This window comes from Saccopteryx leptura, chromosome 3, assembly GCF_036850995.1.
Source record: "Saccopteryx leptura isolate mSacLep1 chromosome 3, mSacLep1_pri_phased_curated, whole genome shotgun sequence".
Lineage (NCBI taxonomy): Eukaryota > Metazoa > Chordata > Mammalia > Chiroptera > Emballonuridae > Saccopteryx > Saccopteryx leptura.
In genome coordinates, this window is record NC_089505.1 from 243,337,814 (window position 1) to 243,409,902 (window position 72,089).

Below are 72,089 nucleotides of genomic sequence, written 5' to 3' on the forward strand. Positions count from 1 at the left end.
AAACTCTTTTTTTCACAATTGCAACCAAAATAATAAAATATTTATATTTAGGAATAAACTTAAAGAAGTATGTAAAGCACCTATTTACTGAAAACTACAAAGCTGTATTAAAAACAATGATAAATATGCAATGAAATGAAAAGATACTCTACATTCATGGCTTGAAAGAATCAACATAGTTGAAATGGCTATATTACTGAAAGCTATATACAGATTTAATGCAATTCCTATTAAATTCCGAATGTCATTTTTTTAAAGAAATAGAACAAGAAATCATCAGATTTCTATGTAATCACAAAGATCCTGAATAACCAATGCCAAGTGAAAAAAAAAGAATAAAGCCAGAGGTATCACACTACTTCACTTCAAATTATACCACAGAGCCACGATAAAAGAGCATGGTATTGGCAATAAATCACACTGACCAATGGGACAAATTGAGAGCCCCGAAATAAAACTACTTGTATAAGGACAAATAATTTTTGACAAAGGAGCCAAAAACACAAAATGAAGAAAAAAAATCTCTTCAAATTGTGCTGAGAAATTGGAAACCACATGTAAAAGAATGATATAGATTACTGTTAGTCCCCACATGCAAAAATGAACTCTAAACTGGATCAAAAACCTAAATATAAGACCAGAAACAAGAAATTACATAAAAAAACTTGAATAACTATACGCATAGACCTTGGCCTTAGAGTGGATTTTATGCATTTGACCCCAAAGCAAGAGAAATAAAGGCAAAAATAAATGATTGGAACTAAATCAAACTAAAAAGTTTCTGTATAGTGAAACAGACTACCAGCAAACAATACGATAGCCAGCCAAATGAGAGAAGATATTTGTAAATAGCTCTGACAAGGGGTTAAAATCCAAAAAGGGTAAAGAACTCAAACAAATTAACACCAAAGAACAAACAATCCAATAAGAAATGAGCAGGGGACATGAACAGACACTTTTCCTCAAAAAAACTTACAAATGGCCTGACCTGTGGTGGCACAGTGGATGGAGCGTCGACCTGGAAATGCTGAGGTCGTCGGTTCGAAACCCTGGGCTTGCCTGGTCAAGGCATATATGGGAGTTGATGCTTCCAGCTCCTCCCCCCTTCTCTCTCTCTCTCTCTGTCTCTCCTCTCTCTCTCTCTCTCTGTCTCTCCCTCTCCTCTGTAAAATGAATAAATAAAAAAATTAAAAAAAAACTTACAAATGGCCAACAGGCATAAGATTGTCACCATCACTTCCTATTAGGGAAATGAAAATCAAAACTACAGTGAGGTAGCACCTCACACTGTTACAATGGCTATTACCAACAAAACAAGTAATAATAAGAGTTGAAGAAGTTGTGAAGAACAATAAACCCTCATTCACTACTGATGGAAATGAAAACTAGAGTCACTATGGAAAACAGTGTGAAGGTACCTCAAAAAATTAAGAATACTGTTACCATATGACCCAATATTCCACTTCTAGGCATATACACAAAAAATTTGAAATTATTTATTTACAATGATTTATACACCTGTATGTTCATTGCAGCATTATTCATGGTAGCCAAGACATGGAAACAACCAAAGTGTCATTTCATAGATAATTGGATAAAGAAAACACAGTGCCAATACACAATGGAATACTACTCAGCCATAGGAGAAGATGAAATATTGTTATTTACAACAACAGAAATAGATTTTGGGAATATTATTCTAAGCAAAGTAAGTCAGACAGAAATATTCAGGAAATATATGATCTTGTTCATATTTGTAACAAAAAATTGAAGCAACAAATAAACAAGAAAAACACAAACAAAAACTCAGACACAAACAATAGTTTGGTGGTTACCAGAGAGAAGGAGGTGGGAGAGTAGTATGAGTTAAAGGGATTCAAGTATATTGTGATGGAATAAGATTTGACTTTGGGTTGTGAACACACAAGGCAATATACAGATAAGGTATTATAGAACTTACATTTTAATCCTATATAATTTCACTAACCAATGTCACCTCAAGAAATTTAATTAAAAAACCAAATAACTATTGCCTGAAACAGGAAATAATATGCTTATAGAAACACCTATCAAAGCCAAAAGTTAGTTTTTGAAAAGTTTATAAAATTATTAAATACCTGCCAAAATTAAAAAGAGAAAGAGAATAAAATTTCAAGACCTGGAAAAAAAGGGTACATAACTGCGAACCCTCTAGACATTAACGTGATAATTAATAGATATTATGCACAGCGCCAACAATAAATTGAACATTGAAAACTTGGACAAATTCTTGAAAAACACAACATAATAAATATGACACAAAAAAAGTATATAATTTGAATAAAGATATATTTATTTTTTAATTAGCTGTGAGGTTTACACCCTACTCAAAAAATTATGTTCCAACATATATGGCTTCAGAGGTGAATTATACAAAATAGTAACAGTAAAACAACACACAAATCATCTCTGAAAATAGAAATATGGAAAATATTTGATTCAATTTATGAAGCAAACAATCCTTAATAGAATTACTTACCAGGAAAGTTACAGATAATAAGTAACAATATAATATAAACAAAATATTACCAACTGAATCCATATATATACATTAAGAACAAGAGAGATACAGTATAGAAACACAATTTTATTTTACCATTTGATTATTAATAAATGTGATTTACTATATTAAGGACAAAATATAAAATATCTTGTTATTTCAAGAGAGGCAGAATAAGCATCTAATAAAATTCAGTAGCTATTCATAGTAACAGTAATAATGATAAATATTTAGCAAATTGAAAGAAAATGTTTTTAATTTTATAAAAAATACACAGAAACTCAACAGTAATTATAATAACTAATGTTAAATTCTGAATAATTCTTATCTAATATATTTAAACAGATGAGAATGTCAGCTGTCAGTTCTCCTCATCGGTACTAGAGCTCATATTCAGTGCAGGTGGGCAAAACAATACTCTAAAGCAAGAGTCCCCAAACTACGGCCCGCGGGCCGCATATGGCCCCCTGAGGCCATTTATCCGGCCCCCGCCACACTTCCAGAAGGGGCACCTCTTTCATTGGTGGTCTGTGAGAGGAGCATAGTTCCCATTGAAATACTGGTCAGTCTATTGATTTAAATTTACTTGTTCTTTATTTTAAATATTGTATTTGTTCCCATTTTGTTTTTTTACTTTAAAATAAGTTATGTGCAGTGTGCATAGGGATTTGTTCATAGTTTTTTTTTTATAGTCTGGCCCTCCAACAGTCTGAGGGACAGTGAACTGGCCCCCTGTGTAAAAAGTTTGGGGACCCCTGCTCTAAAGGATCAAAAGAAACAATTGGATTTTTCATATTTATAGATGTCATAAAAGTATGCATAGACTATCCAAGAGGAACTACAGATAAAATATAAAGTTTCTCAATTTTATAGATACTGGAAGCCAGGTATAAATATTTTAAACATATTTTTATGTATTAGCAAAAATCACAGGAACACATATCCATGCACACACACTATGGCCAAAAAAGAAAAAGAAAGAATAAATTGAAAAGCTCATGTATCATGAAACAAAATTTCTCTTTCTAAAAGTAATTTATTTAGAAATCACATGAAAATCTTGAGTAAATTAACATGTTCCAAGCTGAGGACACTAAGAGGAAAATCATGAGTTCAGGAAACTACATTGAAGAGATGCTTTGAGGAAGGAAGGAGATTAAGAAGAACAAAAAAATAATAATAATTTAAGAAGAACATGAAAAGACTATTGCAAGTCATGAGACGCAAAGAAATCAAATTTTCAAGAAATTTAAAGATTAAACTAAATTGATTTAACAGGAACAATGAAAGCTGGGTTTATATAACTAAGGTATCCAGAGGTAGCTAAGTCTCCACGAAGAGCAAGATTTGATCTTTAGCTCTTTCATTTCATCATTCTGTTTATTTATGGGCTTTATTCCTGGTCAACTTTACCCATGGAACAAAATTCTGTGGCAATCTTGAGCTTTGAAGGTGGCATACATACCGTCCAGACAAAAAAACACACATCTTTTCTCATCCACCAAATATAATCAGTCAGCGTTAGCTGAATTGGACCAAATTAGGTCACATACAAGCTGTGAACAGATTATTCCAACTAAACAGGCTTCCATCTAAGGTTGAATTTACCCCCTAAAGGACATTTGGCAGTATCTACAGATATATATGGTAGCCAAAATTGGAAATATACTACTGGCATCTTATGAGTAGAGATGCTGCTAAAATTTCTATGGTGCACAGGACAACCCTCCATAACAAAGTATCATCTCCCCCAAATGTCAGTAGTAAAAGGAAATCTTTAGGCCAGGAGTTGTCAAACTTAAATGTATATCAGAATAATCTGAAAGGCTTGTTAAAACATAGCTTTTTAGTTTCTTTTTTGGGTTTTTTTATGTAGTAAGTTATAGTGGGGTCTGAAAATTATATTTTCTAACAAACTCATAGGTACTGCTGCTGGTGGTGACTTATAGTTCACACTCCAAGAAACATGGATTATTTAGGGCCCTCGACTGTAGCTGAGGGTGCAGTAAAGCATACAGCAACAGGCCTACTCTACAAGATGAGGTGGAGTTCAATGCATTCTGGAGAAGTATTGATAACTCGCTATTCTAATGCCAAGAGGATAAACATATTTTCAGCCATTTCCTTCCCATCTCAACTCCTAAAGTCAACATTGTCCTAAAAATTTCAGGTGGGAGAAAAGCTTCCAGATCCCCTCACTTCTCCAAAAGTTCTGCTTACCGTGACTTCCCTTTTTAAATTCTATACTAAATAAATTCAAATGGTTTCCACCTTTCTCCTGCTGCTGTTCTAATCAAATGAATTTAGATTTTTTAAGTAGTGATTTTAGAAAACTATGGAATAAACCAGTCATGGGATTCAGCCAGTTTGCACTGGTTCATCAGAACTGATACCTAATTTTTTGTTGAGTTTGGCAAACTGGTTGTTAAAATGGCATTTGTAATCAGGGTTCTATCCAATGTGGACTCCTGGCAGCCACTCAATGTGGAAATCATAAGTTAACATTCCTTACTCTTTTTTAACATTCATCTGTGCAACATCATACTCTAAGGCACCTGTGGTAATGTTCATTCCATCCATAGGTAAAAAAAATTGCAAGTGACAATGCCAATCAAAAAGCAATATGGAAATATCTTATTTATTTATTTATTTATTTACTGTGACAGAGACACACACACACAGAGTCAGAAGGACAAACAGAAAGGATGAAATAGAGATGAGAAGCATCAATACTTTATTGTGGCATCTTGGTCGTTCATTGATTGTTTTTTTATATGTGCCTTGACTGGGGCAGGGGAGTTATAGCAGAGTGAGTGACCCCTTACTCAAGCCAGTGACCTTGGGCTTAAGCCAGTGACCTTGGGCTTCAAGCCAGCCACCTTTGGGCTCAAGGCAGAGACCATGGGTTCATGTCTATGATCCCATGATCATGCCAGCAATACCACGCACAAGCTGGTGGTGAGCCTTACTCAAACCAGATGAGCCCACACTCAAGCCGGCAAACTAAGTTTTTCAAACCTTATCCTCTGCATCCCAGTCCAATGCTCTATCCACTATACCATCACCTGGTCAAGCTGAAAATATTTTAAATACCAGTTTTATTGCTTTTTGTCGAGTATTATTTTATTTTTTTATGAATATTTTAAAACTTTCTTATAATCTAATTTTATGTACTCTTTTGTTGTTCTTATTTACGTATTAAATGCATGAAATAATAAACTACATTTTGGTATATCATTTTATAATACTTAAAACAATAATTAGGGCAGAGAACCTGTTGGGAAATTATCTGAATCCTACCACTAGAATAAACAAGATAAATAAATAAATAAATAAAGTATACATATATGTCAAAGATCAAAATGAATTGATACACCATAGATCTCAAAGTCCCTGAAAGCAAGAATAGCCCTTTTGATTCTGACTTGACTATTTAACAACTTCCTTGCACTGTTATCCCTCACATATCCTACTTCTCATTTATTCTCACTAAGAAATGAGGAACAGAATCATATTCAGATTAATCTTTTAGGTAAACTCTAGTTATAGTATGGGCATGAAGGTGTTTTTCCAGAGGGGTTCAGGGCATAAAAATGGAGAACATGGTATCTATACATATATATTTGCTATTTAAGAAATACTTTATTGATAATAAGAGATAAAATATCAAATATAAAGAATAAAAGGAGGAAAGAAGTAATTTTGATTAAACGTATTAACATGGCAGTTATATCAACTCAGATAATTTTACTGAACCAATACATATGCAAGTAAAAAATCTTGCCAGAGATCCATTTAGAACAAGCTTTCCCTCAAGGGACTTTCAAATACAATAGAAAAAGAAGCCTTCTATGTTGAGGACAGTGAGTAAAATGGATCTCTGCATGACACCAGACAAGGGAAGGTATTTCCATTGTAGAACTAGGGAAGGAGAAAGAAGTGTCACAAATGGGCCTTGAAGGTTAGAAAGTCATCTAGATAGTGACAGAGAAATCACATTAAAATAATTAGTATCTCTGCAAAAATAACTATTCCAGCATAATTTTAGTTAGCTTACTTTGACAAATGTTATTTCAGCACAAGCAGGAAAACGGTTTTGAAACAGGAATACAAAGATATTTCACCATTAAATTATACACAGATGCTCCTTGATCTACAATGTAGAAACATGCCAAAAAGTCCATTGTAAAATGAAAATATCATATGTCAAAAAAGCATTTAATGCACCTGACCAGGTGGGGGCACAGTGGATAGAGCATCAGCCTGGGATGTTGAATACTTAGCTTTGAAACCCCAAGGTTACCAGCTTGAACACAGGTTCATATGGCTTGAATGCAGGTTCACCAGCTTGAATGCTAGGTCGCAAGCTTGATGTGTGGATTATACACATGACCCCATGTTTACTGGAGGACCTAAAGGTCACTGGCTTAAGCCCTTGCTCACTGCCTTGAGCAAGGAGTCAGAGTTTCAGTTAGAGCCTCCGAGTGAAGGTACATATAAGAAATCAATTAATGAGCAACTAAGGTGCTACAACTATGAGTTGATGCTTCCCATATACCTTCCAGTCCTTGTCTCTCCCTGTCTATCCCTCTCTTTTGCTAAAAATAAAAATAAAAAAGCATTTTATGTAAGTAGCTTACAGCATAGCATAACTAAGCTTTGCATACTTTAAACATGCTCAAAACATATTAGCCTACATGTGGGCAATATCATCTAACACAATAAATATTACATATAGGAGAATATTGGTGGTTTATCTTCATAATTTTATGACTCCATGTGGGTAGCTAAGGAAAGAATCAAAATTCAGGCACCATTTCTACTAAATATGTATTGCTTTCACACCATTATAAAGTAAAAAAATTTCAGTCAGGGACCATCTGTACTTTATTATAAAATACATTCTTTCTCTCATCTTACATCTCTGAAATCTGGTTGGAGTCCAGCATTGATACCACCTTATAGTTCTTAATTCTCTTTTTGCTATTGTGTAAATTATAATATATCTCACAACCTAAGAAAACTCTGAGTTGTTAAATATGATAATTATTTTATTAAATATGATGACATTGACTCCTGTGCTGACAACTTGAGCTTCTGGTCTTCTGGGTATTTATTCCAAATGGGAAAGGAGAAATGATGAAATCTCACTGAATAATCTGGTATGACCTGTTAACACAAGCAGTTTTATGTTGTGTTAAGATATATTAGTACACCCATTTCATACCAGAATTATTCATAATGACCAAAAGATAGAATCAACCCAGATATCCATTGCCAGGTGAACAGATAAACAAACATGTTATATAAATACAATAGAATATTATTCAGCCTTCCTTAAAAAGAAAATAAATTCTGACACATGCTACAACATAGCTGAACCATAAGTACATTATGCTAAATAAAATAATCCAGTCATAAAAAAACACCAAATAATGATTTCACTGACATGAGGTATGTAGAGTAGTCACAGTTATACAGGCAGAAAGTGGAATGTTGGATGTATGGGCCCAGAAGACCGTGAAATGAAAAGATGTTGTTTAATGGGTATACAACTTTAATTTTTCTAGATGAAAAGAGTACTAGAGATTAATTGCACAAAATGGAAGTGTAATTAATACTGTTAAGCTATGCATTTAAAATGATGGAGATAATAACTTTCATGTCATGGATACTTTACCACAATTAAAACACAGATTTATATAAAATACGTGGGAAGTGGGGGAAAGTGCAGAGGCAGGGACACAGGGAGCAGATGGACAGCTGTCAGAGGGACAGGAGAAGAGGGGACTGGATCAAAGAAGGCGAAGGGATTAGCCCAAAACATAAACAGATAAGACATAGATACAGACAACAGGGTGGCAGTAGGCAGAGAGAATAGGGGGTGGAGGGGGAGGAGGGCAGGGTCACTGATCTGGGGAGAGGGAGCAGGATGCAGAGTGCAGATGGTGGTATATTGAGTTGTACACTTGAAACCTCTATGGTTTGGTGAACAATGTCAACCCAATAAATTAAAAAATAAATGAAAGTAAGATCGAGGCTTAAGTGATGTAAATAAATAAAAATGGTATAAAAGAGTGGAAGGTGAACAGAAAAGAAAGATTTTTTTAAACTTACCTTCGCCTCAAGTACCATAATGCAAGACATATCAAAAGAATAAAGGTGGGCAATATTATTGCCAAAATGATCACCGTGGTGGAAGTAGGATGTCCTGAAAATTGAAAGAAGACACACAGATGTCACTGAAATACCCATTCTCTGACTCTTCCTGCCCTTCCTTAGCTCACCTGGGTGTCAGCTCCATCACTCACCTGCTTTTGATGTAAAGGCAAATTCAACTTCCCCTCTCAGATTCTCTAACACAATAATCCTTATCTATCTTCTATCATTTCTTCTTGTCTCATGTCACCCAATTTATAAGCCCATAATTCTTATTTTCTATATAACAGGTGAGTGATTTCCAATCTTTTTTTATCTAATGACACACACTAATTACTAAAATTTTGTGGCACCCCCCAAAATATATTTTAAGCTGATCTGATAAAAAAATAAGTAAAGTTTGATTCATTTGCACCAGATGGATATTATTGTGTTGGCTGTTGTCATTTTTAAAATATGGCAATCCAAGAAATCCACTCATTACTAAATAGACAAGTACTGCGTGTTTTAAAAATCCTATGGCACACCAGTTAAACATTGCTGCCTAGGTCATCTATCTCTTTCTCTCTCTTGTTTTTCCTCCTTCTTTCCTTTTCTCCTTCCCTCCCTCCTTGCTTCTCTGTCACACCCACTAAGTCTCACCATTTGCTCGCCCCTCCCTCCATGTTTGTGGACCATCTCCTCCCATTTCCGGCCAGGTCCAGTCCAGTTCTTCTCACCCCAGTGGAGGACGATGTCCTGGCCTCCCAGGCTGCTGTGCTTTACTCGGCAGTTCAGGTTAGCCTCCTCCCCAGCCACAACGTCTAGGGTTACTCGGAGATACCATGTCCCGTCAGCATTGGGCAGGATGTCACCTTGATGAGTTCCTGGATGCTCCTGCTCACCCCTCATCCACATCACCCATATAAGTTTGGGGTAAAATCCTGAGACATGGCACACCAGCAGCAGATGACCAGGCAGAGGAGGGGGGCCACTGGAAAGCCAGGCCTCGGGCTTCACTGGGGCAGAAAGGAGCAGGACAGTGTCACATTATGACACTAATCCAGAGCATAGGGAATCAGAAACCCACAACTTTGAACAGTGAATTCTCCCACTCCTTTGGAACCCCCCCAAATTTATTGATTAAGCTCCTCTCTCTTAGGGAACTACTCCCATAAAATTTAAAGAAGTGGTGGAAAGTGACATAGAAAAGTCTTGGAGAGAGAACAGGACTAACCTTGTCTCTGTAGTTTCGCCTTCCCAGCATCGAGAATGCCCAAGAGAAATCGAGGACAGGTGTTTGAGAGGAGCATCTCTATGATATTAATGAGACCTTGGTATTCAGAGACAAGTGTGCAAAACCTTTGTGTCCTGGGGCTGCCCTGTGCAGCAGGCACACACAAATTATTCTGGAAGCTCGCAAAATCCACTCCTCCCAAAGCTCCCCTCAGGAAGCTTACAGTGGTCTCCCCAGAATGCAGCTCACAGCCTCCTATAGCCTGGATCTCAAAGGGATCTAGATAGAAGAAAAAAGAGAAAAAGATATTTAAAAACCAACAAAGAGGAAAGGGATGGGCAAAGAACCTACTCTTTTGATTTGGGTGAGCATCAATGTTTGAGATGTTAAAGGAGCCAAAAGCAAATCCATTACCATCACGTGCTACATAATGACTTTCAGTGAATAAAAACCTATGTACAAGAGGGTAATCCCATAGATCAGTGGTCCCCAACCTTTTCTGGGCCACTGACCGGTTTGATGTCAGTAAATATTTTCACGGACTGGCCTTTAGGGCGGGATGGATAAATGTATCACGTGACTGAGACAAGCATCAAGAGTGAGTCTTAGACAGATGTAACAGAGGGAATCTGGTCATTTTTTAAAAATAAAACATTGTTCAGACTTAAATATAAATAAAACGGAAATAATGTAGGTTATTTATTCTTTCTCTGCAGACCGGTACCTAATGGCCCACGGACCGGTATCGGTTTATGGCCGGGGGGTTGAGGACCACTGCCATAGATTATAATGAAGCTGAAAAATTCCCATTGCTTACTGACATCATGTCCATTGTTAACAGCATAAAGCATTGCTCATATGTTTGTGGTGATACTGAGGTAAAAAACTGTGCAGCCAGTTGTGTAAGAGAATAACAATGTAATATGTAGAGGACATAATACTTGATAATGATAATAAATAATGTGACTAGTTTATGTATTTATTATATTTTTAGTTTTTATTTTAGAATGCATGCTTTCTAGTTAGAAAAAAAAATTTCTGTAAAAGTATGTCTTGTTACACCAGCAAAATAGCCTTACACCGGTCGTGTTTACTGCATCACTTGATAGCATAATTTACTCTTCTGTTTGATTTAATGATACATATTTTTTGTACAGTAATCTGCTCTATAGTATATTAGCCTTGAAGCAAAAAATATACTGTGTAGACTAGGTGTGTGGTAAGCTATCTTATCTAGGTATATTTAAGTGTACTCTGATAGTTACACAACAATAACATTGTCTAATAATGTATTTCTCAGAACATGTCCTGACTGTCAATTGTTCTATGACTATTCTGAGACTGTTAGTTTAAAAAAAAAATTTATTGATTGATTGATTTCAGAGATGGAAGGAGGGAGGGGGAGAGAAAGAGAGAAAGAGAGAAAGAAAGAAGCATCGATTATTTTCCACCTATACATGCACGCATTGGTTGAGTTCTCTATAAGCCCTGACTGGCGGTTGAACCTATAAACTTAACATATTGGGATAGTGCTCTAAATCACTGAGCTACCCAGTCAAAGCTATTCAGAGACCTCTTCATAGAAGAGAACAGGGAAAAAGTAAACATATCATAAGTGGTAGGAAAAGACTGTTGTAGTAAAGTACAGTGGGTGAGAAGAAAGAAGGGGGAAATCTGAGGAGACTGATTATAAAGTCAGGAGGAAGTACACATTCCAGGACAAATGGGAGAATTACACTGAGAGGAGGAGCAGGCAGGAGATGCTTAGGAGATGGACTGAAAACAAAGGAATCACATTTAGTTCACTCAGGGACAGGGTAGGAAAAGTGAAGGCCTCTTTCTTGGTGTTTAAAGGGAAAATCTATACACAAAAGGAGTTCTGTATCAGGCAAGGTGCAAGAAGCAGGAAGAATCTGAAATACCTTGTGGAGGTATGGAATCTAAGAGGAAGACTGCTTCTAGAGATGTGTGTGCAAACAGTTGGATTAACTGAGAAGGAGAGAGAAAGATCATGCGGTACAGCAGCATGAACTGAGAGAGAGAGAGAGAGAGAGAGAGAGAGAGAGAGAGAGAGAGATATCATTGGTAATCTCCCCAGATCAGAGAACAGCACTCACATGTCAACTCAAATTCACTGACACGATCCTGTACTATCTGAGTGACGCCAATGAAATAAACCCGTAACGTTTCCACCACCTCAGTCACCTCTGCATCACTGAAGTTGCCCTTGGACCAAGGCTTCAGGAAAATGGCAGTGCCTGAGTCACTATCCCAGCCATGGATCTGCAAATCATCCAGCCAGCCTGAGCCTTGATTTTGTGCACAGGTGTTGTTGACAAATGATGATATCTGGTTGACATGGAAAGAGGTCGGCCCATGGAGAGCTGTGGGTAGTGGAAGGATAGGAAATGTGAAAAAAAGAGAAAAGCAGCAGGGGATAAGGGTGGGGGAAAAGAAAACCCTAAATATCTAGGAAAAAAACCCCAGAGTCTATACAGCAAAATGCCAGAAACAATTGCTTTTGTCAGGGCCTCTGGCTCCAACCTCAGCCTCCAAAATAGAAGAAGAAGGCTGGAGATGGGCTGGCCCAGACCCTCAGCGGTATGCACAGCATGCTTTCATCCAGACCTCCCACACCCAGAGTTCCAGCTAGAGTTACTCTTACCATGCTCGTGTCCATGCTTGTTGTCAGCACCTGGGATGAGATCTGCTAGCAACAGAAGTGGCAAAAGCAGCATTTCACCGGTAGGTAAAAGCTCTGACTCTTTGAGCTGCTGTTTGATCTCTGAACTCAGCAAACTTATTATTTCCTCAGTGCTCTATAGCAACTTCCTCTTCCAAGGGACAAGTCTCTGCCTCATCCACGTTGAACATCAGAGAAAAGTTGTGCCTCCCACACCCTGACCCTCCCACTGCCTGTCATTTCCACTCCAGCCCTTGACTTCCAGATTTTTCTTCTTATCTTCCTGGCTTCCAGGTGTTCTTCCTGACCTCAGCTTTCTTGAAAAAGCCACCATATAGTTTTGAAAGGTTATTTTTCTTCCCCAATGTTTTATTGTAACATCTTTTAAATCATAGGCACTGTGAAACAATCGCCTGCCTTAATCTAGGAAAATTCTTTTGGTTCATCCACCCAACTCCATCTTCCTCTGCATGGCCCTCTCTTCTCTTGCACGTTCTCAATGGCTCCTCTTTCTCATTTTATCCTTTTGTCTTGTCTCCCTAACAACACATTTGTGTGTGTTTGTGTGTGTGTTGACCATTTACAAAAGGCAGAGCATTATTTTTCCATGTTTTCAATGTTTTTAGTTCTTCCAACACTTATTAATTGATTTTAAAAAGAGGAAGGGTAAGAGAGAGAGAAAGAAAGAAAAACAGAAACATCAGTTTGTGGTTCCACTTATTTATGCATTTATTGATTACTATATGGCTGTGACTGGGTATTGAACCTGCAATCTTGGCCTATCAGGATGATATGCATCCATGGCCAGGGCCCTAAAGGGAACACATTTAAAACATTTGCCAGTACAATGGAACTGAAGACACATATCCTAAAATCAAATCAAATAAATACTACAGTTTATACTTCAAGGAAAATTATCTTATGCCATAGCAGTTCTTGATAGGAAAATTATATTCTCTACCAGTATATGACCTTCTTTTCAGTAGTTCTTGACATTGTAGCAAGGTAAAGTCAACAATCTACAAAGTAAAGAGATTAAAGGGAAGAAACATTTTCTGGTGAATCATGTGGAAGACTACAGTTTGGAAGAAGTGTGAGGAAATCTGTTAATGACAATGTGAAAATAATAAAGGAATGTGGAAATAATTAATTTGAATGGGCTAGATGGGGAGCCTGTTAGAAAGATAGCAGACCAGTCAGGAAGAGCCCACTCAGGAGTGGTTAGGTCCTGGTTAGGCCACAAGGAAGAAGGGCAGATTCTGGTTGAGAAAGGCTGAGTCCGAGGCCAGGATGGGGGAATGAACATCCAAAGGTCAGAGCTATTTCAAGGAGCATTAATATGAGGGTATATTCAGGAGTGTGAAGAGATATGTGTATGTAGGTCCTTCTTTGTATGTGAGTGGTGGAGGAACAGTCAGAACAGTGGTAAAGATGAAACAAAGAAGGAATGATCCTGGGGAGACCAAACACAAGGTCAGGAAGATTGAATAATGGTCAGAGTCCATATGTCATCTTCCCTGGTCAGGACTTTCATGGAAATATCAGCTTGGAAAAGAAAAATCACATTCAAACTGAAACTGACTGAAAATGCCTGCACTTCAATGCAAGGCTATGCATGTACAACTGCAGTAACACCTGCATGTTCTTCAACTCTCCTTGTTAAGATTACTTGGGGACCGGGGTAACAGAAAACGAATGGTGCTTAACAGTGTCCTAGCGATGAGTCTGAATTTTGCCCAGTGAGCCTGAGCCCTTGATGTGCTGCCAGCTCTGGTTGATAAAAAACAAGATTTGGAGCGTGTGATAGGAGGGGTATCTTCCCACCTGTGTTCTCTTTCCTACTGTACTTGGCCCATGCCAGAGAATTCCCTTGAAGAGCAGGGGCAGAAGCAGCAGCATTGGAGCTCTGTTAGGTAAGAATGCTTCAGCAGGGTGAGTGCCTGCTGACTCAGATATCAGCTTCTTCTCCAAACCCTTTTGAAGTCTTCTGTCACTTACTTTGCCACAAACCGACATCTCTTTCTGCTCACTTCCCTGTCAGAGAAATACGACTGCCTCCCTCAGCCACATGCCTCCCACAGGGTCTCGCATTTCTCATCCATCTCTCTACTATTAGGATTCCAGATTTGCTTTTTGCTCTTGTGTGCCACTTGACGTACCCATTGCACCAACATTTATAAAAGGGGTCCTAGTTTTTAACAATGTATGTAGTTGGTGTTCTGACTAAAAATACTGTACCTCTTAGCCTTGGAGAACTTAAGCCCACAGTTGAATACTCAATGTACTTTTCTATAGAAAGAAGTAACAGAAGGTCCTCAGTAGTGCCCCGTGGCCTATTCAGCAGTGTCCCCACTCCTGATCTCTCTGTGGTCTCCTCCTCTAATCAGCATCCCAGCCTTCTTTCTCCCTCATCTTTGTCTTCTCTGTATTTCTCTACTTTTCCACAATTTTATCCTCTGGAGTCTATTGCCTCTCTTCTCGTGATCTCACCTCTTCTTCCTGCTCCCTCCCTATCCTCTGTCTTTTTATCCTGATCTTCACAGAATCATTATGAAGAAAATAGGCACTTTGAATGTAGCTGTATAATCTACAAGGACATCTCCATAACCCACAATGAAGGAGGAACAGCAGTGGCAATACAGATTATCAGGTAATCTGAGAAAAAATACTCTTGCTCAGTTTCTACAGTCAGGTCAACTATCACTGTTAAGGAATCATGAGCACACTTAACTTGAAAGTGGTAAGCAGTTAAGTAGATGGATGTTCATTCATGTTGTATGAGTGGGTCTATAGGGGATGCACAAGGCTTGGGCTCCCACTCTACCCTAAATGAGTTGAGTGTGTCTCCAGGTCCCCTTGGTATGAGGAGCAGTTATGCAGCCTTCCCTTCACAGTTTATGTACTGGACACACTGGAGTCCCCTCAGTGTGTCTAATTAGAGAAGAGTTTTATTAGAGACAGGAAGTGACTCTAGGGATGGGAGTGTTCATAGGAGAATTAGTTAATGTGCTGAGTCTATAGTTTTGTTATCTTCATTTATGTTTTGCTGTGCAATTTGAAAGCCGTTTAACTACTATCCCTATGGTTTTCATAGACATATTCAACTGACATTTAGTCAGCATACCTGGTGCTGAAAGATACATCAGAACCTAAGATTTCACAGACAAGTCCTTAAGAGAATATAAAACAAAAGCTCAAACAAAACAAAACAGTATAAAAAAATTTGTATCTAAAACCTCTACATTTATAACATAAAGGATGCTGAGAATTGTGCTTCCAGTCATTGAGAAAAGTTTACACTTATTCTTGTCCATTGTTTCCAACTCTAAAACACTGACTTCAAACACTCCATGTTACAAGATTTGGGGAAATATGTCAGAATTCTAAGGTAATGATATAATCCTAATACTTTTTGCTTAGGGAAATTATCATTTTTTGTGATGGCCAAATAAATCCATATTTAAATACTCAAAAACTCAGCCCTGGCCGGTTGGCTCAGTGGTAGAGCATCAGCCTAGCGTGCAGGAGTCCTAGGTTCGATACCCGACCAGGGCACACAGGAGAAGTGCCCTTCTGCTTCTCCACCCTTCCCCCTCTCCTTCCTCTCTGTCTCTCTCTTCCCCTCCTGCAGCCGAGGCTTCATTGGAGCAAAGTTTGCCTGGATGCTGAGGATAGCTCTATGGCCTCTGCCTCAGGCCCTAGAATGGCTCTGGTTGCAACAGAGCAACGCCCCAGATGGGCAGAGCATCGCCCCCTGGTGGGCATGCCAGGTGGATCACGGTCGGGCGCATGCGGGAGTCTGTCTGACTGCCTCCCCGTTTCCAACTTCAGAAAAATACAAAAATAAATAAATAAATAAATACATACATACTCAAAAACTCAAATCTATGCTTCATAACTTGCTTATAAAAATAATGATCTAAGTGAAACCAATAATTAACCTGAGTAATACAGTGACTACAAATATAAATTTATTTTTATAAATGAATGTATAACATCAACTGAAAGATTTCTGCACAGTTAAAAAAATCAACATAACAAAAAAGCAACCAACAAAAAATTGAAAGATATGTGCAAACATAATCTCCAAAAAGTAGCTAATAACCGAATATATGAACACAACAACACACAAAAAACAACACAACAAAAAACAAAAAGTCTCATTTTAAAAATGGGCAGAAGACCTGAAAAGACACTTTTCTCAAGAAGACATACAAATGGCCAACAGATATATGAAAAGATGCTCAACTTCACTCCTACAAAAAAAAATGCAAATCAAACCACAGAGCTACCACCTTATACCTCTTTACAATAGTTGTTACCAACAAGATAAGAAATAACAAGTGTTGAAGAGAATGTAAAGAAAAAAGCATCATGCCCTGCTGGTCAAAATGTAAATTGATACAGTCGTTATTGAAACAGTATGGAGTTTCCTCAAAAAATGTGTAGGATAGAAAACAAAAAGAAGAAAGAAACAAAACAAACACATAGTCACAGACAACAGTAGGCTGGTTATCAGAGGGGAAGGGGAATAAGAGGAGGTTGAAGAGGTTAAAAGGAGTCAAATATATGGTGATGGAAAGAGACTAGACTTTAGGTCATGGGCACTTAAAGCTAATATACCAATGATTTATTATAGAATTGTACACTTGAAACTGATATAATATAATTAACCATTGTTACATCAATACATGTAATTTTAAAAATTTATTTAAAATATCTATAGTTAACCCTAAATAATTGTTTAAATAAACATGTAAAATTTAATGCGTTTGATTAATATTACAGGAGGAAGTTAATCACCACCCCAAATTAAGTCTTATAAATCAGCATGTATGAGAAATATCACATTCAGGCAGAACCAGCTATATAATTTGTGGGACAGTACAAAATGAAAATGCAGTATCCCTTGTTCAAAGACTATTAAAAATTTATGACCCAGCAATCCCTCTACTAGGTATATATCTCCAAAACTCAGAAACATTGATACGTAAAGACACATGCAGCCCCATGTTCATTGCAGCATTGTTCACAGTGGCCAGGACATGGAAACAACCAAAAAGCCCGTCGTCAATACATGACTGGATAAAGAAGATGTGGCACATATACACTATGGAATACTACTCAGCCATAAGAAATGATGACATCGGATCATTTACAGCAAAATGGTGGGATCTTGATAACATTATACGAAGTGAAATAAGTAAATCAGAAAAAACCAGGAACTGCATTATTCCATATGTAGGTGGGACATAAAAGTGAAACTAAGAGACATTGATAAGAGTGTGGTGGTTACTGGAGGAGGGGGGAAAGGGAGAGGGAAAGGAGGAGGGGGAGGAGCACAAAGAAAACTAGATAGAAGGTGACAGAGGACAATCTGACTTCGGGTGATGGGTATGCAACATAATTGAACGACAAGATAACCTGGACTTGTTATCTTTGAATATATGTATCCTGATTTATTGATGTAGCCCCATTAAAAAAATAAAATTATTTTAAAAAATTAAAAAAATAATTTAAAGATGGCAACAACCATACAAGTAACTTGCTCATCAAGCCGGCCCTAAATTCAGGTTAAGCTTTTGGTCATGGATACAAATATAATATCTAAATCCTGTTTTCAAAAAAAGGCGACAAAAAAATAGAATAAGTACTTAAATAATGATTGTTCAGAGAATAAAGATATTAGTGCACTTAGGAAGGCCTGTCAAATTTTGGAAGTACAAAAGAGATTTCTTTTTTTCCCTTACAGAATTTTTAAAAATTAAATTTATTGGAGTGACATTGGTTAAAAAATTATATAGGTTTCAAGTGTACAATTCAATAATGCATCATCTGTATATTTTATTGTGTGTCAGATCTCTTTTCATCACATTTATTCCCCCCTGACCCTTTTACTGCCTCCACCACCCTCCTTCCCATCTATTCTGGTAATCACATTAATGTTTTCTGTGTCTGTGTGCATTTTTCTCTGCTTAATCACTTCATCTTTTTTACCAGCCCCCCCAAACTTCTCCCCTCTATCAGCTATTACTCTGTTCTTTGTTTTCTATGAGTTGCTTCTATTTTGTTTGTTAGTTTACTTTGTTCACATAAAATTGAGATCATCTGGTACTTGTTTTGTGATTTCAATTGAGTCATTCAGGGAAACTTCCAGGGAAGATTCAGAAATAGGAATGTGAAATAGAGTTTGAAGGATCAACAAACAATGGCCTCAGAAAAGGGATGTTCAAAGATTGGGGATGAGGGAAAAAGGTTTCCAAATGAGTCAGAATCTCTGTCAGAAAATTATTTTAACAAAATCATGCTTTGTTTTTTATTAGTATGAACCATGTTCAAGAAGAAGCAGACCAGATTTTTATAGATAAGGTTAAACATGTATCAGCAGAGTTGGATCAGGCTCATTTAGCATTTTTTCAACAATTTGTTTTTGACCCATGATTTCTGTGCAAAGCAGAGATGGTTTTCTGATCTCCTGGGTTCCTGGGTGTTGCCTTTCATGGGAGGGGCAGGGTTCTGGGAAAGGGGAGGGCAGACATTCAGATTTGAGCTGAGGGAGAAGAAGAGGATTTTGATCTCAAAGACAGGAAATTTGAAAGAGAATAATAAAGTAGAAAAAAATAAGTGGATAAGAGGTTGAGGAAACAATACAAGAAAAATCTCACCTGTGCTGTTTAAACCATAAGTCCACAAACACCAGAATAACCAGGATAAATGTTACAGCCAAACAGATCAATATCAAAGGGAGAAAATATCCTTCTGATTGAGGACTAAATAATGTCAATATATGAAATACAGTCTTTCCTACCTCAGTTAATGCCTCTCATTTCACAGAGTTGGGACCTTACAAGAGTTTTCTTTTGTATTTTCTAGATCCCTTATTTTAATTCTTTCTAGTTAATGTGTCTCTTTTTATTTTTCTTTACTACCTCTAATCCACTTTCTCTGTTTTCTTGAAATATAACTGCTTTGAATCTTTACACTTCCTTATGATTTGTATTCTCCAACTTTTATCCTCTTGTGCATAGCATTCTTATCCATTCTCCAACTTCTCATTCATCAGCTCTGGAACTGTTGGAAGACTATCATTTCCCAATGGGGCCCTCTTTCTTTCTCAGTTCAGTGGATGATTATATCATGGCACTCCAGGCTGCTGTGTTTCACTTAGCAAGTCAGGCCAGCTGACTGTCCAGTTGCCACAGTCAGGGTTACTTGAAGATACCACGTCCCATCAGCATTGGGCAGGACTTCACCTTGTCGAGTGCCCCGCTGCTCCTGTTGACCCCGCTTCCACATCACCCACACAGGTTTCGGATGAAAGCCAGAGACGTGGCACACCAGCAGCAGATGACCAGGACCAGGACTGGAGCCTTTGGTCACCCAAGCCTGTGCCTTCACTGGAAAGAGATGAGAAGAAGTGGAGTTTAGGTATCTCAAGCCAGAGCTTAGAACCCCTGAACCCACACTCACTTTCAAGCCTCTTATTCTGTGTCTCAAAGGGATGATAAAGAGAAAAAACTTGAATACAAGAATTAAGCACCTAGGCTGTGAGGGGAGAGGAGGTTGGGCTCACCTTGTCGATCCAGCTCTGACTTCCTCCTTGCAGGAGGCCTGACAGGAATCGAGAGCAGGTGTCACTGAGAAGGCCCTGCACAATTTCTTTAATAATGTGGCAATGATTAAGCACATTACACACATTCTGAGCCTGACTCCTAGTTCCTGGAAACAGCTTCCAGAAATTTCCTTGGAAACTTAAGAAATCTGATCTTTGATATGCCACATTTAAAAAACTTTCTGAGGCCTTTCCAGGAATGCACTCTAAAGCTGCCTGATACCTGGATCTCAAAGGGATCTGGGGATACTCAAGGAAGAGAGAGTCAATATGGAAAAAAATTATAGGGAGGAAACATCAACAATATAGAAAGTAGAGGGATTCAAGGAAAGAAACATATTCAGTGACCCACATTAAGACTAGATTTTGGAAGAAAAAGCAAGAAGAATTCTATGGGATGAAAATGTAAAAATAATAAAGGAATATTGAAATAATTAATTTGAAAGGGCTAGATGGGAATACTGCAAGAAAGACAGCAGACCAGTCAAGAAGATCTCACTCGAGACTGGTTGGGTATTGCTTAGATCAGGTGAACACTTATATGAGGGAGAGAGAAGGGCAGGTTTTGGTTGGGAAAGGCTGAGTCTGAGATCAAGAATGGGAGAAAGAACATAGGCAACCACTATTCCAAGGAACCAGAATATAAGGGTATAATCAGGATTGTGAAGCTATATACATGTAAGTCGTTTTTGTATGTGGTGGGGAAGGGGTAGAGTAGGAATATTGGTAAGAGGTGAAGAAAAGAAGAAAAAGTTAAGCCAAGGGAAACAGAAGATTTAATAATGGTTGGAGTCCATACATCATTTTCCCTGGTCAGAGCTTTCAGGTAAATATCAACCTTGAAAAGCAAACTCACATCCAAACTGAAACTGACTGGAAAATGCCGGCACTTCCTGAAGGAAGCTGTGCATATACAACAGCAGTAATTGAAAGTTCTTCAATTCTTCCTTGCTAAAATTACCCTGGGACTAGGGCCACAGAATGCAGATAGTGCTTGAAACACTGTCCCAGGAATGAGTCTGCAGCTCACCCAGCCAGCCTCAGCCCTCCGTGTGCTGATACTTGCATAGCTGAAAGACAGAGAAGTGACAATGAGAGAAGATGAAAGGAGGGAAGATGAGGAGCCCATGCAGGAAAAGAATAATGGTAATACTTACAAATTTCCACATACATGTATTCCAATATCCCCTTCCCCCAATATAGCTTCTTGTCCCCTCTAATCAGAAAGAGAAACAGACTGGGATCAAGGATGGTGCTTGGCACTCACTTGGCATGCAGATTCCAAGTGTGCCCAGTAGGAGCATTACTCTCTTCCTAGAGATACTCTCTAGAACTTTTCTACACCCTGCTTTGCCCAACCACAGTATGTTTCCACCTGGGTTCTTCTCATCCACTGTGCTTGGTCCATGGCAGAGAATTCCTTGAAAGAGCAGGGGCAGAAGTAGCAGCACTGGAGTTCTGTTTGATAAAGAATGCCTCAGCAGAACAAGTTGTCCTCAGAACTGAAATAACACTTCCCCTCCAAACCCTTCTGAACTTTTCTGTAACATCCTTTGCCACAAAAACAAATCAACCTCTCCCTCTGCTCACTTCTGTGTGGGAAGAACCCGACTGCCTCCCTCAGCCATGAGCCTCCCACAGTGTCTCTCATTTCCCCTCCATCTCTTCCCTGTCTGGCTTCCAGATTTTCTTTTTACTTTTGTCTGCCTCCTAACTGCCCCATTGCACCAACATGTATAGAAGAACTTGTGGCTTGATAACCATGTCTGCAGTCTGTGGTCTACCTGGGAAATGTAGTACCTCTTGGCCTTGGAGAACTCAAGCCCACACTTGGATTCTCAATGTCCATTTCTATAAAAAGAAGTAACCGAATGTCCTCACTAGTGCCCTGTGGCCTTTTCAGCAGTGTCCCCACTCCTGATCTCTCTGTCGTCTTCTCCTCCTATGAACAGCTTCCCAGCCTTCTCTTCTCCCTTTTCTTATCTTTTCTGTATTTTTCTACTTACCCATTATTTTTTCTCTGGAGTCTACTGCCACTCTTCTCATTGCCTTGCCTGTTCCTCCTGTCCCCTCAGACTATTCTCTGTCTTCATATCCTGCTCTTCCTAAAATCATTGTCAGAAAGAAATAGTCACTTTGAATGTAGCTGTATAATTCACAGGCAAATCTCCATAACCCACAGTGAAGAAGCAGCAGCAGTGGAAATACAGATTATCAGGTAAACTCAGAAAAATACCCTTTTTCTCAGTTTCTCTAGTCAGACCAACTGTCGCTGTTAAGGATCCATAAGAATTCTTAACCGAGAAGTGATGAGTTGGTAAGTAGACAGATTTTCATTAATGTTGTATCAGTGGGTCTCTAGGGGATGCATAGGGCCTTGGGCTCCCACTCTACCCTAAATGAGTTGAGTGTGTCTCCAGGTCCCCTGGGTATGAGGAGCAGTCATGCAGCCTTTCCTTCACAGTCCATGTACTGGGAGCACTGGTGCCTCCTCGATGTGTCTAATTAGAGAAGTATTTTATAGGAGGCACTCAAGGGACTGGGGTGTTCATGAGAGAAGTAATAACTGTGTTGAGTCTTTACTTTTGTTCTTTACATTGATATTTACTGTGGCAGCCTGCAGGCAGTTTAAATACTACCCTTGGTTTTCATAGACACGTTCAACTAACATTTAATTAGAGCCCACCTGGTTGTAAAATTTATGTCAGACACTAAGATTTCAGAGAGAATTTCTTTTGTGTGTGTGTGTGACAGAGACTGATAGGGACAGATAGACAGGAAGGGAGAAAGTTGAGAAGCATCAGTTCTTCATTGCGGCACCTTAGTTGTTCATTTGATTCCTTTCTCATATGTGCCCTGACTGAGGGGCTAGAGCAGACCAAGTGACTTCTTGCTCAAGCCAGTGACCTCAGACTCAAGCTGGTGAGCCTTGCTCAAACCAGTTGAAACTACATTTAAACTGGTAACTTTGAGGTTTTGAACTTGGGTCCTCTGTATTCCAGTCCAATCTTCTATCCACTGCTCCACTACCTGGTCGAGCTTAGAGAGAGCTTCTTAAGAAAAAGCAAAGCAAAACAAAAAATACTGCTCCACAACCTATACATTTATAATATAAAGGACTCACAGAATCGTGTTCCAAGTTATTGAAAAAAGTTTAAACTCATTGTCATTCATTGTTTCTGACTCTAAGATGCTGGTTTCATATACTCCATGTTTAATGCTGTGGGAAAAAATGTCAGAATTCTAAGGTAATGAAATAAACATAATTTTTTGTTCAGGGAAATGACCATCCTCTTGTCAGGACCAAATAACTATGTTTGAAATACTCAAAAAATCAAAGAATATGCCTTATAACTCCTTTTTGAAACTAATGATATAAGTAAAACCAAACATTAACCTGAAAAATACAGTAAGTACTAATATAAATTTATATTTATAAATGAATGGAGTGCCTCGAACTTAAAAGTTTAAGCACAACAGAAAGAACCATCAACATGACAAAAGGTAACCGAAAAACTTAGAAGATATGTGCAAACAAAATCTCTGATTAAGGGCTAAAATCCAAATATACATTGAACTCATACAACACAACAAAAAACAAAAAGTCTAATTTTAAAAATGGGCAGAAGACTTGAAAAGACACTTTTCTCAAGAATACATAAAAATGGCCAACAGATACATGAAAAAATGACCAACTTTATAAGCTACAGGAGAAATGCAAATCAAACCACAGAGCCATCAACTCATACCTGTTAGAATGACTGTTATCAACAAGAAATAACAACTGTTGAAGAGAATATAGAGAAAAAAAGGGCCATCCACTACTTATAAAAATGTAAATTGGTACAGTCACTATGGAAACAGTATGAAGTTTCCTCAAAAAATAATATGCGGGACAGAAAACAGAAAGCAACAAGCAAACAAAATAAACAAACAGTCACAGAAAACAACAGAGTGGTTATCAGAGGAGAAAGGGAATAAAAAGAGGTTGAAGAAGGTAAAGAGGGTCAAATATATGGTGACGAAAGAGACCAGACTTTTAGGTCATGAAACATAATGGAATGCACCGAAGATTTATTATAGAATTGTATACCTGTAATAAATATAACGTTATTGACCAATGTCATCTTAATGAATGTAAGTTTAAAAATTTATCTAAAAAATATATAGTTAAGCCTAAATAATGGTTTGAGTGCACTGGAAAATTTAGTGCATTTCATTAATATTTCAGAAAGAAGTTAATAAGAAAATAATTATATTCCATATTACTTAATTCTTTGGGGAGACAGAAAAAAAGAGATATAAATAAGTTTTATATTAAATCATATATTATTGACCACAAGAATTATATTCTGTATTATTTAATTCCCTGGGGAGACAGAAAAAAGGGGATATAAATAAGTTTTATAACAAATCATATCTTATTGACCAGAAGAGAACAATATAAAATAACCAAACCAATGCTGCAGGAAATGTTAAGGGGCCTGTTGTAAACAGATCAAAGTGGGAAAAGAATATAGCAAAAAAGGAATACACCTTTAAAGAAGAAAATGGCAATAAACAACTACATATCAATAATAACCTTAAATGTAAATGGATTAAATGATCCAATCAAAAGACATAGGGTAGCTGTGTGGATAAGAAAACAGGACCCATACATATGTTGTCTACAAGAGACACACCTTAGAACAAAAGACACACATAGATTGAAGGTAAAAGGATGGAAAAAAACATTTCATGCAAACGGAAATGAAAAAAAAGCTGGGGTAGCAATACTTATATCAGACAAAGTGGACTTTAAAACAAAGGATATAGTAAGAGATAAAGAAGGCCACTACATAATGATAAAGGGAGTAATCCAACAGGAAGATATAACTATTATAAATATCTATGCACCTAATATAGGAGCACCCAAATATATAAAGCAGACTTTGATGGATTTAAAGGGCGAGATCAACAGCAATACTATAATAGTAGGGGATTTCAATACCCCACTAACATCACTAGATAGATCCTCAAGAAAGAAAATTAACAAAGAAACAGCAGACTTATTGGAAACACTAGATCAACTCGATTTAATAGATATCTTCAGAACCTTTCACCCTAAAGCAGCAGAATATACATTCTTTTCAAGTGCTCATGGTACATTCTCTAGGATAGACCACATGTTAGGGCACAAAAGTGCTCTCAACAAATTTAAGAAGACTGAAATCATATCAAGCACTTTCTCCGATCACAACGGCATGAAACTAGAAATGAATCACAACAGAAAAGCTCAAAAATTCTCAAACACATGGAAACTAAATAGCAGGGTGTTAAATAATGAATGGATTAAGAATGAGATCAAAGAAGAAATAAAAAAAATTCCTAGAAACGAATGACAATGAGCATAGAACAACTCAAAATTTATGGGACACAGCGAAAGCAGTGCTGAGAGGGAAGTTCATAGCACTACAGGCACACTTTCAGAAGCTAGAAAAAGCTCAAATAAACAACTGAACCCTGCATCTAAAAGAATTAGAAAAAGAACAGCAAGTAAAGCCCAAATGTAGTAGAAGGAAGGAAATAATAAAGATCAGAGCAGAAATAAATGACATAGAGGCTAAAGAAACAATACAGAGGATCAATGAAACTAGGAGCTGGTTCTTTGTAAAGGTAAACAAGACTGATGAACCTTTCAGTAGACTCGCCAAAAAAAAGAGAGAGAGGACTCAAATAAATAAAATTAGAAATGAGAGAGGAGAAATAACAACTGACACAACAGACATACAAAATATTGTAAGAAAAGACTATGAAGAACTGTATGCCAAAAAACTAGACAACCTAGATGAAACGGACAAATTCCTTGAAGCATACAATCTTCCAAAAATCAATCTGGAAGAATCAGAAAACCTAAACAGACCGATTACAACAAATGAGATCGAAACAGTTATCAAAAAACTCCCAACAAAGAAAAGTCCGGGGCCCGATGGCTTCACAATGGAATTCTACCAAATATTCAAAGAAGAACTAACTCCTATCCTTCTCAAACTATTTCAAAGAATTCAAGAGGAAGGAAGACTTCCAAGCTCCTTTTATGAGGCGAGCATAATTCTGATTCAAAAACCAGGCAAAGACAAAACAAAGAAAGAAAATTATAGGCCAATATCTCTGATGAATATAGATGCTAAAATCCTCAACAAAATATTAGCAAATTTTTTCCATATTTTCCAACAATATATGGAAAAAATCATACACCATGATCAAGTGGAATTTTTCTGGGGAGGCAAGGCTGGTACAATATTCGTAAATCAATCAATGTGAATCATCACATAAACAAAAAGAAGGAGAAAAACCATATGATCATTTCAATAGATGCAGAAAAAGCATTTGATAAAATCCAACACCCATTCATGATCAAAACTCTCAGCAAAGTGGGAATACAGGGAACATACCTCAACATGATAAAAGCCATCTATGAGAAACCCACAGCCAACATCATACTCAATGGGCAAAAATTAAAAGCAATACCCTTAAGATCAGGAACAAGGCAGGGGTGCCCCCTTTCACCACTCTTATTTAACATGGTCCTGGAAGTCCTAGCAACAGCAATCAGACAAGAAGAAGGAATAAAAGGCATTCAAATTGGAAAAGAAGAAGTAAAACTATCATTATTTGCAGATGATATGATATTGTATAGAGAAAACCCTAAAGTCTCAGTCAAAAAGCTACTGGACCTGATAAATGAATTCAGCAGAGTGGCAGGATATAAAATCAATACTCAGAAATCAGAGGCATTTTTATGCACCAACAATGAACAGTTAGAAAGAGAAATTAAGGAAATAATCCCCTTCACAATTACAACCAAAAAAATAAAGTACCTAGGAATAAACTTAACCAAGGAGACTAAAGACTTGTACTCGGAAAATTACAAAGCATTGCTAAAAGAAATCAAGGAAGATACAAACAAGTGGAAGCATATACCGTGCTCATGGTTAGGAAGAATAAACATCATTAAAATGTCTATATTACCCAAAGCAATCTATAAATTCAATGCAATACCAATTAAAATACCAATGACATACTTCAAAGATATAGACCATATATTCCAAAAATTTATATGGAACCAAAAGAGAACACGAACAGCCTCAGCAATCTGAAAAAAGTAGAATAAAGTGAGAGGTATCACACTTCCTGATATCAAGTTATACTACAAGGCCGTTGTACTCAAAACAGCCTGGTACTGGCATAAGAACAGGCATATAGATCAATGGAACAGAACAGAGAACCCAGAAATAAACCCACAGCTCTATGGACAACTGATATTTGACAAAGGAGGTAAGGAAATACAATACAATGGAGTAAAGACAGCCTCTTTAACAAATGGTGTTGGGAAAATTGGACAGCTACCTGCAAAAAAATGAAACTAGATCACCAGCTTACACCACTCACAAAAATAAACTCAAAATGGATAAAAGACTTAAATGTAGGCCGTGAAACCATAAGCATCTTAGAAGAAAACATAGGCAGTAACCTCTCGGACATCTCTCGGAGCAATATATTTGCTGATTTATCTCCACGGGGAAGTGAAATAAAAGACAGGATAAACAAATGGGACTATATCAAACTAAAAAGCTTTTGCACAGCTAAAGACAAGAAGAACAGAATAAAAAGACAAACTACACATCGGGGAACATATTTGACAATACGTCTGATAAGGGGTTAATAACCAAAATTTATAAAGAACTTGTAAAACTCAACACCAGGAAGACAAACAACCCAATCCAAAAATGGGCAAAAGAGATGAATAGACACTTCTCCAAAGAGGACATACAGATGGCCAATAGGCATATGAAAAAATGCTCAACATCACTAATCATTAGAGAAATGCAAATTAAAACCACAATGAGATATCACCTCACACCAGTCAGAATGGCGCTTATCAACAAAACAACACAGAATAAGTGCTGGCGAGGATGTGGAGAAAAGGGAACCCTCCTGCACTGCTGGTGGGAATGCAGACTGGTGCAGCCACTGTGGAAAACAGTATGGAGATTCCTCAAAAAACTGAAAATCGAACTGCCATTGGACCCAGCTATCCCACTTTTAGGAATATACCCCAAGGACACCATAGAACGGCTCTAAAAGGAGAAATGCACCCCCATGTTTGTGGCAGCATTGTTCACAATAGCGAAGATCTGCAAACAGCCCAAGTGTTCGTCAGGGGATGAGTGGATTAAAAAGCTTTGGTACATATATACTATGGAATACTACTCAGCCATAAGAAATCATGACATCGGATCATTTACAATAACATGGATGGACCTTGATAACATTATACGGAGTGAAATAAGTAAATCAGAAAAAAAACTAAGAAGTATATGAATCCATACATAGAACAAACATAAAAATGAGACTCAGAGACATGAACAAGAATGTTGATGGCAACAGAGGTGGAGGGTGGGGGGAGGGGGGAGGGGGTGAAGAAGGGGACAGGGGTTGGGGGAGGGGAGGGGCACAAAGAAAACCAAATAGAAGGTGACAGAAGACAATTTAACTTTGGGGGAGAGGTATACAGCACAATCAAATGTCAAAATAATCTAGAGATGTTTTCTCTCAACATATGTACCCTGATTTATCAATGTCACTGCATTAAATTTAATAAATAAATTAAAAAAAACATTTTTATTTTCAATTACAGTTTACATTCAACATTATTTTGTATTAGTTCCAGGTGTACATATAGTGGTTAGAGAGTCATATAGGTTGGAGAGTCATATAATTGAGCCCTGGCTTGTTGTCACAGTGATAGAGAGTCGGCCCGACATGTGGATATCCCGGGTTCGATCTGTAGTCGGGGTACACAGGAGAGGTGACCATCTGCTTCTCCATTCCTCCCTCTTCTCTCTCTCCCTCCCCACCCCCCACACAGTTATGGCTCGATTGGTTCCAGATCATCACCCTGGGCACTGAGGATGGCTCCATGGAGCCTCTACCTCAAGTGCTAAAAATAGCTCAGTTGGGTGCATGGCCCCTGATGGGCAGAGCAGCAGCACCAGATGGGGGTTGCCGGGTTGATCCCAGTCAGGGTGCATGCAAGTGTCTATCTCTCTATCTCCCCTCCTCTCACGTGGAAGAGAAGAAACACACACACACACACACACACAAAGACCCCTGCCCACCTATGGTCTGTCTGACCCAGCTCTTCCCATGGGCCATGTGAGGCCAAGGCAAGAGAGGAACTTTCCAAGACCTTCTGCAGTATCACTCATTCATCTATTTCTTCTCTTAGGTTATGGCGTACCTCCTATCTTTGGTCACCAGGCACTAGTACCCCACTCAGGAGCTTACAGACACTGTAAGAAGAATTTTTAAAGTGGTTTGAAACGTGTAGACACAGCCCTTGTGATATGCTAGGTGTTCTCACCATTTCCCAAACATTAATCCTTTAACACTCCCCATGACATCAGAGACGCTGTGTTTTATACTATTGCTGGCATCAGAGGGAAACACTGGCACTAAATATACTGCGCTCAAACCCAGCACCTGGAAAGAACTCATGTTAACATACCCTCCCAAGTTCTGTGGCCCAGGCATCGGGGCATGGTTTGACTGGGTGCTTCTGCCTCAAGGTCCTTATGAATGAGGAGATGCATTTCAACTGGAATGAACCAGGAATACATTGCCTGCTTTTCTCCAGAAAGCAGCGTGGACTGAGAGCCCCAGGTCCTGCCTGCTGGCCTGGGCACTGACTCGGTTCCTCTCCTATGGGGCCTCGACATAGGGCAACTCAAAACCACGGTGTGCGCTCTCCCTTTCCCAGAAGTATAACAGACAGACAGGGACCCATATACAGAGAGAAAACAAAATGGACATCCTGAGAAAACAAGGAAATTTAAGATTAAGAGTATGAGAGAAGTGCCAGGACCTGACATCCCACCATCCTGGCTGTATTCTAAGTTGTTCAAACGCCAGCCCCTAACCACTCAATGGATATATAGAGAAGTTCCTCCGAGGAGGCGGGAGTGATGAGAAGCCACTGTGGAGGGTCCCCCCACAGGGACCCACATGAGGCACTTGGTCTGACTCTAAGTTTCACAAGAGACTGATGGCAGTTATCAAGCCAGATGTTGACAATGTGTGAATTTCCTGTCATTTCAACACCTTAGAGATATGGGTCTGAAAAGGAGGCCAAGATGGCCAGTGACACCCACGACACAGATTTCCTGACCCAAGATCACACACAGGACCACAGGCCCGTTTAGACTGGCATTCAACAGCATGTCCCACACATTCTTGTAACACTTCCACCTCGACATTTGTGTATCAGATTTACGGGACACAGGCCCACAGGTGTTAGAGGCATCATTTCATCCACACCTGACAAAGGCCTTCAAAAAGGTGTCTAGCATCGTCCTAGTGGCACTGGACAGGAGTCTGGGTGTCAAAACGCACAGAAGATTCCCCAGGACACCAGGGCATTGGTAAAGAAGTAGAGGTTTGAACTCAGCTATCTCCTACAAGCCGGGGGCCTAGTACATCCCAGAGAGCGGCGGGAGAACTGTGTTAGGTCTCGGTGTACACGTAGCTATTGAGATGAGATGGGCAAGGAGAGAGAGCAGTCATCAGCCCTGAGAAGGTTGTGCATGGCCCTGACTGGAGGAAGGGGCCCAGGTCACGGAACTTTGAAGGGGTGACCTCACTTCCTTGGTGACACATGCCCAACAGAAATTAGAAGTCTGGTATCCAGGCACCCACATTCCAGAGACAGCGTCCAGTCCAGCTCACTTGACTGCAGACAGTCAGGAGAGTACGATGTTTCTGTGTTGCTTTCCGTCCTTCCGAGGCTCTGGGCCGAAGAAAGCCCAGAACAAGAAAAGTTTCTGTTGCTGGCGACCGTGGCGCAAGCGCCAACGCCAACGCCAATGCCAACCGCTCTCGCCCCCTGGCACATTGCACCCTCAGGTAACCAAGGGCGGTTCAGGGCAGGTCCATCTGGTTCAGGCCTCACCTGGGCCTGACCTGGGCAGCCCCACATGAACGAGTGGCACTCATCCTGGGCAGGAGCTGGTTGTGAGGGGTTGGAAGTCTGGCACGTCTGTCGTGCTAAGAGCCCAGGTCATGGATGGGAGGAAGAAAAGGTGAGGGCTGAGGACCAAGCTTCTCTACCCTCTTGTTCATCCGAAGCCAGAAGTCGTCTTCCCATTAACCCTGGATGAGGTCTTTGCAGGTGCCTGTCTGTGCAGGATCTTGGGAACAGAAGGTGAGGGTATCTCCCAAGAGGCAATGCCTGCGCAGGCCACTGAGGCTTCCTGGCCCGGTACCGGGCTGTCTTTGTAGAGCTTCTTTGAGGACAGTGTAGAGGAGCCGGTTGACGGGTTCACTTCCGCCCTCAGCTGGTCCATGGGACCAGAGCGCCAGGCCAGGAGCAGCGTCCAGTGCCGTTCTGAGGTGAGAGCTGGCCATACCCAGGACCCCGAGATCGCTGGGATGGGTGTCCCCCTCCCAAAGAAATCTGTACCTCCAATACTCCTGACCAGGTTCCTGCTTGCGTAGAAATACAGTCTTCACATGTTTGTTGGAACCGCACAGAAAAAAACAAATTCTTGCTGTCTTTGCCTTCGGCTACTTTCTATTGTTGATCTACCTGCCCAGGGATCCTGTGGAGCTCCCAGATCGACTGTTCGTGCCCAACTTCTCCGAGCCTGACACATCATCACATTTGGGAGGGTGGTTTGAACCAAACAATGAAAGAAGGGGTGGGGGAGGGGGATGAAGGTACTGGACAAATGTCTCTAGAACATGCCTTCTCACAGAGCATGGCAAACCACTGCCGGCCGACCTGGTCTGGAGCTCTGGCTCTGTGCATCTCCAGTGTCCCATAAGAGGTCATTTTCCTCAGTGATTCTGCCCTTCCCTGCTCATGCAACCTGACGTGACTCAGCTCCGCTGCCCTTGCAGCAGGGCGACCAGCAGCGTCCCCGCTGTGTGCCATCAGCCTGCATTGGGGCGCTAGGTCTGCCGTAACACAGGGGTGCAGGTTGGGGGGAAGGTCTCCCATGCTAATCGCTCAGCCTCTGGTTCTGTCTTTGCAGCATTTCCATAAGAACAGCGTGGAGGAGCTGGCTGACGGGTTTACTTACGCCCTCAGCCGATGGAAGGGACCAGTGGGCCAGGCTAGGAGCAGCGTCCAGTGCCCGTCTGTGAGAGCTGGCCAAATTCAGGACCCCAGAATCGCAGGGGTAGGAGTCCCCAGCCCAAAGAAATCTGTACCTCTAATTCTCCTGACCAGGTTTCTACTTAGGTAGAAATACAGTCTTCACATGTTTGTTGGAACCGAACAGAAAAAAAAAAAACAAATTCCTGCTGTCTTTGCATTTGGCTACATTCGATTCTTTATCTACCTGCCCAGGGATTCTGTGGAGCTCCCAGATCCCCTGTCCAGTTGTGCAGGTTGGGGGGGAAGGTCTCCCATGCTACTCGCTCAGCCCCGGGCTCTGTCTTTGCAGAGCTCCCACGAGGACATCATCGAGGAGCTGTTCCGCGGGCCAAACCACGTCATCTACCGGGTGAGGGTGCAGGTGCACCAGGCCGACAGCACCGTCCAAGGCCAGGCTGTGGTGAGAGCTGGCCCGGGGGGTTCTCCTTAAGCAGGACCCCAAGATAGTCCTTGGACCAGGAAGGGCCAAGAACCCAGACTCAAATCTGGGTTCTCCCCATAGAGGGTCCACATCCCATGCACGCACAAACGGATCCGGACCTCCACCCCTCCTTCTTGCTGTATGGGGCAGTAGAAAGACACTGCTCACATATTTGTAGGAATGTTGGAGAAAAACAGAAACAGAGTCTTCTGCCTCCCTGTAGACCCTGAGCGCACTCATGCTTCCCTGGCCTGTCATTTTAAGTACCTGGCCCCGCTGTCCTGAGGAGCAGTCAGCTCCAATGTCCTTGCAGACCTTCTCCAAGGACAGAAGTCATTTGCACCCACGCAGCCTCTCGGTGCTGTGGACGTTGGCCGAATTCAATTCGGGTGCCGTGTCAGCAGTGCTGCGGGAACCCCTGAGTGTGCCGGGATGGAAAGCACCGGTTCGCCCGGGCCGCTATCACATAGAAGCAGGCTGGGCGGTATCAACGGCAGACCTGGATTTTCTCACAGTTCCAGAGGCTCCAAGTCAGAGAGGAGGGTGTCAGCGGGGCTGATTCTTCTCGACGGGTTTCCTCCTGGCTCGTGGACGACTGGGTTCTTTCTCGGTGTCCCGTGGACTCTTCTCTGAGCTTCCATGTGCCCTCCCCTCCTCTTCTAAAAACGCTGCTCATACTGGATTAAAACCCCTGCATTCCCTTCACCTTAACTCCTTGCTTAAAGACGAAAACCCAACTAGAGGCACAGTCTGAAGTTCTAGGGGTTCCACGGTCATGGAGCTTGGGTGACCCCATTCACACCACAATCACACTACCTTTACAAATCCCCAGCTGGACTGCCTTCCCACTATCCGTGCTGGAGCCAGACGCCCACCGCTGGCGGAAGGACACGCGCATGTAAAACTCGAACAGATTCAGCCAGGTCCCAAATCGAAAAGCCATAGATGTGACGTTGCCAACATCAGTTTCGTGATGCTGGCTGTTGCCTTAACTCCAGCCCGCCCAGGAAATTTTCACTCATTTAAATTTCTACCAATGCAAGGGAAGGTGTCCAAAGCAATCACGGTGGTGCATGACTTGCAACATCTTATAGGGACGTGGACCCACCTGTCAGCCCTTCACCGGCTCCGGGCATTTGCTCCTTCCCGAGCCATCTGCTCCGATGCCTGCCTGGTGGCCACTTTGTCCAGTCTGGAGTTCCCAGGCATTTGCCCCTTTGGCTGCAGTGGGTCCCCATCATGAGGGTCTCAACACCTTTTCATGTGAAAGGAAGAAAGATAGTGTCTTTCTGGAAGTCAACAATTTGTAAAGGTGGTGTCTATCCTGCACTGTCTCAAAACTGAGGAGGGACAATGCTCCCCAGAACCTCTAAGTTCTTGTCAGGAGCACATCAGACTCTGGTAGCTCAGAGGGAATGCCATGCAGCCCCAGCTTTGCACGGTCTTCAATTCTGACATGCATGACCTCGAGCAGCCCTGTGACATCCTTAAGCTCCTGTGTCTTCCTCTCTAAAATAAGAATGTTTCGCCTGACCAGGCGGTGGCACAGTGGATAGAGCGATGGACTGGGATGCAGAGGACCCAGGACCCAGACCCCGAGGTCGCCAGCTTGAGTACGGGCTCATCTGGTTTGAGCAAAGCTCACCAGCTTGGACCCAAGGTCGCTGGCTCGAGCAAGGGGTTACTTGGGCTGCTGAAGGCCCGCGGTCAAGGCACATATTGAGAAAGCAATCAATGAACAACTAAGGTGTTGCAATGCGCAAAGAACAACTAATGATTGATGCTTCTCGTCTCTTTGTTCCTGTCCTGTCTGTCTATCCCTCTCTCTGACTCTCTCTCTGTCTCTGTAAAAGGAATAAAATAAAAATAAATAAATAAATAAATAAATAAAATAAGGCTGTTTCTTAAGGACTCAAGGTGACAATGCTCTCTCCATATAGACATTTAAAAAAATTTATTTGCTGATTTTTAGATGTGTGTGTGGGGTGGAGGGAGAGAGACAGGAGAAACAGGATGCGTGAACTAGTAGCAGTTGCTTCCCAAATGTGACTTGACCGGGAAAACCCAAGGTTTTGAATCATTGATCTCAGCATTCCAGATTGAAGCTTTATCCACTGTGCCACCAGAGGTCAGGCTGTAGACTATTAATATGGACAAGTGTTGTTCTTCAGCTAAAAAGCTATGCCTAGAAGGCAGCATTTGTGTAAACATCCCCCCACCCACCTAGCCTCGAGGGTCATTTTCAAACCCAGAACCTCTTCAGCACTTCTCTGAGGGGCAGGGTATTTCTGGGGAAGCTCCACACCTCAGTCCTCCTGGCGATTCATGGTGATGCCACTGACTGGATGTCCCTCCTTGTCCTGCCCAGTGTGCAGCTGAGTTAACGCTTCGCCTCCCTGAGGTCCGCAGCATGCGGGCCCTCCAGAGAGGGTCACTAGAGAAGGTGGCGGCCTCCGTGATACCAGCTTTCCCGGCAGGAAACATCCCCCGTGTTTCCACCTTCATGTCCATCCACCCGGCCTTCTCCAGAGCCTGGCAGATCCTGAACCAGCTGTGTGCTAGGTGAGTATGCACACCCCCCAACACAGTGGTCACTCTCCCCACTGCTAGCCGTGTCTCCTGAATGTCACATATCTCTCTGAGCCTCGATTTCTGCTCTGAAAAGTGGGCTGATGGAGGAGAAACCTCATCAGACTCTTGCAGAGACTACTGTGCAGACAAGCCATGGCCTGTGCTTACCTGGTGCCTGGTCCTGTTGATAGGGCTGTTAGATAGCAGGTGGTTGTCGATGGCTGTGTCGTCTCTGTCTCCCCAAGAGTCATCTGTCTCGCCATTCAATGGCTGGTGACATTTCTGAGGATGGAAAAGCACATGCAAAACCACCTGTCAAAGAGTTTGGGAATCCACTTAGCTGACCCTTGTCCTGGTCTTTGCTGTTGCCACATTAGGGAAGTCTGGGGATAGCAGGGGGCCTCGGGCCCACTCAGGTATCTGGGATGGTTCTGCTTGGAGTTCCTTCTTCGACAAATTGTATTAAGCACCTACTACAAGGAGGCATTTTTTGGAGACACTTGGGCTAACTCAGTGAATGAAGCAGATACAATCCCTGAGCCTCAGTTCTACTCAGTGAGTCAGACAGTCACAGTAGACGTCATTCGCAGGTCCTGGCCACTGTGCATCGTACATGATGCCATCACGGTCTTTACTTCATCTGGAGGCTTACCTCCCTATAATGACCAGGGTGACACACCACAGGATCAAGTAAAAAAGTGAGTGTGCTCTTTGGGTTCAGCGCAAGGAGGGCCTCCTGTGTCAATGGTGTGGGGGCTCAGGGTGGGGAGGGCCCGGCAGGACCGTGACCTTGCACATCTTCTGATTCCCTAACGAGGCCTGAGCTCTGGAGGCTTCTATTCCAGGAGGGCAGGAGTCAAAGAGGACTGTGGAGGGGGCCCCTGGCCTCATACATGGGAGGGTCAGGTGGGCTGAGTTGTCCCCAAGAGTCCCAAACCCACCACAGTCCCATCTGGCTCTGCCTGCACTCGCCACAGTCATCTCCCCTGACCACCAGCACCAGGCACAAAACAGGAGATGTGGTGAGCAGGCTGCTCACAAATCTGTCTCCATCCTCAGGCCAGATGACCAGGTGCATGGAGGGCTGGGAAGGGCAGTGTCCAGGGCCTTCAGGAGAAATGTCAGTGGCAAGATGAGAGTCACACAGACCCCATGTTGAGCCTGCCACTCTAAGGACAGCCACACGGGGGTCAGAGGAGGCATGGGGCTGTCCTCTGGGTGAGCAGGGGCCGGCACAGAAGTGCGGTCTCAAACAAGGGTGCCATGGGAGGGCAGTGTGAAAGGGGAAGACCAGCGTTCTGACTCTTCTGCCCCACTTCCTCTCCCAGGGCCATTGCTTCTACGGTGGGAACCTGGCCACACCAGGTGAAGGATTTCGGCCAGCCCCTCCTTCTTCCCTGGTTCCGGCTGAAGCAGGCTTTGGTGCGGGTCAAGTCTCCTGCCGTACACCATGTGGGCCACCCCAAACTCCTCTGGGTTGAGTTGGAGCATCTAGAGCCCACCCAGGTGACGCTGGAAGGTGAGGGACTACAGTCTGGGAAGATGATCTGGGGAGGGGCGGTTCATGCACCGGGGTCCCCTGAAAGGCAGCGGCATCTTTCCTGTCCCTGGAAAGGCATGGGACAGTCGTGGATGTGTGTAGAGCTGTGTCTCCCTCTTGCCCCAGGTCCACCTCCCCAGCTCCAGAGCACTGCAGAGCCAGAGGAAGGGTCTGCTCAGGGTCCTGCGCCTGGTCCAGCCAGAGGCCCTGCCGCAGCCTCGCCAGGCCTGAAGCGGTACCAGAAGCCGAGATGAAGGCATCTTTTGGAGCCTTACAGCTTACTGCCTTTTAGGTTCTAAGCAGCTATTTTAAATAAGTAATGTAAGAGGAATATCTCCTCATATTATAGTAGTATTATAAGAGTAAAGATAATAACCCCCCATAATACTAGACTGTTTTTGTAAAATATAGTTAATTAAATGTAATACTATGGAACTAGCAAATAAAATTATTGATTAAAAATATGTAGACTTTACCTACTTGTACATACATACAAAATATAATTGGGTCCATTACATTAATACAGGAGGATGCTCACTGTACAATTTATTTTTTTAAATAACTGTAAAACAGATTTATATTAATGACAACTATACCAATGTAAAGTACACAACGGAAAAATAAAATTTGGAAATGGATGCAGCACAATGTTAACACTTGTAAACTCTAGCAAGTGGGACCACGAGAATCCAGTTAGAAAATGGGCAAAAGACATGAAAACTCATTCAAGTAAAGAGGATATGTTAAAATCAAATAAGCACACAATACTATATAGTCAACATCTCTAACCATTACAGAAATGGAACTTAAGAAGACTACATTGAGATACCACCTCACACACCAACTATAGCAACTACAATAAAAATGAGTGAACATACTTATACTAAAATGTCCATTAGTGGGTAAATTGATAAACAAAAGTGGTATATCTATTCCACAAAACTCGACTCATCAGTAAAGAAGAATGAACTATCAACACGGGCAGCAACACAGATGGACCTGAGAGTGTTATACTGGGTGAAATAAGAAAAAGCAATCTCAAAGGGTCACATGCTATATGATTTCAACCACATGACACTGTCCAATAACATTGTAAAGATGGAGACCAGACTAATGCCCCCATGTTTAAGAGTGGTGGAAGAGAGAGTTGGGGGTGTGTATAAGTGCCTGACAATGAGCATCATTTTAAAGATTTACTTTTTATTCTGATTGATTCTAGAGAGAGAGGAAGGGAGAGAAAGATCAACATCAATGTGTTGTTCCACTTATTTATGCATTCCTTGGCTGAGTCTCATATGTGCCCTGACCGGGAACTGAACCTGCAACCTTGGTGTAGTGGGACAATGTTCCAACCATTTGAGCTACTGGCCAGGGCTCGCTTTATTTTAATGTAAGTGGCTGATGTTAAGCTTTCTATTGCTGAAGCATCTACTTTAAATCTGGAATAAACACACTACCAGCTATACAATTCAATGGAGCACTAGTCTTCCCCAACCATGAAGCTTAAAATAAGTTATGATGATTATACAAAGGTGGATGACCTGGGCCAAGAAAGCTGTCACCTGGAAAACTAATGCTGGCAGCAAAGAGGAACAATAGAACAGATGAGTAGAAACCAGGCCCCAGCATGGAGCCCAGTGAGTTGTGTCCGTGCACAGTTGTTATGTTTGTAATGGGTGTGCTGCCGTCAGTGTGAAAATTTCAAGGTAAACTAGACTCCAGGCTCCGTGGCCAATCGCATCTGTGGCCAGTATGTTTGATCTGGTGGACCAGCGTGGGAGCAGAGACAGGCATCCCATCATGATAATTCACAGCCATGCTATTGACACAGCTCAAGACTGGCAGTAGCTGGGAAGGTGGGTGAGCTGCCATCCAACCATTTTGGGGAGAACTTAAAGCTAGTCCAGCCAATCACAGGACATTGTCAGCCAGTGTGGTTTTCTCCTCCAGCCTCCGTGGGTACAGTTATTTCATGTGTCATACTTCAGCCCTGAGGAAAAGATCGAGATGTCTATAAAGATAAGCCCTCATGCCCTGGCAGGTTGGCTCAGTGGATACAGCATTGGCCTGACATGTGAATGTCTCAGGTTTGATTCCTGGTCAGGGAACACAGGAGAAGTGCCCATCTGCTCCTCCACTCCTCTCCTTTTCTCTTCTCTCTCTGTCTCTGTCTCTCTTCCTTTCCTACAGCCATGGCTCAATTGGTTAAGTGTATTGGCCCAGGTACTGAGGATGGCTCTGTGGAGCCTCCACCTTAGGCACTAAAAATAGCTTGGTTGTGAGTATAGCCCTAGGTGGGCAGAGCATCAGCCCCAGATGGGGTTGCTGGGTGGATCCCAGTTGGGGCGCATATGAGAGTCTGTCTCTCTCTCTGCCCTCCTCTCACTTAGAAAAGAAGAAAGAAAAGAACATCAGCCTCCCTTTTCTCTCTTTTGTCAGCCTAAGATTAAGTTCACTTAAGAAATGGAGGATACTTGACTGAGTCTTTCTTTATTCATTGGCCACTGTCACTTTCAACACGGTACTAGTTGAAACACCCCTCCTGATACTTTTACCACTGTATTGGTCACTAATATATCTGTGTGTCTCCCAGAGTCAACTGTGAGTTTCCTGAGGGGAAGTGTGGTGTCAGACACCGCCCAGAGCCTAGCGCTCTAAATGGCATATCATTGATACGATCATCAATATTGTTTGATAAGTGAGTGAATTATTGCATTCTGGTTCAAGATTTTTTCTGTTCTTACCTTTATGCTGCCACCACTCATTCCTTTCAAGTGGGGTTTTCCTCTTAGTTTGACCCTGAATAACAGACAAGATGGAGACTTCTTAATTATAAAAAGACCAAAGAAACAATAAAGAAAATCCCTTCTACACTGGACATTAGACAGCCCTGGCAGGATAGCTCAGGTGGTTAGAGTACATCCCGATATTAGGTCAGGGCACAAACAAGAAACAATGCATGAGTAAATGGAAGAACAAATTGTTGTTTCTCTCTGTCTCTCTGTCTGTCTCTCTCTCTCTCAAATTAATTTTAAAAAATACCACCGTGCCTCTCAGCAGAGAAGAGGAGATAAGAATCCCTGTGGAGAGAAATTTTTGTTGCAAATCACACAATCTTTTTTTCTTTTCCAAATTAGAATAATAACAGAAAAAAATTTTTCAAAATTTTAAAAAAAAAGAAAAGAAAAAGAAATTCAAACTGGACAATAGGCCAAGAATTTCCATGTGAGGTTTGGGCAGCTGGGCCATGAGGTTGCACCTCATTCAGATCCTTTGATCTATTTCTTCTGTGAAAAAAAAGAACTTTTCCTGGCCTTGGTCAGTTGGCCCAGTGGTAGAGCATCGGCTGGTATGTGGAATTCCCAGGTTTGATTCCTGGTCAGAGCACACAGGAAAAGCAACCATCTGCTTCTCCACCCCTCCTCATTCTTTTTTTCTTTTTTTCTCTCCCTCCTTTTCCCTCCTACAGCCATGGCTTGATTGGCTTGAATGAGTTGGCCTTGGGTGCTGAGAGTGGGTCCATGACCTCAACTCAGGCGCTAAAAAAATGGCTGCCTTTCCAATGGAATAATGGCCCCAGATGGGCAGAGCATCGTCCTCTAGTGGGCTTGCCAGGTAGATCCCAGTTTGGGTGCATGTGGGAGTCTGTCTCTCTGCCTCTCCTCCTCTCACTAAAAACAAACAAACAAAAAACAAACAAAAAACCCCAAAACTCTTCCTATTATACCTTTATCACAGATAAAACCATTGGAATATGCAATTCCTACTTCAAGAAAACTGGGCTATGATACCCTAGCTCGCTTACACAGAAAAGATTTAATTAAAACATGTTAAAGCTAACAGCATTGTTGGAAGACTTGAAGACATAAAGTCTAGAAGATTGAAAATTCAGAAACACCTCCCAAATCCATACTGAGCAGACAAGCCACCAGGAGCTCTCTCTGTTTGCTGGGAGTCTGCCACCCAACTCTAGAACTTTTTCTACAATTCTCAGAGCAATATGGTGCCTCTTATCTTGACATCTCCCCGATTTAACTCAATTCTGAATTCAGATGTCCCCTGAATCCATATGACTGGTGGATGGCAATCAAACTTAGAACTCTAGAAGCAATGTGAAAAGTGCTCTTTAGGCTTCTTGCCTCTACAATACAGGAAGGCACACTAGGCTGGAGCAGATGTGGAGGACCGCAATCCACAGCATCCACTGCAACTGGCCACCTTTTCCATTGGCTGTCCCCACAGAGGTTCTTATTCCACCCAGTTTCTCTGGGACCTTGCCGATCTAGTGTTAGCTGTGGCCCAGCAGCACCAGCACCACTGTGTGCTTTTAGAAACACAGAACCTCAGGACTCACCCTTGCTTAACAAGAACTTACATTTTATCATGGTCCCAGGTGATCTATATGAATATTAGCACTTCAGAAGTACTGGTCAGACATTGGTTCTCAAACTTGGCTACAAATTGGAATCACTGGGATAGATTTAAAAATTCTGATGCCTCCTACCTATGTCCAAAGATTCTGATTTTGCTGGTCTGGGGTACCATCTGAGCATCAGAATTTAAAAAATCTAATATGCAGAAAAATTCGAGAACTATTACCCTGGAGAAACAGACACACTTGCTTCGTGCTTTGTGTGATTTGGCCACAGTGTTGAGCATAGCATTGGTCACGTCGAGTTCGGAGGTTAGTGCCCTCACATTTAGCTTGCTAAGAAGACTTTCAGGCAATCACAGAGCTAAGTTCATATTTCAAGAACTTGCTATTTAGTTGGAAGGACCATAAAAACAAAATGGTGCTGACTTACAGATTTTGTAAATTACCATGAGAAGTAAATTCCAAGACAAGGAAATCACAAATTGAACAACATCCTTTCCTAAAGTCTCCTCCTTAGATACTTAGCATGTTGCACACATCTATTCAATAGCCACAGAAGTGAATTTGATATTGATGATGAATTAACGAGCACAAATACTTTCATTCTGGTGATATTCATAAAAATATGCACTGTACAAGCAATTAAGATGAAATTAGAACTGATTTTGGTAATGATAATATGATGTGTTGGGCTCTATGACTTGGGTCCTGGTGAAGGTGTGGTGCATTGCATTCTAAAGTACTTAAATCCATGTTTTAGTTCCAAGATGGACCCATAGTACAACAAAAAATATTTAAACATAATGGCATTCACAAACCTGGTATGATGTTCATATTGAGTGTGTACATTAATACAGTGTTTAAACTAGGTAGATGCTCAGAAATATTTGTCAGCTTTCAGTACAATTGCTTTTTCTTTCAAAGCTGGACAGAGTCCACCAGAAAGACGGAAAGATGAGTTCCATCTGTGAACAGTGCTGTTCATTTCCCAAAGCGTCTGTGCAATCTCTTCCACCTCTCTGGCATTACATCATCGTGGCCTCTACAGTTCAGAGTGAGGCCATTTTTGATTAGACAATTTAAGACTTAAGTGGCCCCACCCCCACCCCCACTTAATCCCCTCCATACACACTGTTAGTAGCCAGAATTACAAAAGTTAGCATTTGGGGGCTGGGAGAGTTGGATGAGGGTTTGCCCCAGGCCACCTGGCCAGCACCTAGAGCAATATCGCCTGCTTTGGACTTAGAAGGAGTTCTACCAATGCAGCCCAGAGCAGAGGCCAGGCCAGGCCAGCATCCACCCACTAAGGGCTTGAGCCACCCCACCCCCACCACGTTCTCCAGCTCCTACTTCCTGCCCAAGAGGACGTGGTCCATGGGGAAGGGACTGGGGCAGAGGGTGTCCAACCTCCTAGAGACTGGCCGCGGTGTGGACCTTTTGTTCTTCTAACCTCTCCCTGTGCTGACCAAGAGGCTGGTTAAGGCGGCGGAGAAAGAACCATGGGCTAGTGGAGAATAAGTGTCCCAAATACCTGGAACTCAAATAGGCCTTAAGCTTCTTTCCTTGTCTTACTTTGGCACCCCAGCCCTGAAGATGCTCAAGGCCAGAAGAAGCGCAGGACCAGGAGAGGAACTGCGCCAGACCTCTGAGGAAGACATTTTGCCTTAGGCGGAGCCGAATGCGGGCGGGGGCGTGGAAACTAAAGAGGGGCGGGGCCTGGGGCGGATAAAAAATATCTCGCGATAGGTGGGCGGAGCTGGCCAGCACCTCTTTTCGCCTCCTTGTCCTGCAGGCCTTCATTTAGTAGGCGAGGAGAGAGTCCTGCGGTGTTGTCATCTCTGGGGTTTCTGGTCCTTTTCTCTTCTCCCTGAGGTCGCTTGATGCCATCTTGTCTGGAGCCCAGGGAGGCGGCTGGTCTGGGACCATGCGGCCCAGCTGGGATGGGCCCGAGAGGCGGTCCATGTGGGTGGGCGGGACCCGGAGCCAGGATTGGAGGTCTGGCCACTGCCTCTAAAGCAGATGTCTGACGACCGCTGGGGTGAACTTGGCGGATTCCATAGGGAACCCCGGGTTTCAACACTGCTGTTTGCGACCAGACAATTCTCCTCAGCAGAGTTCAGAGTTCTGGTGGAGAGTTGACGTCATGGTCTCTGGATGGGATGTACTCTCCCTGATCTGCAGGCCTCTCGTGCTGCCCATCCACTCAGCCCCAACGATCCGTGGCGACGTCCACGTGATCATGTGTTTTCCACCAAGCTTGCGGTGGACTCCTGTGGCCTTTTAGCAGTAAGTCCACCATCATCAGTCTATCCTCCCATGTCCTCCCTGACCAGACCTTTGCTCCTGCTTCCAGGCCTGCTCTGCCCTCACCCCTTCCCTCTGCTCACACTCTGACTCTCGTGGGCATCCCGCTCGCCTGCCCCAGATGAGGACTGCGTCCTGCCTGTATCTTCAGGTTCCCCTCTGCAGCAGTTAGGAGACTGCTGATGTTCCCTTCACGTCTCTCCAGTCTTTCCCAGTCCTCTCATCTCCCACACTTACACGTTTCTTGCACTACCATGAAATGATACAGCCTTGCCCACCACAAGGAGTTGTGAGGATCTCATTTAGTGTGGAGGCTGCGGATTGGAAACAACAGAATACCAGAGGAACATGACTAAAAGTGTAGGGATTTGTTCTCACAAAATAACAAATCCACAGACAGGTGGACCCATGATTGATTTAGCTGCTGGATGATGTCAGTGTGAGGGGCTTTCCTCTACTCATAGTCACAAGATGGCTGCCAGCAACAGGAAGGTGACAACAGCTCCTAGCATCAAAGAGAGAAGCAGCGTCTTGTCTTCATTCTTGTTCTTTTTCTCAGGGAGGAAAATATTGTCTCAGAAATCAATCAGCTGTGATCCTCTCTTTCAGGAGCCCTTGGCCAGAACTCTCCCAACTGCGAGGCATATGGGGCAGTTTAGTATCAACTGCTCCTGAAGAAGGCTGCCTCTGTCCGGTAGGAGGTGGTGAGAGGAATGACAGATGGGAAGTGTCTGATGGTGAGCCTCCTGTGTATGCTGTGAACTCTGACAGTCCTGCATGTGTCTTCTGAATGGACTCGTGGATAAAAGGTATCCCAATATTCAGGACTGGCTCTTCCACATATATTAGCTAGTATCTTGAACTACCCTGTCCAATAGGATCACCATTAGCCAAATAGAACTTTATTATTATTATTATTATTATTATTATTATTTTTGTATTTTTCTGAAGTCAGAAGCAGGGAGGCAGAGAAACAGACTCCTGCATGCACCGAACTGGGATCCACCCAGCATGCCCACCCACTAGGGAGTGATGCTCTGCCCATCTGGGATGTTGCTCCATTGCAGTCGAAGCTGTTCTAGTGCCTGAGGCAGAGGCCATAGAGCCATACTCAGCTCCTAGGCCAACTTTCCTCCAATAAAGCCTTGGCTGCGGGAGGAGAAGAGAGAGATAGAAAGTAGAGGGGGTAGGGTGGAGAAGCAGATGGGCGATTCTCCTGTGTGATCTGGCCGGGAATCAAATCTGAACTTCCACACACTGGACGGACACTCTACCGCTGAACCAACCAGCCAGGGCCTAACCACATAGAACTTTTAAAAATTAAATTTACATTAATTAAGTGAACCTTAAATTCATATAGAATAAATGCTTAGATTTTTTCTTTTTGGACACCTGAGACCTATTAGCTTGGATTAGAGACCAGCTGGTTTTCAGTCCAAGGACATATGAATTGAAAGGTAGCTGGTGAGTCTCCTCTCAGTGCCAGGTCTTAGCACAAGATTGACTGCCTTTTGGTGATTCAGCCCCATGTCTCTGTGGATTTACGTGGTGTGACTCCATCTTACACAATACGCCTTCTTTTGAAATGCTTGCCTACAGGTTGCATTTTCACATTTAATGTATTGCTTGAATATTTTTGACATACTGGTTTAACTTTTAATTATAGCTTGTTCCAGCTGTGTCTGTGAACTGGGAACCTTCTGGTAGGACAGACTAGTTACGTTGTTTCCTTAACATCCTGTTCCAGTGGAACCACTGCCATTTTCTAAGTTGAATTACAACGGTTTGTTAAATTCTGGGCTCAGCAAGGAAGGGAAATGATTAAGCACGTGTTTAGTGAAGGGAGTTCTTTTGAATTATATTTGTTACAGCCAAAGAAATACTCTTTCCATCCCTAGTGATTTTAAATACAGTACTGTAATTAACTACTCTGTGGTAATAACTGCTCAAATAGTAAACTAAACTAAACACTGAGGGTAGTAGAATGTAGCCCATCAAGTAGATTGTGCTTCTTGAGACAATTTAAAGAAATAAAATGGCATATGGGAAAGTTGAGAAGGATATTATTGATGATGGTGAGATTATTGACCTTTAAAGCATCTTAAAGTATAGTATATATGGTTTTACAATGTCTCATTATGAATACATGATCCTCGTACAAAACCCAGAAATTATAAGCAAGAAACAGTAACTATTTGTGGTCCCACTTGTTAGAGTTCACAAATATTAACATTGAGCTGCATCCATTTCCTAATTTTATTTCTCCATTGTGTCACTTTACATTGGTATAATTGCCAGAAAATATAATTCTGTTTTACAAGTTAATTAAAAAATAAGTTGTATGGTGAGCATTCTGCCATATACAATGTACAGATGGACCCAATTATATTTCTGATATATATATACAAGTAGATAAAGTCTACATATTTTTAATTAACAACTTTATTTCTGTTTGTTCCACAGTATTACATTTAATTAGCTATATTTTATATAAGCAGCCTGGTTTATGGGGAATTATTGATTTTTCCTATTATAATATTGGAGATTGCTCACCTTCAATTACTGATTTATTTAGGATAGTTGCTTAGAACCTAAAAGGCAGTAAGCTGTAAGGCTCCAAAAGATGCCTTCTTCTTGGCTTCTGGTACCGCTTCAGGCCTGGCGAGGCCAGGGCGGGGCCTCTGGCTGGACCAGGTACAGGACCCTTAGCAGAGCCTTCCTTTGGCTCTGCAGTGCTCTGGAGCTGGGGAGGTGGACCTGGGGCAAGAGGGAGACATAGCTCTACACACATTTCCGACTGTCCCATGCCTTTCCAGGGACAGGAAGGATGCCACTGCCTTTCAGGGGACCCTGGTGCATGAACCACCCCTCCCCAGATCATCTTCCCACACTGCAGTCCCCTCACCTTCCAGCATCACCTGGGTGGGCTCTAGACTCCAGCTCTACCCAGAGGAGTTTGGGGTGACCCACATGGTGTACGGCAGGAGACTTGAACAGCACCAGAGACAGCTTTAGCCGGAACCATGGATGGAGGAGTGGCTGGCCAAAATCCTTCACCTGGTGTGGCCAGGTTCCCACCGTAGAAGCAATGGCCCTGGGAGAGGAAGTGGGGCAGAAGAGTCAGAACGCTGGTCTTCCCCTTTCACACTGCCCTCCCATGGCCCCCTTCTTTGAGACCGCACCTCTGTGCTGGCCCCTGCTCACCCAGAGGACAGCCCCATGCCTCCTCTGACCCCCGTGTGGCTGTCCTTTGTGTGGCAGGCTTAACATGGAGTCATTGTGTCTCTCATCTTGCCACTGACATTTCTCCTGAAGGCCCTGGACACTGCCCTTCCCAGATCTCCATGCACCTGGTCATCTGGCCTGAGGATGGAGACAGATTTGTGAGCAGGCTGCTCACCACATCTCCTGTTTTGTGCCTGGTGCTGGTGGTCAGGGGAGATGACTGTGGTGAGTGCAGGCAGAGCCAGATGAGAAAATGATAGTTTGATGTCTTGCAAGATTGCTGAATAACAAAAAATGATATATCTTTTGTGGGGCAAAATTACGTTTACAGTTATTTTTATGGGAAAAGAATACAATAGTTAGTTAATAATATAAGAATAAAAAATAAAATGCTAGATATAAGGGATATAAACAATGGAAATAGAAATGGTAACATCCAGATAGTTGGAGTGGAGAACAAGAGAATAATAAAATCAACAGAAAATTATGTTTGTTATAATAATGATTTTCAAGATCTCAGAATTGAGAAGTCTCTTTATATGTTAAAATCTCTAGGTAAGAAAAAAATATCACATTTATACACTTCATAGACAGTGGTAGTTAACCTGGTCCCCACTACCCACTAGTGGGTGCTCCAGCTTTCATGGTGGGTGATAGTGGAGCAACCAAGGTATAAATAAAAAGATAAATTTAACTATAGTAAGATGTCTTATAAAGTTTTATTCTGCCAAACAGCGAAAATCCAACATAAACTACTTGGTAAGTGATTATTATTTTATGCTTTAACTTGCTGTAACTCTGCTTTATAAATTTTATAATATAAAGTTACTTTCCTACTTTATAAATCACCATTACTGTGGAACTGGTGGGCTGTTAGAAAATTTTACTACTAACAGAGATATAAAACTAGCCAGTAAGTTTAAACAGTTGACTATCCTTAGTTAAGAACATCAAAAAGAAAAGGAAAATTCTAAAATCTTCCAGAAACATCAAGACAAAGAATCTCCAGAGTTGATGACCTACAAAGATATAAGAGCAGTATATATATATTATATATATTTGTTTAAGTGAGATGAGGAGAGATAGACTCCCGCATGCCCCGGGACTGGGATTCACCTGATAACCCCCGTCTGGGACCAATGCTTGAATCAAGCAAGCTATCCTCAGCACCTGAGGCTGACGCTTGATCCAGTGAAGCCACTGGCTGTGGGAGGAGAAGAGAGAGAAAAGATGGTTGGAGAGAGTAGATGGTCACTTCTCTTATGTGCACTGACTGGAAATTGAATCAGGGATGTTTATATGCTGGGCCCACACTCTATCTACTGAGCCAACAGGCCAAGGCCCAAGAACTGTATTCACATCATTTTTTTGATATTACTTCTTTTTACAGAAAACTGGATACAAAAAGTCAGTAGAGCAATAATTTTAGAGTAATAAAGGAAAACAAGTTCATTTCCAGAATTTTTTACATGTCTGTTAATGTCTGACCACAATAAAGATATTCTCAGGCAAAAAAGGCCTTAGAAGTTTACCACAGAACACTTTAGAAATTCTCTTAGGAGAAGTGGTCTAACAAGAAGAGAAGTAGCCTGACATGTGGTGGTGCAGTGGCTAGAGCATTGACTCGGGACACTGTGAATCCAGGTTCTAAACCCCGAGGTTGCTGGTTTGAGTGCAGGCTTGCCAGCTTGACCATTGGGTTGCCAACTTGAGTATGGGATCATTGATGTGATCCCAAGGTCTCTGGCTTGCGCCCAGGTTTGCTGGCTTGAGGAAGGGGTCACTAGCTGGGCTGGAACACCTCTGTCAAGGCGTGTATGAGAAGCAGTCAATGAACAATTAAGGTGACACAACTATGAGGAGATTCTGCTTTTCATCTGTCTCCCTCTTTCTCATAAGAAAATAATAAAAAAAAGAGAAGTAAACTAAAAGGAAGAGGGTGCAACCAGATATATGGGACATGTAAGGGTGATTAAATAACTGTAGTTGTTATCATTGTCTAAAACCCTAATGACCAAAGAAAAAAAGAGAAAAAGTATAACAAGCTGGAACAAATTTTCTAAACAATATCAAATTTGTCATGGTTATGAAGGTATCTTAATGTTATTGCTTTTTTTTTTTTTAATTTTTTTACTTTTTTTTTTTTGTATTTTTCTGAAGTTGGAAATGGGGAGAGTCAAGTCAGACAGACTCCCACATGCGCCTGACCAGGATCCACCCAGCACGCCCACCAGGAGCGAAGCTCTGCCCACCAGGGGGCGATGCTCTGCCGCTCCGGGGCATCACTCTTTTGCGACCAGAGCCACTCTAGCACCTGGGGCAGAGGCCAAGGAGCCATCCTCAGCGCCCGGGCCATCTTTGCTTCAATGGAGCCTTGGCTGCTGGAGGGGAAGAGAGAGACAGAGAGGAAAGAGGGGGAGTGGAGAAGCAAATGGGCGCTTCTCCTATGTGCCCTGGCTGGGAATCGAACCCGGGTCCCCCTCACACCCGGCCGACGCTCTACCACTGAGCCAACTGGCCAGGGCCTGTTATTGCTTTTTTAAGAGTAATATGTTGATAAATACATTAAGAAGTAAACAAACATAAGTGTCAGACAAATAACATAGCAGAAATAAATAGCATTCAAATTTGCCTAGCCAGTGGAAAACATGAAAGGAGAAACATGAAACAAAGTGAATACAGAAAATATAAAGTAAGTCCCAGAAAGTTCAACAAATATAGATTAGTAAAATTTATCAATTAAAATTTAGAAACTCAGCTCTGGCCAGTTGGCTCAGCGTAGATCATCAGCCAGGCATGTGGACATCCTGGGTTCAATTCTCAGGAACATGGAGAAGTGACCATCTGTTTTCCACCTCTCCTCCTTCTCTCTTTTTCTCTTTCCCTCCCACAGCCATGGCTTGATTGGTTCAAGCACATTGGTCCTTGGGAGCTAAAGATGACTCACTGGAGCCTCTGCCTCAGGTACTAAAAATAGCTCAATTTTGAGCATGGCCCCAGATGGGCAGAGCATTAGCCCCAGATGAGCATTGCTGGGTGGATCCTGATCAGGGCACATGTGGGAGTCTGTCTGTTTGCTCTTCTCTCACTTGGAAAAAGAAGGGGAAAAATTTAGAAACTCTCAAGATAAAAAAAAATTAAAAAGAAAACAAGATCCAGTAATATGCTGTGTACATGAGACACTTTGAAAGCAAAGTAAAATACTATGTTTAAAATTAAAGAAGAGAAAAAGATATAAACAAAAATAAAATTGGGTAGCAATCTTTCTATATGATTAAATAGCATCCTAGACCAAATAATAAAAGAAAAAGGGAATAGTTATATGCTTGGAAAATGAACCGCTGAACAAGGATATATAGCCATCATGAACATATTAATATATGCAGTAACATAGCCTCAAAATATATAAAATGACAACTGACAGAATGCTAGGTTATCCTCAGAGATTTTAAAAACAAACTGATAGATCAGCAAACAAAAAATAAGCCCAGATACCAAAAATCTGAATACAATTAATAATATCTAACTACTAAATATATTATATATATTGAACTCTACACTAAACAGAGAATATATACTTTCTTAGTATAATGTAATATTTACAAAAGTTTGTTGTCCCATTAGAGCCCGAGCTCTGCCTCGATCAGGCGTCCCTGATTCGACTTCCCAGTGCAGAGGGACACTCCTGCTTATAAGCAGGGATGGCAGCCTCTTTGAGACTACTCTTGAGGCAGCTTTTGGGATGCTATTGTTAAGTGCCACCGGAAAAAACACGACCGGCACACAAACTAGTTGCAATAATCACACAGGCAGTTTATTACTCACAAATCCTTTTGGCATGCCAGGGTACAGCTTAAGGGCGCCCCCTTGACGTGCTCCTCTCAGCTGTCTTTGGTCAGAAGTCAGAGTGGCATGGAGACAGTCTACATCAACGTTGGGGTCTGGGCAACTACTGCAGCACAGGGCCCCTCAGCTTTAGTACCTTTTCTGGCTAAGGCCTTCAAACAGGTGTCAATCTACAGGATTATCATCTCAAATCACCTTTTTGAGAGTTCCTTTCAGGGAATCCCCTTTATGTCAATCTATTGAAATGTTTACATTAAACTACCTTTTTAGATGTTCTTATTTACATTAATTTACAAAGTTAATGTAAATAACACCAAGCCACTTCTTATCTATGTATAACTTCACACACATACTAACTGGGTCTTGCTTAAAAGTCAGTCTGTTTATCACATTACACAATTATGGCACTAAGACTCTATGTTAATTCCTATCCAAATGGCATCACTTTATTTAATTTTAATAATTAATTTTTCTAAAGCTGGAAATGGGGAGAGACAGTCAGACAGACTCCCACATGCGCCCGACCAGTATCCACCCGGCTCACCCACCAGGGGCGAGGCTCTGCCCACCAGGGGGCGATGCTCTGCCCCTGGGGGGGTCGCTCTGTTGAGACCAGAGCCACTACAGTGCCTGGGGCTAGAGGCCAAGGAGCCATCCCCAGCGCCTGGGCCATCTTTGCTCCAATGGAGCCTTGTCTGCGGGAGGGGAAGAGAGAGACAGAGAAGAAGGAGAGGGGGAGGGGTGGAGAAGCAGATGGACACTTCTCCTGTGTGCCCTGGCCGGGAATCAAACCCAGGACTTCTGCACGCCAGGCTGACGCTCTACCACTGAGCCAACCGGCCAAGGCACATATTTTTATATTTCTATATATTTAATTACTATAACATTATATTACTACAACATTTATCATGTACTAGACAACAAAAGAATCCCTAAAAAATTCCATAAGATCAGTATTATACAGACCATTTTCTGTAAAGAACCAGATACTAAATAATTTTGGCTTTGAAGAGTAGATGGTATCTGTTTTAACTACTCAACTTTAAAATTGTAGCGCAAAAACAACTACAGATAATACATAAATGAATAAATGTTTTCAAGTAACTTTATTTACAAAAAAAAGTGGCTGGCCTGACCAGGCAGTGGGGCATTGAATAGAGTGTCGGACCGGGACGTGGAGGACCCGAGGTCACCAGCTTGAGCTCAGGCTCATCTGGTTTGAGCAAGGCTCCTCAGCCTGAGCCCAAGGTCGCTGGATCGAGCAAGGGGTCACTTGGTCTGCTGTAGCCCCCCAGTTCAGGCACATGTGAGAAATCAATCAATGAACAACTAAGGAACCGCAATGAAGAATTGATGTTTCTCATCTCTCTCCCTTTCTGTCTGTCTGTCCCTATCTGCCCCTCTCTCTGACTCTCTCTGTCTCTGCCAAAAAAAAAATGTGGCTGGAAAAATTTTAAACATAGACTGTAGTTTGTTGATTTTTTTTTTCTAAAGAGTGGGACAGACAGTGGCAGTCAGACAGGAAGGAAGAGAGATGAGAAGTATCAACTCATAGTTTAAGCACCTTAGTTGTTCATTGATTGCTTTTTCATGGTGCCTTGACCCAGGGGAGGCAACTCCAGAAGAGCCAGGGACCCCTTGCTCAAGCCATCAAGCTTGGGCTCAAGCCAGCAACTTTGGGCTTCAAGCCAGCGACCGTTGGGCTCAAGCCAATGATGGTACGTTCATGTCTCTGATCCCATACTCAAGCTGGCAACCCCACAGTCAAGCCAGGTGATCTTATGCTCAAACCAGCAACCTCAGGGTTTCAAACCTAGGTCCTCAACATTTGAGACCAACACTCTATCCACTGCACACTGACTGATCAGGCTGTTGACTCAATATAGTTTAATGTATATTTTAGAGAGTAATAGTAAAATTTGTGGTTTAGTCATCCTACCCAGTGTATCTATGGTAAAGAAATTCATTTACAGACACAGTAGCTATATCTGAAGATTTCAATGCTCTTTGCAGGGATTTGGGGGCAATTTAAGTGTTGATCTCTGGGGAATTGGATAAGTAAAATATAGTGAGCAAATCCTAGAAAAGTCTATGTAGCATGTGGAAGCAAGGGACTAGATGTAACTGAGCATCATAATATATATTAATATCACAGAATATGTGATCTTTTGTGATTTGGTTTTTTTCACTTAACATAATGTTTTCATGGTTTGACCACGTTATCGCATATATTGATATCAATACTTCATTTATTTTCGTTGCCAAGCAATATTCCAGTGTACAGATATACCAAATCTTGTTTACTTATTTTTCAATTGATGAATGTTTAGGCTATTTCTACTTTTTGGTCATATGGGTGTTGCTGTTGTAAATATTCCTGTACAGGTTTCTGTGTGCACATATATTTTAATTTTTCTTTATTTTATCTAGCAAGAGAGAGAAAGATGGGAAGAGAGAGATGAGAAGAATGAAGTAATAGTTGTGGCATTTTAGCTGTTCATTAATTGCTTTTCATACACACCTTGTCCAGAGGGCTGTAGCTGAGGGAGTGACCCCTTGCTCCAGCAAGTGACCTTGGCCTCAAGTCAGCCACCTTGGGCTTTAAAACAGTGACCTTTGGGCTCAAGCCAGCAACTGTGGGATCATATCTATGGTCCCACGCTCAAGCTGGTGAACCTGTGCTTAAGCTGGTGAGCCTGCACTCAAGCCAGTGATCTTCCTCAGTGTTCCAGGTTGGAACTCTATCCATTGTGACTCCATCTGGTTAGGCTTTCATTTTTTTCTTGGGTAGAACTGACAAGTGGAATTTTTGGGTCATCTAGGGGGTTGATAATTCCACCATCTGGGTTGTCTTGGGTTTGAATATACTTTCCTTATATCATATACTTTTGATCAGTGAGTGTTTTTTTATATTTTATGTAAAGTGGTACAAGGTTAATTTTCAACTGTACACTTAAAAATGATCAAAATGATAAATGTTATGTATATTTTACCACAATTTAAAAAAATTAAACGTAAAGTTACCATATGACCCATCAGTTCACGATAGCTAAGTGAAAAGAAGCAAGTCATAAAAGAACACATATGGCCTGAGCAGGCAGTGGCAGTGGATAGAGTGTTGGACTGGGACGCAGAAGACCCAGGTTTGAAATCCTGAGGTCACCATCTTGAGCACAGGCTCATCTGGCTTGAGCATGGGCTCAGCAGCTTGAGCCACTTCAGCCTGCTAAGTGGCTTATTCTTCTGAATAAACTATTTTAAATTAAGCCAGTCTAGGTGTTCAGGAAGGAAAGGGGAAATACCGTACCTTCTTTGACCAACATCTTCTTCTACTTGGCCTCAGCCAACCTCACAATTTGCCATTCTGTGGCCACTGTGTAAACTGCTATTACTAGGCTCTAAGCTCTGAGGGCTTCTGTCTCCAATTCTATTCCTGCCGTCCTTTGAGGGCACTGGCACATAAAGGACTAAATTAGTTATATAGCTTAACACATATTTATGAATCATTAATTCTCAAACTAGTGTCTATTTGTGGCTTTGTCTTGTTCTGAGTGCTGAGCAAATTATGGAAAAGGTGTCCCTACAGATAACCCTCAATGTTCATAGTCAGGTGGATGACATAAACATATATGCAGAAAAAATGCAAAATGATGTGATAAAGAAAAAAATGTATTAATCCAGTATGAGTTAGATTCAAGTTTTATGGAAAAGCACTACTTAAGCTGGAAATTTAGGAATTTAGACAAATATGAAGAATGAATTCTAAGCTTTCACTGCCACTGACAATCTGTATCTCCAGTACTCAAGTAATTTTATAAGAACACATTGTTTCTTGTCCAACATCTTCCTCTACCCCTTAATCCTCTTTATCAATCTCGCCTACTTATGTAAATTATCTCACATGATATCTACCTTCACATAAAAAGATGACTCCAGAGCACAGTTTGAAAAGATTTTAGCTAATTAGATAGGACATAAAGGTCAATGGGTCATTTGTTATTCCAGTTATTTGAGACTTTTAACTGCAGTGAGACTTGGCTTTTAACAGTGTCTTGGACTAAAATCTTTTTTATCAGAAAGGAAACAACTTTTATTCCCAGTAGTCATTTGACTAGGGGCTCCATGCCTGCTTTCAAAGTTGTTCATGTACACGCTCCAGATTCTCCATCATGGATGAGAAATTGGCTCTGCCCAGGAGGAAAAGCCTTGGGAACACAGATAGGAAGAGGGACTTTTCCCATGGCCTGGGTGAGACTGTAATGCTACTTAGTTGCAGCCTGTGCTGGCAATCAGATATGGACCACCTTCCTTGGGATACCACAGGTAGTAATACCAGGTACTAAGAAAAAATACCTAACTAACCCTTCTGTGACCTGTCCTTTTCCCTACATAGGCAATTGTATGCCCAAAGCTTCAAGGCTTCAGCTCCAAGCTAAAGTTGATTAAGCTGAGAATCAGACAAGGAAAAAAAAAAAGACTTCTTTTACCTCATCTTTTTCAAGACATATCCTTTTACCATCCAGAGAGAAAGGGATATATTTGCCTACCAACAATCAAAACACAGTGCCTGTCAGTATTTCCTTAATTTGACAAACTCAATCTAATAAATCACTGATTTGCAGATAAGATTTGATAATATACAACTTTGTTGAATGAAACGATCCTTGTGAGAGAGGGAAATGGTGAGAAGTCAGAGCCCTTGATCAAAGGTATGGAAGTGTGGTATAGACTAGACACAGTCTGATTTCTGATAATGTTGGACTAAAATCTTCACTAAAACTAAGATCCATTTGTTTTATAAAGTTTCTTTAGTGTGATTCATTTGGAAAAAAAAATCTTTTTACCTGACAGTTGAAATCTTTTTGCAAATATTGTTTCTTCTTTTACTCTGGGTCTCTCTTGCTTTTCTTCTCTAATAACTTCAAGTATTTAAGGATTTTTTTTAATCACTTAGGCTGGCATTGTTCAATCTGTGTCCTGAACTTCTTTCCAGTACTCAAGTTCACATACTACAAACATCAGACAATGTTATTCGCCTCTGTATCTGCTACATCCACTCTCTCTCCTGCATGCTGAGGATTGTTTTATCATGGCTGCATTTCTATGTTTACAAATCCTTTCCATCATAAGCTGTCATTCAGTGGATTCCCTATCTGGTCTGTGTATAGGAAACTAACAAAATTTCACCTGAGGTGTTGGTTATTGGAATAAGTTAAGCAGTTTTACAGATAGCAGTATGAGTACACATGAAAATGAAGAACATCTTTAAAAACCATTGAGTGTTATAGGTTGCAAACTCCGTGAGGAAAGGGAATATGTTTTTTTTGTCACTCATTTTAGTCCCTATTACAGTGAACTATTCATAATATTTGATTAATATTTATTGACTCAAACAATAAATTAAGACACAACAGACATTTTAGCTAATTATTTAGCCACTGTGTTAAGTGTAGTTAGGAAAATCAATTAACAGGCAAATACCTTTTAAAAAATAATGAGAAGAAAATAAGCAATCTTTTTTTAAGTGTATATTTATAGATTTATTTATTTTTACAGAGACAGAGTCATAGAGAGGAATACATAGGGACAGACAAACAGGAACAGAGAGAGATGAGAAGCATCAGTCATTAGTTTTTCCTGGCCACACATTAGTTGTTCATTGATTGCTTTCTCATATGTGCCTTGACTGCGGGCCTTCAGCAGACCGAGTAACCCCTTGCTCAAGCCAGCAACCTTGGGTCCAAGCTGGTGAGCTTTTGCTCAAACCAGATGAGCCGGCGCTCAGGATGGCAACCTTGGGGTCTCGAACCTGGGTCCTTCTGCATCCCAGCCCGATGCTTTATCCACTGCTCCACTGCCTGGTCAGGAAAATAAGCAATCTTAAAGGAATAGATAGGAAGAAATGCCTGGACAAATCCTTGAAGTCTCAGAGCTCACCTAAAGATATTATTTTTAAGTGTTCATTAAGATTAAAGTTAGGGAGAGTTTTATTAAACCTACAGACCGAGCAAGGATACTATCTTACAATCCAAATTATATTTATTTTAAAATCCTGCCCAAATGAAATTGTGGATTTTAATTTTTCTCACATAGATATAATCTCCTTTTTCTTTTATTTTTATACCCAAAATATTTACATACTTATCTCACCTCCCAAACTATAAACTCTGTGAAGGCTAAGTTCACAGCTGATTAATCCTTGCTTTCTGACTCTTTCCCCCCTGTGTAATGAATGGCTCAGTGCCTGCCAACAACGTGAGCACAGCGAGAGCTGCTGGAGCTGAGGGGATAGACTGACTACAGCCCTGAGTAGTGAGGTTGAGAATGAGTCTTGGAAAGACATGATTAGGAATGAACCAGAAAAAGGCCAGCTTCCTAAGGAGACATGCAGTCTGTTGGTTGACTGACTTTCAGCTTCACCATTCTTCTCCTTCTTACATTTTGAACCTGAAGGGAAATATACTATCTTTGATTAGTTTTTAAAAAGGAGCCTCATTCAAAACAAAACAAAACAAACAACAAAAAAATGTGCAACATAAAATTCTTTACATGAAATACAGTGTAACTGATGGCTCTTATTTGCATTTTATTGATGTTCTTTAAAACAGTCTAAACATTCCAGAAGGTCACTCTCTCTGGTATGTATCACTGCTGTGCCAGAGACCTTTATAGTTTACTAAATTAAATATATGATTTTTTTAAAAAAGGTACCCTTTTGTGAAATAGAACATATTTGATATAGACATTAAAATGAATAGATCTAGAATTTCTGATTCACCCTAAGTTTTAAAGTTTATATTTTAGTGTACTAAACATATAAGGCAATAAAACAAAAATGTTTGATGGGTTGTTTATTCATAAAATGTATCTTTTATACTTACATAAAATATAAGATCTCTTTAATAATGTGTTGATCAGTTAATTTAGTGCATTTCCTACATTACTTTATTGTATCGAATGGCTGAGGGTCATTCTTGAGTTTGAGCACTGAACAATTATTTCTTTCTGTGATTATGATGAATCTGTCCTTATATTACAAAGGGAGAGACTATATTACCATCTGGGCAGTTACACTGCCCTGGCTCCAGTATGCTGAAGTATATATATAACCTGTACCTATAGTATGTTTACTTCTTTTTCTTTGGCTTCAGTCTCTCTATCCCCATAAAATAGGGATTATAATATCATATTTCATAGAACTAATGACACTGCTTGTAAAATGATGCATTAACTCATACTAATACAAAAATAAGAGTGTAAATTAAAATCTGACTGACTTGTTTTGATTGTAAAAATATTCCAAGAAAAAGCCCAGATGTCAGAGAACAACAGCTCTCTGGTTTGTTTCTTTCTCTTTGCAGTTAATCTTGTATTGGTTTTACACATAATCATTAATTTACTAGGCTTGGCTTTCTATGTTCTGTTCTATTTTTTCTAATTCTAGAACTTTTATCTCAGTCTTTTTCACATTTAGAATCTGGAAATTTTGAAATTATGACTTGGATTAGGAGGCTTTAAGGGAAAGTCTAACTCATCTGAAAGAGCATATATGAACATATTTACTATATATAACTTTTAAAATCTTATATTAGGAGAAAAAAAATCTAATAATGGAACAGACCGCTCAAAATTTTCTTCCAACTATAAGATCTATTGTTAATAATTTTAATTAATCTGCTAAAACTAATCTAACAGCTATAGAGTAAATTACTCTGTGATTACTTTAGGTGTACCTCAAATGACAATTTAGGAATTTAACATCACTATTTGAAGAGGAAGTCAATTATTTTTAAAGTTTACTTCAAAACTAAACCTAGCAGTCTGTAAGAACTAACACATAGAACCCTGTTATAACCCAGTATATATGTCCAGAAATAAACAGAACACCCTCCCATGACATTTTAATATGTGTACCCCATAGCAATAGCTAAACTATTTATAAGAACAAAAACACCTAATTTTAAATTGTGTTTGTTGACCGAGGGCGCACCACTAAGACTCTAGACCCAAGTGTGTGGGTAAAACAGAAGAAAAAGTTTATTACATTCGCGAGCAGGCTCAAGGCAAGGAGGTAGCCAAGAGCCCCAAACAACTTCAGCAAGCAAGTTTTATACATTATTTCAGGGAGGGGAGGAGACATCCAGGAATTCAGGAGTCATGAGATAGGGAAGTTGCAATGGCTCTCAGGGTGATTGCCCCAGGTGCTTGCGGAAGAGCAAACACCTATGATTACATTGGGGCGAGGCGGGCCAGTTACTGTTCTGCAAGCCAAGATTAGCCAAGCAAAGGTCAGATGGAATTTTCTATTTTTACTGTTACATTTCCCCCTCTTTCTTCTGCATATCTCTAATCCTAGAGATCTGAGTCTTGGTTTAACTTCTCATAATGCTGTCTCATAATCATGAGTTTTACTGCTCCTATCTGCCCCTGCAGAAAGGTGGTGAGTCTATTCAGGACACAAGGTCCAATAGTGACAACTAGCAGTAGTACTACTATAAGGGGACCTGCCAAGGTGGAGATGAGGGTAGTCAACCAGGGTGATTTGGCATACCACCCTTCAAACCATCCCTGCTGATTTTGTAGTCTCTTTTCTCTAGCCTTCAGCCTTTCTTTTAGTTTGCTCATGGAGTCCCTAACTACTCCAGTGTGGTCGGCATAGAAACAGCATTCTTCTTTCAAGGCAGCACACAAACCACCCTCTTTCAAAAATAACAAGTCTAAGCCTCGTCTATTTTGTAACACAACCTCAGAGAGGGAGGTTAGTGACTTTTCTAAGGCTTCTATCGACTACTCTATGGCCTTTAAATCCTGGTTAATAGCAGACTTTAGCAAGGCCATTTGTCTGGGTCCTTCAACTAGGGCAGCGGTTCCTGTTCCTACTCCTGCCAATACCCCGGCTCCCAGCAGTACTGCTAGGGTGAGTGTGACAGGCTCTCTTCTATATCTGGTCCGCCCCTCAACCGTCTCTTCAAAGTCCTCATCCCCATGATATATAAGGCGGGGGAAAACCCTAACCATTACACAAAAATCTTGAGAGTTGTTAAAGGCCTGAGTGGACACACAGGGAGTCAGGCCCGTTCTGCATGCCCATCGAGTTCCTTTCTCAGGGATCAAATAGGAACTGTTAGGGGAAATTGAAATAGTCTGCAGACATAAAAGTCAGATGCTCTGAGTTCTGCGCGGAGTTGTGGGTGGGAGCACCCATAGCCCCAGCCCCCTATCCCACCAGTCGGGCAGGTGCATGTCCCAGAATTACAAGGAAGGGGTCTAGCAGGGTCTGTGGTCGGGATGTCCCAAGTCTCCAGCCCTGCCGCAAGCTGACAGAGGTCTGGATACAGGGATGGCCACCAAGTCCAGGGTGGATGGTCATTGGAAGTCACTTCCCATACTATATCACTGGTCCCCGATATCACCTGCCATGTCTGCCGGGTCGGTTGGTGGGGATTTGTTGCGGCGGCGGACACGCAGCTTGAGGGGATTATCTGTTTTCTCCACTGTCCGCTGGTCATCAGGAGCAGGAGCAGGCTTGAGGTGTGAAGTATGGATCCAAGCCGCAATGCCATCGACCTTTACAGTGGTGGGTGTGATGAGGAGGACCTGGTAGGGTCCCTTCCAGCGGGGTTCGAGTGTCCGGTGTTGGTGTCTCCGGACGTAGACGAAGTCCCCAACCTGGTAGCGATGCGGGGTCCCGTCTCCTGCCGGCTGGTAAAGGTCAGACAACTGCTTCCATAGGCAATGTTGCACTCTGGCCAGGGCCTGTAACCTAACAGACAAGGGGGTATTCGGGATATTTATGTCAGAGGGGGATAAATCCCGAATAGGCGGAGGGGTTCCAAAAAGTATTTCAAAGGGAGTTAGGTTAGTTTTAGCGGAAGGGGTATTCCGAGCCTGGAAAAGAGCGTATGGTAAGAGCATTACCCAATCTCTATGGCCAGTCTCTATGACTAATTTAGTTAAGGTTTCTTTAATTGTTCTATTCATTCTCTCTACCTGTCCTGAACTTTGGGGTCTATAAGCACAATGTAGTTTCCAATTAATTCCCAATATTTTGGCTACCCCCTGGCTTACCTGGGCCACAAACGCCGGTCAGTTATCAGACCCTATTACCTTTGGAAGGCCAAATCTGGGAAAGATTTCTTCCATAATCTTCTTAATTACCACCGCCGCCATCTCATGTTTGGTAGGGAAGGCTTCTACCCATTCTGAAAAGGTGTCTACAAAAACTAAGAGATACCTTAGTCCATACTTGGCAGGTTTTACCTCAGTGAAGTCTACTTCCCAATATTGGCCTGGTCTGGTGCCTCGGAGACGGGTTCCTCTGGTTCCTTTGGCTGGGTAGGCATTTACCATCTGGCAGGCCTTACAAGCTTTGACTACTTCCTTTGCCATTTGCCTCTTCTCAGAGGTGGTCAATGTTTTATCATCCTGAAGCAGTTGTACCAGTTTGTCAGTCCCAAGGTGGGTGAGACGGTGGGCCATCTGGAGGAACGTCCGAGCATTCTCAGGTTCCTTTAAGTGGGTCAGGGTGGGGGATGGCTCTGCTTCTATAGTGAGGATGTTGGAGGCAGTCCTCATGGCTACCGCTCGAGCCTCCTCATTCGCCTTCCTGTTGCCTTTGGCTACTGGGTCTTGCCCTTTCTGGTGCCCAGGGAAATGGACAATGGCCAGCTCCCATGGGAGCATGACAGCATCTAAGAGAGCTAGGATTTCTTGTTTGTGCTTAATGTCTTTACCTGCTGATGTGAGCAGGCCCCTTTCTTTGTAAATTGCCCCATGCACATGTGCAGTGGCAAATGCATACCTGCTGTCCATGTAGATGGTGGCCTGTTTACCACTAGCCAGTTCTAAGGCCTTTGTTAGAGCTATTAGTTCTGCCTTTTGGGCTGCGGTTCCTGGGGCAAGTCTCTCTGATCAGATTACTTTTTCCTTGTCTACCACGACAGCCCCAGCTCTGCGTTCTCCTTCATACAGAAAACTGCTTCCATCAGTGTACCAAATTAAGTCAGATTGTGGCAATGGTGTGTCCCGTAAGTCTTTCCGGATCCCAGCCTCCTCGGCTAGGATATCCCTGCACTGATGGTGGACAGTTCCCCCCTCTTTTTTGGGTAGCAGCGTGGCTGGGTTCAAAACAGTTGGAGAGCCAAAGGTGATCCTGTCTTTATCTAACAGGAGGCTTTGGTAATGAGTAATGCGGGCATTGGTTAGCCAGCGGTCTGGAGGTTGTCTAATTATGCTTTCCAGGGCATGGGGGGTGACAACAGTCAATTTCTGGCCCAGAGTCAGTTTGTCGGCATCTTTGACCAGGAGGGCCACAGCGGCGATCACCCGTAGGCATCCCGGCCACCCTTTTGCGACTGTGTCCAACCTCTTAGAGAGATAAGCCACCGGCCATTTCCAGGGTTCCAGAGACTGAGTCAATACTCCTTTAGCTATCCCTTCCTTCTCGTCTACATAGAGAGTGAATGACTTCTCTATGTTGGGGAGTGCTAAGGCCGGGGCTGACAACAGTGCCCTCTAGATTTGGTCAAAGGCCTTTTGCTGTTCATCTCCCCAGGTATACTCAGTTCCATCCTTTAACAAGGGGTACAGAGGGGCGGCTAGTGCGGCAAACCGGGTATTCATAGTCTGCAAAAACCTGCTGTGCCCAAGAACTCCCTGAGGCCCTTCTGATTTTTCGGAGGCGGGATTTGAGTAACAGTCTTTTTCCTGGCCTCAGTTAGCCATCTCTTACCGTCTCGGAGAGAGTAGCCCAGGAAGGTGACTTTGGGTTGGCAGATCTGGGCCTTTTTGGTGGATGCCTGGTATCCCAGTTTGGCCAGTTCAACAAGCAGTTTCTCAGTTCCCTGTTTGCACTGCTCTATGGTGGTGGCTGCAAGTAACAGATCATCAACATACTGCAACAGAGTTACCTCAGGGGTGGAGGCTCGGTAGGCACTCAAGTCCTGGTGCAGTGCTTCGTCAAAGATGGTGGGAGAGTTCTTGAAGCCCTGGGGTAGCCGTGTCCAGGTGAGCTGTTCACTGAGTCCATTCTCAGGGTCAGTCCATTCAAAAGCAAACAGGGGTTGGCTGTCCTCATGCAGGCGCAAGCAGAAGAAGGCATCTTTCAGGTCCAGTACTGTATACCACTTCCTGTCAGGACTGAGGGTACTGAGGAGGTTATAAGGGTTTGGGACCATTGGATGTATGTCCATTACCTGACTGTTAACCTCTCTCAAATCCTGGACTGGTCTATAGTCCCCTGTCCCTGGTTTCTTCACTGGTAGCAGGGAGGTGTTCCACCCTGATTGACAAGGCCTCAGGATCCCGTGTCCTAGCAGCCTCTGGATGTGAGGTCTAATGCCTTCCTGGGCCTCTTTACTCATGTAGTATTGTTTGACCCTTATGGGAGTGGTGGAAGGCTTTAAGTATACTACCACTGGAGGCCTTTGTACTGCCAATCCTGGCCCTGCCGTTTCTGCCCAGGCCTCTGGGAAGCTCTGAAGCCACCTGTCTTCTGTTAAATGGGGTCCGGGGGCAGGGGTCTCATACAGTTTATACTCACCTTCAGCAGACAAGGTCAGCATGGTCACAACAGGCTGACTGACAAGAGGGTTACTGAATCTTACTTCTGGTCCCTGAGGTTTGAAATCAATACTCGCCCCCAACTTGGTAAGCAAATCCCTCCCCAGCAGCAGGGCAGGGCATTCTGGTATGACCAGAAAGGAGTGCTGTACTTTTCCCCTTCCCAGGTCCATTGTCCTTTTAGTTGTCCATGACCTATGCTGGCATCCATTTGCCCCCTGGACCAAGGATTTTTTGTTTGAGAGGGGACCCAGTGGGCTCTGCAAGGTGGAGTAAACCACTCCTGTATCCACCTCAAAGTCGATTGGTGTCCCCTCCACATTGAATGTTACCCTGAGTTTGGGGAGGGGGTCCGAACCCCGACATCCCTAACCTTCCAGGGCAAGGAGGTCTGTGGTTTTCTTCTTTTTCTTGGGACAATCTCTAGCCCAATGTCCTTCCTCTTTACAGTAAGCACATTGATTTGGTCCCAGCTTCTGGCGCGGGCCTAGGGTGCTATTCTTTCCTTTCCTATCCTGCTTTCCCACTACGGTAGCCAAGATTTTAGTCAACTCTTTATTCCTTCGTTTATCTCTTTGACTCTCTCTTTCTTCACATTTTTTCTAATCCTTGCTCCTTTTCCTCTGCTGTCTCTCTTTTATAGAACACTTTCTCAGCCTCCTTGACTAAATCTCTCAGAGCCATGTCCTGTAACCCATCCATCCTCTGGAGTTTCCTCCAAATATCAGTAGCTGACTGTCCTATAAAAGCCATAGCCAGTGCCCCTCTCTGTTCTTCAGACTCAGGGTCAAAAGGGGTGTACCTCCTATAGGCTTCTATTAGTCTCTCTAGGAATCTGGATGGGGATTCCTCTGGCCCTTGAATTACTTCTCTTACCTTAGCCAAATTAGTGGGGCGTCTCGCCGCTGCTCGGAGACCCATCATCAGAGTCTGGCGATAGAGTAAGAGTCACTGCCTACCTTCAGGCGTATTAGGGTCCCAGTCAGGCCGCCTCAGGGGAAAAGCCTCATCTATAAGGTTGGGGAGTTGAGTAGGACGACCATCAGGTCCAGGAACCAATTTCCTGGCCTCAAGGAGAATTCGGTCTCTTTCTTCTGAGGTGAAGAGGATACCTAAAAGCTGCTGGCAGTCATCCCAAGTGGGCTGATGGGAAAACATAAGAGACTCGAGACGGTCAGTAAGTTTGACAGGGTCCTCTGAGAAAGGCGGATTATTGTTTTTCCAATTGTATAGATCTGAGGAGGAGAAGGGCCAATACTGAAGCGCTGGCATGTTCCCCCCTTGGCCGTCAGGGACAGGGGGTGGGAAAGGTCAAAGGGGCAGGGTGATGGCCACGTCATCTGGGGTTTGTGCTCTCTGGCTCCGGGTACCTTGGGCTGGACCCTCCACTGATGGTCCCCGTTCATCCTGATGTGGGGCCCCAAGCTGGGGACCAGCAGCGCTGGCAGGGACATCCCTGGGATAGGGAGGCGGGAGTCCCAAATCAAAAAGAATAAGGTCAGTTTGAGATTCAGGGAGAACAGAGGAGGGAAGGGGAGGATACAGGGATGAAGCAGGTGCCGTTGACTCCGGAGGTTTGAGTGGAAGCATAGAGCAGATGTCTGGATGAGTTAGAGCAGGTCTGGGAGGGCCCGGAGTGGTGCAGAGGGTTATTGGAAGGGAGGGTGTAGGGGGAGGAAGAAAAGGTCGGACCCAAGGAGGAGGGTCGTCAGCCAGGTCCTCCCAAACCCAAATATAAGGCTGTTGATCCGGATGGCCATGAGGTCCTGGATTGAAGACAACTGCTTTAACCACCTTTATGGTGTCCTTGTGAAAGTTTCAGTGGTCGGCCAACCTACTCCGAAGGTGGGCCACTCAGAGGCACAGAAAGTCTGCCACTTGTGCTTCTTAACAAGAAGAGACAGATTATGGGCTCGGGCATCAACCTCAGACCAATGAGACAAAGTCAGGGACAGTGGGGTGGAAGTTTTCTGTCCCATTTCAAACCCCAAAAGACAATAACACACAAATAAGACAATAACCAGGACAATCACAAAGATGAATAGACTAAGCCGGCTGCGCCGTGAATGGCAAAATGAAACTAAAAATAAATCTAGCGGTCCAGACCAACGAGCTCGGTTGGAAACTGGCAACAAATCTACAGATTCTGTCTGAGACAGCAGATGGACTTCCAAGCATCCTTGGTTGTCCTCACACTCCAGGGCATCCCCCGGAGTCGTGGAGTGCGACCCCCTGATACATCTGTCGGTCGCAGCCAGGAGGGACTCACGTCCCTGCCTGACAGCCATCGCCAGTTTCACTCACCAAGGGTCAGGTGTGCGTCTCGTGGTCTGCGAGGAAGCGGGATCTCAGTGGAACCTCCAAATGTTGACCGAGGGCGCACCACTAAGACTCTAGACCCAAGTGTGTGGGTAAAACAGAAGAAAAAGTTTATTACACTCGCGAGCGGGCTCAAGGCAAGGAGGTAGCCAAGAGCCCCAAACAACTTCAGCAAGCAAGTTTTATACATTATTTCAGGGAGGGGAGGAGACACCCAGGAATTCAGGAGTCATGAGATAGGGAAGTTGCAATGGCTCTCAGGGTGATTGCCCCAGGTGCTTGCGGAAGAGCAAACACCTATGATTACATCGGGGCGAGGCAGGCCAGTTCCTGTTCTGCAAGCCAAGATTAGCCAAGCAAAGGTCAGATGGAATTTTCTATTTTTACTGTTACAGTGTTAAGATATTAGAACATTTATTTCTACTGTATCTACTTCTTTGGTTTTTGGAAAAATCATAAGATAATAAAATGTAAAATGTCTGTAAATTCTTTGTAAATTTGAGAAAAGTTTATAATTAATAAAAGATATAGGAACCCTTGAAAAAAAAGGATATAATTATATAATGATAAGGAATAGCATTTAAGTGAATCAATCTGATATTTTTAAATGACAGTAATTTAATAATTTATTACCTTTTGTGATTTTCACTTAACCTTTCCTTTGCAGAGATAAATCAATAAGAAAAAGATAACTATAAGAGCATTTATATCACAAATTTGCAAATGGTATCTTTAGTAAATGGGGGCTCATAACCTTATGTTATGGAGCTATGGAGTCTTCAGGTAGTTCATTCACTTTTGTTTGGGGGGAATGGTGCCTTTTTCTGGAGTCTTCAGTCATAGGCCTATAGGGCATGCGTTCCCACCAGTCTGAATGGGGCCCATGGTTCCAGCTGGCATCGTAGACACATCGCGGAAACTTCGAGGTGATTCTGGGCAGTGTCCAGGCTATTCCTGTGGGGGGATTGAAGGGAGAAAAACTTTCTGTAGGGGGACGTCCAAGGAGAATTTGTGGGGGCCACCATGGCTGGATGAGAGAGGGAGTCGCAGGGAAGTGAACTGATAGACCAGTGCAGAAGAGATCCTGGAATGTGGTGCTTGCTGCTGTTCTGGGTGCAGGTACTGTGGGAAGGGTGAGGGTGCAGAAGGGAAGGTAAGAAAGGAGGAAAGGAGAGGCATCCGCAAAATCCGTGAATGTGCCCAGGAAGGGAGGAGCAGTGTGTTGCAGTGAGGAAGGTTATGAAGGTTCTGGGTCATGGGGTGGCACTTAGGGGGGAGTCACATAGAATATTGAAATGAGATGGCCCAGAGGATAGCTATTCTCAGCTGGTTTCTCCAGTGTATGTGTCAAGACAGTATCCTCAGTTTGCTGCCCATGACCATAACCGTACAGCGACTCTTTGAAAGTTTGCTGTTCATGTATTTGCAGTGCAGTGCTACCTGCATGCTTCTCCTGCAGCCGTGGCTCAATTGGAGTGAGTTGGCCCCGGGCTGAGGGTGGCTTTATGGTGTCCACCTCAGGCGCTAAGAAAATTTGGTTGCTAAGCAACAGAGCAATACCCCAGATGGTCAGAACATCGCCCCCTAGTGGGTTTTTTGGGTCGATCCTGCATATGGGAGTTGGTCTCTCTGCCTCACTTTCTCTCACTAAATAAAAGAAAAAAAAAGAAAGAAATAGCAGAGAGCCTTTGCCAGTTAGCTCAGATAATAAGAAAAATCCACCGGAAACACCAACGTTGTGGATTTGATCCCCAGGCAGGGCATAACCAATGAGTCCACAGCTGAGTGGTACAACAAATAAATGTTTCTTTTTTCCACTCCCTTCTCTCCACTTTCTACTTTCTGTCTCTCTATAAATCAATAAAAATTAAACCCTGACCAGTTAGCTTCGTTGGTTAGAGCATCGTCCTGGACCACGGAAGTTGTCAGATTGATTCCTTGGTTAGGGCACCTACAGGAACATCTCAATGTTTCTGTCTCTGTCTGTCTCTCTCTCAAAAACAACAAAGACAGCGGGGAGAACTAATTGTAAACCAAAGACCAAAGTCAGTTTTCTACTGTAAAACTCGGGGATTAAAAGGAGTTAGGTATTGCCTTGTCTTCTCAGAAGGAAATCAGTCCACGAGGTAGCTCCATGCAGAAATCTCAGCTGATAGGGCAGGGGAGCTGGTCCCGAACACCCTGCCCTGCAGCCTGCTATGCACTGCTCTGGGGGCTGGTATGAAGGGAAGAGCTGGCTTGAGGTTGAAGGACTCATGCTAGGCACTGCCCTTCCCCAGAGGAACCACTGGCCATTGCAGGAGACACAGGGCATCCCTGCAAGTGCTGGGAAAGGGAGGAAGGGAGAGAGAGGGTGTACCTCTGCTTTTCCAGACTGGCCGCTAAGGGGAGAAAGCCTGTGGTTCCTGATTTAAAACATTCTTAACTGCGAAGGGTGATTGGAGCCACTTGAAGACTCCAGAAGACCACTCAGGCCAAAGGCCAGGTGAGCTCTCTTAGTCTGTGAGGGTAAAAGCAAGGGAGGCGCCACAGAGAAGGAGCCCGACAAGTAGAACAGGCTGAGTGCCATCTCTGAAGATGGAGCCTCTGGAGGAGGTGAGGCCTGGCTGATGAGGGGCGGGGTCGTGACAGCCAGCCTAATAAGGCTGGGTGAAGCAAATCACTGGGTGTGAAACCTTGGAAGGAAGGGGTCAGGTTTAGGGTTACCATTAGGGTTAAGTTGAGGGTTAGGGTGAGGTATAGGTTGAGGGTGATGGTGAAGGTGAGGGTTAGGGTGAGGGTGAGGGTTAGGGTGAAGATTAGGGTGAGGATGAGGGTGAGAATGAGTGTTAGTGTTAGGGTTAGTGTTAGGATAGGGGTAGGTTTAGGGTTAGGGTTTTGAAGAATTGATGCTTCTATCTCTCCCAGCCTATTTTTCCTTCTCTCTTTCTCAAAAAAAAAGGGGGGGGATGAAATGTAAAACTTCAAGTCATGTCAAACCATTATATTTGTTTTTATTCTATCACTATTTTCATGATCTCCTCAAATTAACTTTCTGCTTCTTGGTGTTTGCTGAAGTCTGAGATACTACAGCATTTTTTCAGTGCCTGTATATCTTGTGAAGTGAACAGAGATCTTTAGTCTCATTTTCACAAAATCCTTTTCTTTTCCCTGCTAAAAAACTGGTAAAAAAAAATCCCACCCCATAATCCCAGTCCCCAGAGACTCCTTTCTGGTTCCTTAGCAGTTGCCACTGAAAAAAGGCCCACATCTCACACCTCCACTCCTGGCTGTGTCTAGCCCAGGCTACTCCAAGCACGGTTCCTTAATCTTAGCACAGAAAGTGTTGTAGTATCCCAGAATTACAGAATGAGAACCTGCATTTTAGCAAAATCCCAGGTTATTTATATGCACTAAATAAAGACAAGTCCCTATTTTTTAATTATTTATATCTGAGAATATGGATATGTAGAAATTCTACCAGTTACTAAATTTAACTCCTCATATTGGAAAGCCTAAATCCACTAAATTCTTTTTGTCAGCTTTTTTAACTCATCCGTGACATTTTAAGTTATTAGTGACAATCAGGCCACATAGTTTTGATCTCCCTTAATCCCAAAATTCCTCTGCCACCAGTAAAATTTTAAAATAATGTAGAAATTCTAATTTTAAAGAGTGGCAGTTTTCGGGGTGCTGTTATTGATACATGGGAGTAACAGGAAATATGATGCACACTCTAATATATATTTTATACAATAGGCTAGGCCACAGTATATCAGAGATAACCAAAAAGTTTGTGACGGAGGGAGTCTTGGGAGACCCATGACAATACAGTGGGTATTGATGAGCACACACCCCAGAAACCTCAATCCAGGATTGGAAGTCCAACAGACAATTGAGTAAGGTCAAAACCGATGGGCTGAACACCTGAGCACAATTGCAGGCTCTATGAATATGTGAATGGCTTCATACTTATGCTTTTATTTCCTCATTTGAAATGTTAAGTTATTATATGAAAGTTAAATGAGATGTTTCATGTTAAGCACTTAGCATAGTGCCTGGAACAAAATAAAGGCTTGACATAAGTCAAAACCATGGTGAAAATATGTGTTCTCTGTAGGCCTCTGTTTCCTCATTCATTCTATAAATATTACTAAGAACCTACTATCTGCTAAGCTCCATGCTAGGCACTGGAGATCCAGTGAGAGTTGAAACTCAGTCCCTTTTGCTTAAAAGCAACAAGACAGGTGGAGAAGCCAAATAATGACAAGGTGATACGACAAAAAAAATGTCTAGCAGGTAATAGCAAATGTTGGAGAGGCTGTGGAGAAAAAGGAACCCTCATACACTTTTGGTGGGAATGTAAAGTAGTACAACCATTATGGCAGAAAGTATGGTGGTTCCTCAAAAAACTGAAAATAGAACTACCTTATGACCCAGCAATCCCTCTACTGGGTATATACCCCAAAAACTCAGACACATTGATACGTAAAGACACATGCAGCCCCATGTTCCTTGCACCATTGTTCACAGTGGCCAGGACATGGAAACAAACAAAAAGCCTGTCAATAGATGACTGGATAAAGAAGATGTGGCACATATACACTATGGAATACTACTCATCCAGAAGAAATGATGACATCAGATCATTTACAGCAAAATGGTGGGATCTTGATAACATTATACGAAGTGAAATAAGTAAATAAAAAAACAAAAAAAACAAAACAGGAACTGCATTATTCCATATGTAGGTGGGACATAAAAGTGAAACTAAGAGACATTGATAAGAGTGTGGTGGTTACGGGGGGAGGGGGAAAGGGAGAGGGAAAGGGAAAAAGGGAGGGGCACAAAGAAAACTAGATAGAAGATGACAGAGGACAATCTGACTTTCGGTGATGGGTATGCAACATAATTGAAAGACAAGATAACCTGGACTTGTTATCTTTGAATATATGTATCCTGATTTATTGATGTCGCCCCATTAAAAAAATAAAATTAAAAAAAATGTCTAGAGCAGCACAGAGAGTTGAGGAACTCTGGAGACCCCAATTGCGAAAAGGCTAATACCACCTGTTCGTAATTTATTTATTATTATTTTTCCCCAAATTTAGAACCAGGAAAGCAGTCAGACTCCACACATGCACCCAACCAAGATCCACCCAACATGCGCACCAAGGGGCAATGCTCTTCCTGTATGGGGTGTTGCTCTGTTGCAACAGGAGCCATTCTAGTGCCTGAGTCGGAGGCCATGGAGCCCTCCTCTGCGCCCGCAGGGCTAACTTTGCTCCAATGGAGCTTTGGCTGCATGAGGGGAAAGGAGAGTTAGAAAGGAAAAAGATGGGGAAGGTGAAAAAGCAGATGGCTGCCTCTTCTGTGTGACCTAGACAGGAATTGAACCCAGGACTTCCACACACTGGGCCAAAGCTCCCCACTGAGCCATCCAGCCAAGGACACCACCTGTTTATAATTTAAAGTGAAAAAAGCAATGGTAATAATAGAAGAATAGAAAACAGAGGTAAAAATGGCATCTTTTTGAACTTTCTGATGACAACATTCTAGATGATTGAGGCTGTCTCTCCTGTTTTTGTGTTTAAGCCTTAATGATTCCCTAAAAACTGGTTTACATGACCAAGTCAAAGAAACTAGGGTCTAGAAAAGCTCATCAGCACCCACTCTCGCTTCAGTGTGTCCAAGCTTTCGAAAGAAGACAGAGGAATAAAGGGAATACAGGGAAGACAGCTGTGAAGCAGGAAACCAGAAGGTTTTATAGGGAGACCTCATTCTATTGTGTGTAGTTCATTGTTATTCATAGATATTGCCCTATTTTTTTTTCTTTTAATCTGATGGCAAAAACCTTCCACTAGTAAATTTTGATTATAGCTTACTCTATTTCGTGGTTGGTCTGGAATCAAACCAGCAAATTATCCAAGGTTTGCCTCTGATTATTTCGAAATCCTGGGGCTATATATCCTTACACTTGTTTATTCACTCATTTAATGTAACCACATCACATCATTAGGAAAGATCAGAAAATTATCTTTTTTTATGAGGCATAAGGGAGATCTCAATCCCCAAATAATTCCACTATCAGCATCACAACTTGCTTTTTTGTGCACTCAGCACCTGCTAGGGCCTGAAGTTCCAATCACTACAGCCAAAAGAGCTTGGAAACATTCGCAGGAGTCCTTACCTTCTACTTGATGAAATTCTATACATCACTGAAAGGCCACTTTTAGGCTCTTTTTCTCTGAAGTCTTCCCAGCCCATAGGAGGGGCTGTACCACATCAAAATGCCTTCCTTAGGTATTCTTCTATTCTATAAATATTCCCCACTTAAACTGTCAGTTCCCTTAAAAGTCTGCGGGTTTTGCATCCGCAGCACTCAGCGCTGGGTTCTGCACATGGTAGGCCGAACAGCAGTGTTTTCACAGATGACAAAAAGTAAGCCTCCTCTAGATGGACTGAAGAGCTCAGGAACAAACAGTTCTCCCCAGTTGTGCCAACTCGGAGCTGGGTCCCTCATTCTTTGCGTCCAGTGCC

General features: G+C 42.2%; 2 protein-coding genes and 1 pseudogene across 2 annotated transcripts; all 3 read right to left on the minus strand.

Annotated features, from left to right (window-relative positions):
- Positions 1–7,686: 7,686 nt before the first annotated feature.
- Positions 7,687–12,652, minus strand: LOC136398467 (T-cell surface glycoprotein CD1b-2-like). Its single transcript, XM_066372710.1, has 6 exons — positions 12,580–12,652; positions 12,032–12,298; positions 9,915–10,193; positions 9,418–9,696; positions 8,657–8,750; positions 7,687–7,708 (listed from the first exon to the last, which is right to left on the minus strand). Exons 1-6 carry the CDS (start codon positions 12,650–12,652, stop codon positions 7,687–7,689), a joined length of 1,014 nt encoding a protein of 337 aa, XP_066228807.1.
- Positions 12,653–19,002: 6,350 nt separating this feature from the next.
- On the minus strand, positions 19,003–31,142 carry LOC136398468 (T-cell surface glycoprotein CD1e, membrane-associated-like; annotated as a pseudogene).
- A 28,805-nt stretch (positions 31,143–59,947) lies between these two features.
- LOC136397882 (uncharacterized) lies at positions 59,948–65,230 on the minus strand. The gene is given in 4 exon segments (XM_066372370.1): positions 59,948–62,302; positions 62,305–63,845; positions 63,847–65,062; positions 65,065–65,230. Coding segments are annotated over 4 exon segments (5,142 nt in total). The 3' UTR covers positions 59,948–60,083.
- Positions 65,231–72,089: the final 6,859 nt, after the last annotated feature.

Coding starts and splice junctions, on each gene's coding strand:
- LOC136398467 (XM_066372710.1), bottom strand. CDS start 12,652: ATGCTGCTTTTGCCACTTCTGTTGCTAGCAGATCTCATCCCAGGTGCT. Junction 10,194..12,031: donor CAGTGAATTTGAGTTGACAT/GTGAGTGCTGTT, acceptor TCTTCTATCTAG/ATCCCTTTGAGATCCAGGCT. Junction 9,697..9,914: donor GGCGAAACTACAGAGACAAG/GTTAGTCCTGTT, acceptor TTTCTGCCCCAG/TGAAGCCCGAGGCCTGGCTT.